This window comes from Myotis nattereri (genome assembly GCF_964212035.1).
Source record: "Myotis nattereri genome assembly, chromosome: 5".
Classification (NCBI taxonomy): domain Eukaryota; kingdom Metazoa; phylum Chordata; class Mammalia; order Chiroptera; family Vespertilionidae; genus Myotis; species Myotis nattereri.
This window is the reverse complement of record NC_138080.1, coordinates 26246199-26300658: the sequence shown is the minus strand read 5'-3', so window position 1 is coordinate 26300658 and position 54460 is coordinate 26246199. Positions and strand designations below refer to the sequence as shown.

Genomic DNA, 54460 nt, shown 5'->3' with positions numbered 1-54460 from the left:
TCCTTGCTCCACCACCCATGCCAGGGGCTTCTGTTCCCATGGTCACAAGAAGGCAGCTGCCCTGCCAGGGGCTGCCAGGGGTCACGGCCACTCCAAAGGCCTGCAAGGCCATGGGTTAGGCCAACCAAGACTATTCCTTTAAAAGGCCTCCCTGGGAGCTACACCAGTGAGTTCCACTGCAGCTCACCGGCCAGAACTAAGTCCCAGAAGTTAACCCCCACCCCTCACACACACGCACGGGACACATGAAGTGATCTAACGTCATACAAACGCCTCTGTGGGGCCCTGTTAAGCACTAAGGAACCCCTTCTCATTCAGCCTCAGCTGAGAGACGGCCAGAAGCTCCCTGTACATGAGTCACCACCCCAGATGATTTATAGGAGCGATTTATTTGAAGAAATATTACAACATATAAAAACTACATAAAGTCTTAATTTCCACTCATACAGTGGTAAATTTGATATAATGCATAATAAAAAACTTTTAAAATTCAGAATGCACAAAGTACTGCACAATTCGATCACTAAGTCATTAGTTGGTAAGCAAACCTTACAGAACAGCTTCATGTCAGCCAAGGCCACAAACACCGTGTACAACACATTTGAACTGACAGATTTCAACATGTTAAAAACACAACATCAGTGCACATTGGGGATCCCTGGTGCCAGAAACACGGGCGCGGGAGGGGGAAACTAATCCTCGGCAGTTTTCTCCTCCTCGGCAGTTTTCTCCTCGATTTTAACTAAGGAGAAAGAAAAGGGAAGTCACCACAGGGAATCTATACATCAGACTACAACAGGCGAGCATCAGACACTAAGCCAGGAGCTACCGTAATGCGCAGGCGTCGGTGTTAGGGGCCGACTGTAAAAGAACTGTAGCAGCTCTGCATGAACATGCTGAGTGCGCTCAAAGGTGCTCCCTAGGGGTTTCCAGACTGCCTGCGTTAGAGGCTGGGGCGGCCCACCCGGCAGGACAGGGGAAAGTGCCGCGAGACCCACCCGCTCACTATGTTCCGGGTCTGTTCTGAGCACTTAACATGTGTGACTCATTCCATCTCATGGCAGCCCAGAGAGAAATGAGGCCACTCGGGAGCGTGAGCGACTCGCCCGAGCTCCAGAGCCTAGCAGTGACGGCAAACCTATGACACGCGTATCAGAGGTGACACGCGAACTCATTTTTTTGGTTGATTTTTCTTTGTTAAATGGCATTTAAATATATAAAATAAATATCAAAAATATAAATCTTTGTTTTACTATGGTTGCGAATATCAAAAAATTTCTATTAGGTGACACAGCACCACGGTTAAGTTAGGGTTTTTCAAAATGCTGACACGCTGAGCTCAAACGGTTCGCCATCACTGGCCTAGAGTTATACCCTGCCTGCCTCAGCCCACCCACCTCACCATACCTGAGGCACTCTCTTGAGCCTTGGCCAACATACAGCGCTTGATCTCCAAGCCAATGGCTTTGGCCAGGGGTGGCGGCACGGCGTTACCCACCTGCAGGAGGGAAGGAGGGCAATGCCGAGTTTGGCACAGCTAGGGTCAGCGCCAGCCTCCACTCAGCACTGTGATGAGGACACTGGGCCCCTGGCCTCATGCTCACAGGGTCCCCAAAGCCCTTCCACCACGATAACCCCTCGGCCCTGCCCATCCTCCCACCCCCAACACCAACCTGTCTAGAACCACCCACAGAGAAGGGGGCCATTAAAGGGCAGAGATCCAGATGTGGAAGCCACCTTGCTTCACTTTAACTGAGTAGCTGCTTTCAGAGAACAGGACTGGGGGTTAAGGAGTGAAATGGGTTTTCCACTATGACCCCCAGGCACTCTTAGCTCGTTAAGCCATGTGTGTGCATTACTTGGATGGAAATACGTTCAATTAAGAAGCCAACCTGACCTGGCCAGTGTTGCTTAGTGGTTGGAGCACTGGATCGTGCACCGAAGGGTCACGGGTTCAATTCCCAGTCAGGGGAACGGAACGTACCTGGGTTGCAGGTTTAATTCCCTGGCCCGTCAGGGTACGTGCCAGAGGCAACCAATCAATGTAATGTGTCTCTCTCACATTGGTGTGGGTGCCTCCCCTCTACCTTCCATTCTCTAAAAATCAATGGATGGGGAAAAAATATATCCTGGGGTAAGGATTAAAAAAAAAAAGCCAACCTATCAACACCCTAAGAATCAGTGAGGAACTGTTGGTCCATCTTAACCCTTAGCAACTGACTTCACCACCAGACATTTAGTCTGCGGCATCTCTGAAGTTCACTGTAGTGAAACTTGCCTTTTGGGGTAAATCTGCCTCAGAGCAGCAACCAACATGCTTAGCCCGTGAGCACTGGGCCCAGAGACAGGGCCCTCTGTCCTGGTCGTGCCCGTGAGCACTGGGCCCAGAGACAGGGCCCTCTGTCCTGGTCGTGCCCGTGAGCACTGGGCCCAGAGACAGGGACCGTCTGTCCTGGTCATGCCCGTGAGCACTGGGCCCAGAGACAGGGACCCTCTGTCCTGGTCGTGCCCCCACTGGGCCTACTGAGGCCAAACAGCACCCTGTGTGAGCTGTGCCCTCTGCTGAACCGCTCTCTACCCTGTGCAGGGGGCGGGGGGGGGGAGGGCTCGGGGGGGCAAGAGGGCCTCCTTCCTGTCTGCCCTGCTCAAGGCCACGCCACTGACCTGCCGGTGCTTGTCCAGGATATTGCCAAACAGCCTGTAGGTGTCCGGGAAGCCCTGGGAGCGAGCACACTCCCGCACGCTCACCACACGGTGCTGCTCAGGGTGAAGCACACGGCCCTGGGGGCGAGAGGCACGGTGGGGCCGGGGCACAAGACCAGCCATTGTGGGCAGGCTGGGGAACTAGCCACGGAGAAGTCCAGCTTTCGGCCTCAGCTGGTGAGCCCGTCTCCTCAGCACCAAGGCGGGAAGTGAGGAGTGCTGACTCCTGACGGGCCACTCCCACCTCAGCCCGTGCCTGTCCCCTTCCCAGGCCTGGCCCGGGGCCTCCATCCTACCTGCTTGCCCATGGGCTCGGGGTTGGTGACAGTTGTGCTGAAGAAGCCATCCCACTCGAGCCGCCCATAGAGGCCGGCCCAGTGGTTGTGCCTGTTCCCGGTGTGGGGCAGGCACCAGGGGATGAGGGTGTTGAACTGTCTGGCCGTGGAGTCGCAGGCTTTGCCTGTTGGAAGAGACAGCTGCAGTGAGGCTGAGGTTCCAGAACAAGAGGCCGGGAAGTACCTACAGCATTCCGTCCCCCCGGGGACAGAGCAGCAACAGGCCCCGTTCCCGGGCACAGCTTTCACAATGCGGACCCCAGGCTTGCCCCACCCAGGGCCACTGGGTTGGTGAGCACAGCACCAGGATCTCCTCTGGGAGACCCCCGCTGACCGTGCTCCTTCACCCGGCTGGCTGCTGTGGGCACCAGGACCTGGGGGGCTGGGCTTCAGGGTACACGGAGGGAAGCCACATCCGGGCACACGGGGGTCTCACCGCTCGCACAGGAGCAGACCCCTCGGAGGGCCCCCTTGCTGCTGCAGCCGTTCTTCCGGTCGTGGTAGGTGTACCGCAGCTTCCTGGTCATGGTGCCGTCTGAGAGCCGCACCTCGATGTTAGGCAGGTCACGCCAGTCTGAGCCCGGAGCCAGAGGGACATGCCGCATGCGGGCGGCCACCAATGCGCTCATGTCCTAGAAGTGTGGCAAGGCCCAGCTGTCACCCAGCTCAGGGAGCATCTGCAGTGGCCTGGGCACCACTGCTCTAGGCACTGGGACCACCACCACAATCAGGAGCCCCCAAGGGGCTTACATCCCATTTGGGCAGACAGTTACCTGAATGAACAGCTTAGGGATTACACATGTGCCAGGAGACAGAGCAAGGACGCAGAGTAATGTGGGGGGAACAGGTGAGGGATAGCTTAGGGCAAGTGGGGGGAGGGTGCCTGAGCTGAGCCCTGCTGTATTAGGAGCCAGCAGCTGGGGGCACAAAAGGCCACGTTTGGCGTATCTGGGACAACATGCAGAGAACAGGAATGGTGAGAGAGGTCAGTCAGAGGAGGACAGTGACATTCCGGGCCTATTCCAGGAAGAGCAAGAGCTCTGACTGATGCTTTATATGATTACACTAGAGGCCCAGTGCACGAAATTCGTGCACAGGTAGGGTCCCTAGGCCTGGCCGGCAATTAGGACCCATCAGCTCCCCATCCCTCCTCCTTCTCTCACTCCCTCAGTGCCCCCCCCTCCCCCCACACCGCTGGTCACCTGTCATGTTTCGCACTGCCCTCTGGTGGTCAGCACACATCATAGTGAGCAATCTCCCAAGGGGGCACTTTGCATATATATATATATGCTGCAGGGGCATAGGGGATGGGGGCAAGAAGAAAAGCACGAGGAAGTGAGGCTGGGGGCAAGATGGTGGTGATTTGGGCTTGGCCTGTGTGGCTCCGTGGTTGAGCACTGACCTATGAATATGGTTTGATTCCAGGTCAGGGCACATGCCTAGGTTGTGGGCTCAGTCCCCAGTGTGGGGCGTGCAGGAGGCAGGTAATCAATAACTCTCATCATTGATGTTTCTCTCTCTCCCTTCCTCTCTAAAAATGACAGTGATTTGGGTTAGGAGCCAGGAGCAGAGAAGCTGGAGGGGCTGGGATCAGACCCTGCTTCCCACCCCAAGCCTTGGCTGGGCTCCCCACAGGTCTGTCCCTGTGAGGCAGCTGGAAGGAGGGCCCTCTGTGGGGCAACGTTACCTTACAGATGTGGTCCCTGAGGATAGGCTGGTACTGCGAGCCCCGGAGCTGCCTCTGGAACCAGGACTGGGGTTCCCCGTTGTACGAGATCTCCAGCGCTGAAGCCCCATTCCGGATCTCAGGAAGGTCAGACATTGTGTCCCGCACGGTGATGGTTCGGAACGGACATGAGCTCAGCCTGCAATAGAGCATGGCACTTCTGGGGACACATACTGCCGCTGTCCATCGAATCACAGCTGCCATCTCCTGGCGGCTGGCACTGCCCTCTCTAGCGAGGACAACCCAGCTCAGAGGTCAAAGGGCTGCCTGAGGTCACACAAACAGCATTCTTCTTGGACGGTCTGGGAAGGAGACAGGCTACACTGGGTTCTGCTAATGACTACAGCCAGGCATCTAGCCGCTGCTCTGCACGTGGTGCTCACTCGGCCGGAACTTGCGACTGGAAGTGGCAGAGTGCCGACGCCAAGCTTTCCCGGGGATGCCCACAGACACTGGCGCGGCAGGGTGAGGGGGCTCCTACCTAGTTACGTTGCTGACGAACTTCTTGTCGTCCACCACGACGCTCAGCTGGCAGGCCCGGGGTGCGAACACGTGCAGCGGCTCTGGGAAGAGGGGGAGCTTCTCGCCGGGGGCCGCAGCCAGGATAATGGCTCGCCTCCGTGTCTGGGCCACGCCGTACTGACCAGCCTGTGCACAGGAGAGCCACACACACAGGGTCAACTGGCACCTCCACTGGCTGAACCTAGGTCTGGGGTCAGTGACACCCCACTTCCGGAGTGGCTGGCTGCTGCACAGCTCACCCGGAAAACCCCCAATTAATCCAGCAAGTTTACTCCCGATAAGTGAGACCAGCCCTGCTCAGTAGTTGTTGGTTAGAGCATCATCCTGATACACCAAGGTTGTGGGTTCGATCCCCGTCAGGGCACATAAGAGAATCAACCAATGAATGCATAAATAAGTGGAACAACAGACCAATGATTCTCTCCCTAAAATCAATTTTGGAGAAAAAGTGAGACTAGATGAGAGAACCCGAGTCCATGTGGTGACCATTGGAGAAGATGGAAGTGAACCCGCTGGGGACCCGCCAGCTCCTTACAGAGCACCGGAAGGAGCCCCATGGTGTCAGCACTTGTGGAGAAGAGACTGCAGAGCCCAGACAGCCATGGATACAGGGTCAGAGAACACGGCTGCCAAGCAGGCTTGACCGTGAGCCTGGAGCCCCCCGAGGCTGAACTAGGGAGAGCTGTGCGGCCCTGGCACTCCCTCACTCATGGCTTCCCAGCCAACCTTCTCTCCCTTCTCAATAGCCATCTCAGTGTTAGTTAAGCCAACAATGCCTGAATGGATACAGTGGCTGCTTTCAGATAAGGACTACTCCTTATGAGTCATCCCAAATCTTTACCCCTGCCACTGGAAGCCACCGGGAGTGAGACCTTTTACTCTCTCTAGGTGTTGGAATGCACATGTGCTCACCCAAAGGAAACGTTCGTTTTTACCCTGTAACAGCTTGGTCTATGTGTGGTTCTGCCAACCTGGCCTCACACACCCTTCTGTGGAGATCTAGCTGCTGCCCGAGTATCAGACTCATCCACCACGTGCCCTATTCAGGAAAAAGGGCTGGAAACAAAGCAGCCAAGAGCTCCCTTGCATGCAGTCCCTGCTCAGTTACACAGGAGGATGCAGCTCTACCAAGACCCAAAGGGGTGGGCCTGATGGGACACTGGCTCTGAGCTTTCAGACCTGAATGCTGCAGGCTTCACAGGGGTGGGTGCGGCCTCACAGCCATCGCCCTATCCTTGCCAGCCAGCAGGCTGCCCTCCCAGGCCTGACCCTTTGAGGCTATTTTCAGATGGAGACAGTTTGCTGCAGTCCAGGGACTGCTGACCCTCCTCCCGCCCACATTCACCCTCCCATCTCTGCCCCATTCCCCGGGAGCCCACCTGCAACACGCCAAAGGTGCACTGATAGCCCATGCGGACCAGGCAGCGGAGAGTGAGCTTTAGGACCATGGAGCGCTTGAAGGACACGAAATTCCTGACGTTCTCCAGGAGGAAGTACCGCGGCCGGTAGTAGTCACAGTAGCTGTAGAAGGCAGGCGATACCCCCAGAGTCACCATATGGATCGAGATAAAAAAGGACCCGCTCTACCAAAAGCCATTCCCAAAAGGCCAATGTTTGGCCGTCAAGAAACAGGACCCCCGCCGAAACCGGTTTGGCTCAGTGGATAGAGCGTCGGCCTGCGGACTGAAAGGTCCCAGGTTCGATTCCGGTCAAGGGCATGTACCTGGGTTGCGGGCACATCCCCAGTGGGAGATGTGCAGGAGGCAGCTGATCGATGTTTCTCTCTCATCAATGTTTCTAACTTTCTATCTCTCTCCCTTCCTCTCTGTGAAAAATCAATAAAAAATATATTTTAAAAAAAAAAGAAAAAAAAAAAAAAAAGAAACGGGACCCCCAACTCTTAAGGTCTCTGACCAGCGGAATGCTTCACCTCGGCACATGGCCTTCAGCAGCTGCAAAGGCTACAGCAGTTACTGGTCAGCGGGCACATCAGCATCCAGCCCCAGGGTTGGCTGTCTAGTTACCTGTGTGCAGCACTGAACAGAGCCTGCTCCGTTTACCTGAGGAAAGAGACCACCAGGGAGTTCTTGAACTTGGAGTAGGTGCGAGAGTTGAAGCGGTTCATGCCACTGAAGCCTTGGCAGGGTGGCCCGCCGCACAGCATCTCCACGTCTCCCTTCTGAGGCAGCTTCTGGCCAAGGGAGTTGGTCACCTCTCCAGCCATGACCAGCTTCAGCAGGACATTGCAGTCCTCCGTGAACACTGTGGACCCGGGGTTGTTCAGCCGGAACGCCTGGGCCGCGGGGTCCCACATTTCAATGGCCCACAGTGTTTGTGAGATGCCTGGCAGATAAAGGGACAAAGATGGGCTCTGACCTCCCTGGAATGAGACTCTTGAGTCAGAAAGGTGACCAGAGCCAGAAAGCTCTTCCAGGCAGAATGTGCCCAGTCTGGTTGTGCTAGTTACACAGAGAAAGACCTCGCGGCCTTTACCTGCTTGGTGGAATCCTTCCGATAACCCCCCACAGCCAGAAAACACATCCAGGGTCCGCAGTTTTGGCAGCTGAATGTCCACCTTGGGTTCCTTTGGCTCACTTGTCTGAGATTTTGGCCTGCCTTTCCCTGGAGGAGACAGACCACAAATACCTTATTGTTTCAGAGACGGCCTCACTGAGTTAATACAGAATGAGGTAACACCAGAGGCTGTTTTATACTGACCATAAATACCCGGTTTATAAGAGATGGCCTTGAAAAGAACCCTATGGAGTGACAACATACCTTTTCCCTTCCCTTTCCCTTTGTTTCCGGGACTACGGGCATGGTTGGGAGGATCTTCAAAGCTTTTGTTCTTGGCATTATAGGCCTGGGAAGGGAAGAATCACAATAGTCTGGCAGAGAAACACATTGGTCACCTCTCTAACAAGTTTAGTTTGATAAAGAGCTACTTAATTTCTCCCTGAATGTGGCCGTAAACTATTAGCCACTAATAAGAGTACTTTGATATTACTACATGAAGATAAATTGTATTAATACAAATATTCTGTGGTTGACTTTGAGATTATAAAAGCAGGAGCTTTTATAAGTGCCTGGACTACTCATTCTAAAAATAAGCAAGTGTTCAGCAGGAAGGCCAGGGAGGGTGGGGGTGGGGGGCCAGGGAGGGGGTAAGAGATCAACGGAAGGACTTGTATGCATGCATATAAGCATAACCAATGGACACAAGACACTGGGGGGTAGGGGAGGCCAGGGGATTGTCAAGGCGGGGGGGAAAAAAAGGAGACATATGTAATACTCTTTGTAATACTTTAAGCAATAAAAAAAAAAAAGAATCTTTATAAAAATAAGCAAGTGTTATACCAAGAGACTCGTCTAATGAGGCTACCTACACTGGAACCTGGGAAAACAGACACGTGTCACTTTAAGTGTGCCCACACAGGAAGGCCATGCTCAGACAATTTAAAAGTGATCAGCTTGGTTAACAAACTCCTGGCTCTTCTCTCAGTAACAAGGGCCAGCTGCACGGCGTGTGGTCCTGGCCTGGACACAGCTGGAGGGACTAAGGGGCAGGGCTGTGTCTCCCAGGGAAAGGGCCCCTTTCCCTAACTCACATCAAGGCACTGGCCAGGCTGGAAGAGGCCTTCAAATACATGTTAGTTGCTTAGGACACTCAGATACGATACTTATCATTGTACTTTTTGTATTTCCTTAAATTGATTTTTAGAGAGAAGGAGAGAAAGAGAAAGATCAATGAGAGAGAAACATTGATCGGCTGCTCCTGCACAACCCCCAACAGGGATTGAGTCTGAAACCAGGGCGTGGGGCATGTGCCCTGATTGGGAATCGAACCAGAGATCTTTTGGTGCGTGGAACAACACCCAACCAACTGAACCACACTGGCCAGGGTTCATTGTACATTTTAAAAAGCCAAATGCAGAAGCATTTGAGATCTTTGCTTCCCAGCAATTGCTGTCAATTTGGCTCAAATAAAGGCTTATTTAAAAAGAAAAAAAAAAAAAGAAAAAAAAAAAGCCAAAAGTTAAGTTTCAGACTTGAATGTATAATTAAACTGCTTTCTCAGGGGCAGTGAATTTGACCCAAACCCGTCCCTCCCGTAAGCCCAGAGCATTACCTCAAGGAAGTAGAAGCGGTCGGGCCCGCCAGTTGAGAAGTCCTGCAAGCACCCCGGCAGGTCCTCCCCGTATTCCACAGTGCAGCGGCCCTGCACATCGCTGAAGTCCACCACGGCCTCCTCGTCGCTCCAGTAAAGCAGGTTGATGTCCGTATGGTGACTTGCTGGAGTGGATTTGTGGGTGTTCTCCGGCCTGCCAGCAGAAGAGTCTTTGTTAAGCAATTCTTAAAATCAAAAACATTTTCTTATCGATTTCACAGAGAGGAAGGGGAAGGGAGAGAAACATTGTTGAGAGAGAAACATTGATCAGCTACCTCCTGCACACTCACTACTGGGGATCAAGCCCACAACCTGGGCATGTGCGCTGACTGGGAATCAACTGGCGACCTCCTGTGAGCCACACTAGCCGGGCAGCAATTCTCTTTTGCTGTGAACTGACAATGAGTTGAATGGTACCACATTCCTGGGGATGCTCCAAGAATCCATCGGTAATGACCATGGCCCCCAGTCAGGTCAGCTTGATAATTATCCTTAGTTGGCACTAGATACTATAAACAGTGGAATTCTTTGCAACAACCATGCCTTCCGTGGGCATTTCACAGGACTGGACAGCTTGGTGCTGTGGAGAAGCTAACCATTATGAAGAACTCAACATTAAACCTTAAGGGAGTTCAGTAGGTTGAGTCATTTGCTTGTTCTTCGTTTCTCCACTGCAACCCAAACAGAATGGCCCTGTGTCAAGACTATAGCTGCACCCTGGCCGGCTCAGTTGGTTGGGTATCATCCTGTGCAACAGGTTTCCCGGTTTGGTTCTCATTCAGGGCACATGCCTGGATTATGGGCTCAGTCCCTAGTAGGGGGTGTGAGGTTCTGCTCTCACATTGATGTTTCTCTCTCTCTAAAAATAAATTAAACAAACAAACAAAAAAAAACAGGCTGCGGCTGCCTGCCTCAGCCATGCTCTATTAAGAAGCATGTCTAGAGCTTCTTTTCCTCACCTATACATCCAGACTTCTCCTTTCTTTCCCGTTACAAGTGATTATTACAAGGACTTCAGAAAGTCTTTGATATACATTAGTCAAGAAGTGAAGCAACAATGCCAAAACCGGTTTGGCTCAGTGGATAGAGCGTCGGCCTGTGGACTGAAAGGTCCCAGGTTCGATTCCGGTCAAGGGCATGTACCTGGGTTGCGGGCACATCCCCAGTGGGGGATGTGCAGGAGGCGGCTGATCGATGTTTCTCTCTCATCGATGTTTCTGACTCTCTATCTCTCTCTCTTCCTCTCTGTAAAAAATCAATAAAATATATTAAAAAAAAAAAAAGAAGTAAAGCAACGTTATAACTATCTGTATGGCTTAGTTTCAGGTTAACTCCTAATTACTACAAATTACTCGGGTCCCAGAAAAAGACTCGGTGCAGCCAAGACCTTGGAAAAGCATAGAGCTGGGAGGGACAGGAGAGAGGGTGGAACGGTCATAAACAGAACCCTAGGTTCTCTGGGGCTGCCTCAGGCCAAGCCCAGGACATTCTCCCTCTGCCTTTGTCACATTCTGAATTGAGGCTTAAGGATTTCTTTGAAGATAGAACTCAGCAGCTTTAAAATAAGGTCTAAAAGCAAGGGTATGAAATATAATTTGAGTCGCTGTCAGCACTCATCAGATCATCAGAAACACTTGAGAAACAGCTACCTTTACATAACTTTTTTTATATCACCAAGGATATTTTTCCATTGAGTTTGAGAGAGTGGAAGGGAGGGGGAGAGACAGAGAGAGAAACATTGATGCAAGAGACACACTGATTGGTTGCCTTTCACAAGCACCCCAATTGGGACCAGGGATCGAGCCTGAAACCGAGGTATTTGCTGGTGCCCTTGACTGGAATTGAACCAGGAACCCTTTAGTCTGAGGGCCAGCTCTCTATAACCGAGAAAAACCGGCTAGAGCTCTACCTAACTTCGAACATCACTGTGTGCTATGTTATAACCCATTTCAGGCAGAACTTTCTGGAAGTCTGCTGCCGCCTGGGAGAACAGAGGACACCACCGACCTGTAGAACTTGTTCAGTCTGATCTTGATGTCTGTCTCATTGGGCTTGCCATTGTTCTTCTTGACACAGAAGATCTCTCTGATGCGGCCAATTCGGTATGGCTCAGGGGCGTCCAGGTTGCTGCCTTTGATGTAGTCTGAGTATTTCCGGTAGTGTTCTGGATACAGGTCTTCATTCACAGGATCCTTCCGTGGGCGTTTCACAGGACTGGACAGCTTAATGCTGCAGAGTAGCAAACATTACACTTAACTGAACATTAAACCTTAAAAAGTGGATAGTTCAGCATGACTGATCAGTGACAATGGCTCAGACAACAGCTGGTACAAGGGGTGCAGGGTGGGGATATTCCAAAGCAGCTCAGTAGTGGCCCAGGGAGCCTGACCTGGAACTGGCAAAGGGGGCACTCACTTGAATGTGAAGGCCTCCGGGAGAAGGTACACGCCATCGCCCACTCGGTACTGGATGCCGTCCTTGGAGGCTGAGCTGTAGAAAACCCGGTCCTCCAGGTCCTCGAGCAGCTCCAGGGCCCTGGGAATTTCCTTCTGCTTCATCTCAACCAGATGAGCACAGCTGGCGCAGAATCTGAAGGAGCCAAGGACAAAAGGAAAAGGCGCTGAGACGGCAGGTAATGACTGCAGCAGAGCTGCTGGCTTAACCCAGAGATGCTGGTGACCAAGAGAAAACACCTGCAGGTGTCTGAAGGAACTCGTTCTCCTGGACCTGATGATCATACTGTGAAAGCACTTATTTGGGACCAGAGTCCAGGGATATATACAACACAAGAAAACATCAAGCCTGTCCCACTTTTGAGTATTTGCTCTAAAAACCCTAAGACATTAACAAACAGAATTTGGAATATGATAAAAATAAACCAGAAGCGAGAATACAGAGTGGTTCAGTTAGGAACTCAAAATATCAGAGCAGGCTCACACTATCTATACTAACAGCAGCATAATATGCTAATTAGACTGGATGTCCTTCTGGACGAAGCCATGGCGGGCGGGCGGGGGCTGCGGCAGCCACCACAGCAGTGGGGCCGAGCCCTTTGCACGAATTTCGTGCATCGGGCCTCTAGTTAGCTAATAAAGGCTGAAGAGGTAGTTGGTGAAGTTCAATATTTCTGCTTAAAGGAGAGTTGGAGACTGCCTTTAACATGGAGATCAGGCCCAGGCCAGTTTTTCTCAGTGGTTAGAGCGTTGGACCTTAGACTGAAGGGCCATGATTGGATTCCTGGTCAAGGGCACGTACCTCAGTTGCAGGTTCCCCAGCCTCAGTAGGGGCGTGTGCCGGAGGTAACCAATTGATATGTCTCTCCAAGTCGATGTTTCTCTCTCTCCCCCTCCTCCCTCCCTTACACTCTCTAGAAATCAATGGAAAAATATCCTTGGGTGAGGACCTAAAAGGCAGACTCCCTAAGAGCAGCCACCCACCAGTTAAAATAAAATGAAGTCAAAGGTCTCACTTAGAAGATAGCTAAGAAACAAAAGAAAACACATGAGATCTGTGGTATAGACACTGAACATGCAAAAAGGCGGATAATGAAAAGATCAATCCTACTCCTGGACAAGAGAGCTTCTTATGACGGTAACTCCATGCCCAGGCCAGCCATACACCTAAAGCCACTGCAACAAAGCCGGGCTGGGCCCTGACTGGTGGCTCAGTTGGTTGGAGCATCATCCCGTACACCAAAACGGTTGCAGGTTCCCGGTCAGGGCACATACCTAAGTTGTGGGTTCCACCCCCCAGTAGAGTACCTATAGGAGGTAACCAATCAATGTTTCTCTCCCTCCCTTCTTCTCTAAAAAAAAAAAAAAAAAAAATTGACTTTAAAAAAGTTTTCAAAGCCAGGCTGGTCTTGGGTTAACGAGGAAAACAATCAGATAGTGTCCAGGAAGCAAACCCAGCAGATGGAAGCACGTGAAAAGCTACAGGGATTCACACAGAAGCAGGGTGTCCTCCCCGAGAAGGTGACCAGCACTCACTTGTACTTGTTGTCCTCAGTTGGTTCAGTTTTTGGAGGGGACTCAAATCTTGCGTAGTCTTGATCATACCACAGCTGGTAGAAATAGGTCTTCCCGTTGTCCTCTTCCATCAGGGTCTCGGGATCCATGCCGCCCTTTGGGACAAGGGTGCTGTGTCAGGCATGACCCCACAGTGAGGGAGGGCACATGAGGGACAGTAGGCACTCACCTCCATGGCCCAGTTTTCCGACGGAGCTTTATAGACGACCGTCACCTTGCTGTGAATGTATGACAGCTGCATGTCCTCACACTCGTCTACCAGGAACAGCTCCAGGGGGTCCGATGTGGCCCCCAGGACCGTGTCTGTGCCGGCACAGAACCAGTGGGCGTGAAACATTGGCCCTTGGCTGCTGTCCTCCCACAACGCCGTGACCCTGGTGTCAGAGGAGCAGAAGGGAAGGAAGTTCTAACGTCACCGGCAGATCTGCTTCGAGTTTACTTGGGAACTTTTTTTTTTTAAGTTTTGTGAACTTTTTTTTTTTTAAGTTTGTCTCGAGCAAAGACCTGCTGCTGCTATTCTTGCAAACAGGCATCTCCTACCTGCTCAAGAGAAAGTGTGTGCTGAGGCCAAGCAAAGGGAAATATACAAACCTTGCTAAGTACAGTGGTTTTGAAGAGTCATCTGGAATAACAGAGACACAGTCCCCCACTTTCAGGGTTTCTGAGTCAATGCACACCTTCTTATAGTAAGTCTTCTTGCCATCAGTCTGAAAACAAAGAGCTTATTTCAGGTGGAGATGGGTTTGAAGGTCCAAGCTAGGCTTGGTGTTCTTGTTAATATAAAGGCATAGCCCATAATGATTTCGTTAAGAAGGCATGGCTACTGCCCTGGCTCCCAGAGAGCACCCCACTCCCTAGCCACTCCCTAGGCTGGAAGCACGCCTACTGCTTGTCTACTATCAGCTCCGCCCTGGCCAGTCAGCAGCAAATCAGAGCCCAGCATTGCAGGTTAACAGCACCAGTCCCAACTATTCACGGTGGTCTTAAAGGCACATCCCATCCCTGGTTCCTTTCCGCCTCATTCCTCTTCTCCCACAAGAACTGATCCCACCTCAGGGCTCTGCCCTGGTTCTTCCCCACATCTTCATGGGACGGTTCCTCTCCCACCTTCTGGGTCTCAGCTCAGCTGTCACCTTCTTAGGAAAGCCTCACGGCCCCAGGCCCCTCCACCTCTCTACCAGCCTAGGGGACATGTGTCTGTCCTCCTGCCCTGGAGCATCAACACCACAGGGCAGGGGCTGAGCCACATCCAGGCCTGAAGCAGCACCCGGCAGAGGGAGGCCTCACGCTTGCTGAATGAACTGTATCTTTTGCTTATGAACATCGAGAAAGCAGTGCTAGGACAGTGATGGCGAACCTATGACACGTGTGTCAGAGGTGACACGCGAACTCATTTTTTTGGTTGATTTTTCTTTGTTAAATGGCATTTAAATATATAAAATAAATATCAAAAAAATAAGTCTTTGTTTTACTATGGTTGCAAATATCAAAAAATTTCTATATGTGACACGGCACCAGAGTTAAGTTAGGGTTTTTCAAAATGCTGACATGCTGATCTCAAAAGGTTCGCCATCACTGGCTTAGGACGTTTGCTTTCTAACTTTGGTAAAAGAACTGAGCCTTAGATGGGGAGATGACCACAGGATGACCAGTAAGGGATCTGCTAGTGCCCAAAACACACCCACTGCCAGGCAAGAGATGGTGACAACTCTTCAAAACGAGCTTTGAAGGGGAAGCAGCCTGACACCCTTAAACTGTGTCCATTACCCATTTTGGAACTTGAAGGAAACCAAGTCTTTGGGCAGACAAACAAAAACACATTTCTTGTGTGTGGCCACGGGCCTGGACCATGGCCTTGTAGCCGGCCTTGCTCTCTCACGAGGCAAGTGAGCAGGATTCAGGCTGCTTAAGAGGCCTGGTGGCGAGACACCAGGAAACAACGTGCTTCCCAAGAGGGCGGCCGTAAGAAGAGGGAGAACCTGCTGTGGGATTACCTTAACAGCCTCTCCAATCCAAGAGATCCGGTCCTTGTTCTGTTTCTTTTTCTTCCCCTGGTGCATTTTTTTGGGCGACGGCATCTCTGGGATATCGTCATCCTCTTCTTCGTCGTCATCTGCCTCCTTCATGGCCATGTTGGGACACCTACAAACTCATGTGTATAAGCAAGACCCTTTTTATAAGTAAAACTGCCTGGGGCTGTTGGGGTCCCATAACAGGACAGGCCAGGGGACCATTCAAGATGAAGCACTGCTGCCTGTCCTGCACATGTCAACACAGTTACCCACACACAGCGCACAGCCCTCAGCCGGCACTGTCCTCTGCTACCAGACAGCACCCGCCAAGCCTACCTCCTCTTTAGGCAGGCTTGTTTGCTCCGGCCGCTACCACCGAACTTAACCATATCCTTACAGGCTTTACACGTTCCACAGTCGGGCTGCTGACAAACCTGAAAGATATTTAAAAAGTCAAATGACCATTAGTAACAACTGGTAACCAGGTTTTGAATGAATTACAATTTTAGAACTTTTATATTTAGCCTCATTTAGAGGTAAGGGAACTGAAGAGTTAAGAACAAGGTACCAGTCATACCCCCCAGAATAGCAAAGGTTAAGCTGGGTATGTTGGCGTTGAAACATGTGGGGAAACTGGCTCTGCTCACAGGTTTTAAGTTGGTAGCACCACTTGGAGAGCAGTTTTCTATATCAAAGTTAAATATAGAACCCACACCCCAGCAATTCTACTTCAAAACAGGGGCAGCCCTAGCTGGTGTGCTAAGTGGTTAGAGCGTCGGCCCGCAGACTGGAGGGTCTTGGGGTTTGATTTGGGTCAAGGGCAAATACCTCGATTGCAGGCTCAACCCCGCCCCCCATTTGGGATATGTGCAGGAGGCAACCAATCGATGTGCATCTCTCACATCAATGTTTCCTTCTCTGTCTTTCCCCCTCCCTTCCATTTTCAAAAAAATAAATCAATAAATTAAAAATCAATGGGGAAAAAAAACATATATACTCGGGTAAGGATTAACAAAAAATTTTAAAAGAAATAGGGGTAGACACTGAAGTCTCGTTCAAGGATGCTGCTATATCATGATTTCTAATATCAAAAGTTGCACATTATCGAGGGGTAAGTTGGGACTATTATATAATGCAGCATGATGAAATAGTCAAAACGAATTAACTAGATCTACCTACATGAACACATAACATGATTACAAAAAATACCAGTTATGTATATTTAAAAAAATTTTTTTAAAAATATATTTTATTGATTTTTTACAGAGAGGAAGGGAGAGAGATAGAGAGTTAGAAACATCGATGAGAGAGAAACATCGATCAGCTGCCTCCTGCACATCTCCTACTGGGGATGTGCCCGCAACCCAGGTACATGCCCTTGACCGGAATCGAACCTGGGACCTTTCAGTCCGCAGGCTGACGCTCTATCCACTGAGCCAAACCGGTTTCGGCTAAAAAAATTTTTAAGGCTTAGATACATGTGCTAGATGAAAAAAAAGTAAAACCAAAACACGAATGGTAAGGATGTGCAAATTCCTGTTAAGGGCTGCCACTAAAAAAACAAACAAACAAACAAAAAAACAAAAAAAAACGCTCTGAATCCAGTGGACAGTGTGAACACAGGGCGGTTCTAAAGGTAGCTGCGCCGAAGCCGGTTTGGCTTGGTGGATAGAGCGTCGGCCTGCGGACTGAGGGGTCCCGGGTTCGATTACGGTCAAGGGCATGTGCCTGGGTTGCGGGCACATCCCCAGTAGGAGATGTGCAGGAGGCAGCTAATCGATGTTTCTCTCTCATTGATGTTTCTGGCTCTCTATCTCTCTCCCTTCCTCTCTGTAAAAAGTCAATAAAACATATTTAAAAATAAATAAATAAATAAATAAATAAATAAAAACTAAAGGTAGCTGCTATATTTTTGCATCCAGGTGTTCGCCCAAAATAAGTCAAATAACAGATACCAAAATATATCCGATCTCTGGGTCACAGAAGATTAGGGGGATTCAAATATTTAAAATTCACAGAAAGAGATTTGTTTTTTAAATATATATATATTTAATTGATTTTAGAGAGGAAGGGGGAGAGAGAGAGAGAAACATCAGTGATGAGAGAGAACCACTGATCGGCTGCTTCCTGCACGCCCCACACTGAGGATTGAGCCCACAACTCGGGCATGTGCCTTGACCCGGAATTGAACAGTGACCCAAGTTAGTGATTGGGGCATTAACAGCAAAGCATCCGAGCCACCGATTTCAACAGCCGTCTTATCAACCTGTTTGTTCTCCGAGGCATGCAGTTCTCCCCAGATCACCAACTTCCTCCCCGCTTATGTCCTAGGGGTCACATTTGAACAGTGAGCATCTCAAGCCAGAAAGAGAAAGTGAGTTGCTCAGATTACATGGTGAGCCCAGCCCAGGTGAGGTTACCTCGCAGACGCCACACCGCCGGCGTTTGAAGGCATTCTCCTTGTCTTCTCTGTCATCCTTTTCGATTTGCTCTGCGAAGAAAGTGTCGAAGATCTGGTAGACCAGCTTGGTGGTGGTAGCTTTTGTGGGGCCTTTGTCCTTCTCCTTGGTGGAATGACTGATGGCTCGACGTTTTTCGTTTCTGGGAGAAAGGTTCCCATCATGTTAGCAGGCTGGGGAAGAGTGCGTGGGACACTCTGCCTTCTCTGCAATCAGGTCTTCAATTTTATTCCTGCTGCATCCTTACCTTCTTCCTAGGGTGACCCCAACCAACTTGATCAAGTCTCTCATGCAGGGGGTCAGGAAGATGGGCAGTTCATCACTGTCCCCAGCCGCATCGTAACTCTCTACTTGTTCCACCACAAACTGAGCATGTCGAAGGAGAGAATCCTCAGTGAATCGATTCAGGTTGAGCGTGGAAGGAGGAACCGTGGTCTTTAAGAAATAACATCAGAAGTTTCTTAGGCTTAAGCAAAACTATTCTAATTGAACTAAAAAAGTTTCTGCTAATTCTAGACACGAGTTTCTCAGCAATATCTATATGGCATGTAAAAGGTGCGAGTCCCAGATCACAAATGACCTAACCCCGTACCTCAATCTTATTGATCAGGTCCTCATAGGTCGCATCACGGTTGTTCTGCAGGAACTCAACGACTATCTTACTTATGTAGATCTTCTCCTGCATTAAGTTGAACATTGGTGAGTACTCTGGGCTGGGCTCCATTAGGATGTACTCAGCATAGGCTGCAGTGAACAGAAGATGTTGTTAGAAAGCAGTTTGAACCTGATGGCAGCTATGGTGGCTGAAGAGCACAGATGAGTCTATGAAGCTTATGAGGAGTCTAAGTCAGTGGTCGGCAAACTGTAGCTCGCGAGCCACATGCGGCTCTTTGGCACCCTGAGTGTGGCTCTTCCACAAAATACCATGTGCGGATGCACATGTACAGTGCGATTGAAACTTCGTGGCCCATGCGCAGAAGTCAGTATTTTGTGGAAGAGCCACACTCAAGGGGCCCAAGAGCCGCATGTAGCTCGCGAGCCGCAGTTTGCCCACCACTGGTCTAAGTCATTCCATATCCAAATGTCACAAACATCAAGTGCAATCAGAATTATTAGCGATTCAGAAGTGGCCTATTTGAGCCGACTAGAGAACTGGCTGAGGAGTTTTCATTTCGCTCATCTCTGGCTTTTGAAATTTTGCCTGGGTTTGAGTTGCAAGAATATGACCTACTCGTATAACTAGAGCAAGCCGTGGGCAAACTACGGCCTGCGGGCCAGATCCGGCCCGTTTGAAATGAATAAAACTAAAAAAAAAAAAAAAGACCATACCCTTTTATGTAATGATGTTTACTTTGAATTTATATTAGTTCACAAAAACACTCCATCCATGCTTTTGTTCCGGCCCTCCGGTCCAGTTTAAGAACACATTGTGGCCCTCGAGTCAAAAAGTTTGCCCACCCCTGAACTAGAGGGTTGATTCCAAGGCTGGTTGTAATTAATAGGAGAGGCCATCCCAGAACCCCACATGATTACCACATGTTTAGTGGTGTTCACGTGAGCTTGTTGAGACGTCCCAAAGCCCAACCAAGCCCCCGGGAGGACAGAAGCAAAGTCTCCTTTCATAACCCAGAACAGTCCACAGTTAGCACATACTTACCGGTGCTAAAGCCAATGAGAGCCTTTTCGCCTCCGTCAAAGCCAGTGATCCACCATTCAGTGATGGGGCCAAGGTTTTTGCCATTAACACCACCTAAGAGATGGAAAAGAGGACAGTTTCTTGAAAGGAAATGGACTCAGAGCTATGACTCATATCAAAATCTCAGCGGGCCCAAGTGGCACTTGAAGTGCCCAGCTGAGCTGATATCCCTTATCAGCCAAGCCAGGCAGTCCTCATCAGAGGCAGAGAGCATTTCCTTATAGCTGTTCAGAGACCACAAGCCCTAACTTTAAGAGGCAGGAATTCCAGCTGAACAGTGCTTTGCAGGCGAGTTGTTTGTTTTTAAAATATCTGTCCCAAACATAAGCAGGGAAGTTCCACTTACCTTCAGGAGACGGGTCATCATCATATATCGGTTTTGCTGAACCAGAGAAGTAGAGCTTAATATCCTTCTCAATGAGACCAGTGTCAATGGGGCACAGGTGACCATGTTTACAGTACACACTAGACGGGCAACAAAGAGCGTGTTAGCCAGCTGACCAGTGAAGGCAAGCTGCAGCAGAGTCAAGTTCAGACACAAGTGACAGTGACTACCTGCAATTCCTAGACTCTTATCTTTCTGGTTGCCAGATCACTAGATGAGTAGTGTTCTCTGACCCAAACAGCTTCTACCTGATCCTCCCACCGGTGCATCAAGAGTACAGGTAGCCTGGCTGGTGTGGCTCAGTGGTTGAGCATCAACCTATGAACCAGGAGGTCATGATTGGATTCCTGGTCAGGGCACATACCTGGGTTGCTGGCTCGATCCCCAGTTGGGGGGCGGGGGTGGGGCGTGGTGGTGGGTGTATGTGCAGGAGGCAGCCAATCAATGATTCTTTCTCATCATTGATGTCTCTATCTCTCTCCAAATATATCTTAATATCAATAAAATTATTAAAATATTAAAAAAGTACAAGTATCTGCAAAGGCAACACCAAGAGATCAGTGAGACAGTGAATAATGAGAAATCTCAGAGAGCAACTCACTGCACCTGTGCTTGGCATGATGCTAACAGAAACATCAGCTCTCAAACACATTCTACTCATAGTTGTGCGACCACTTCTACCTAGCTCCAAAACATTTTCATTGAACAAAATAAAACCTCATACCCATTAAGCATTCACTCCCTATTCCCTCTCCACCCCCAGCAACCACAGATCTGCTTTCTGTTTCTATGGATTTACCTCTGAAAATATTTCTTATATGGTTAGTTTTGTGTTTAATCACGTAAAGCATATTGTATAATGTCATAAAAAGTGAGGCACATCAGGGATATGTGAAGGAAGGGCTTCCGCCTCTGTCTAGGGGTAAAGCTCAGGTTTAAGGGCATCCACGGTCCCACCATCCAGAGACACTCCTTGACAGTTGGAAGAATGCTCCTCCTTCAGCAGGATAAATCAGGGGTTCTGCTTATGGGCCTGCTCATGCTGGCCTCAAGGTGTATGCTCCTACACTGGAGATGCCATGCTATCCCTGAGTCACCGGTGGGCCACATGGGACCTGTACAGGTCTCCTGAGACCATCGCCCACCACACTCCCCTAGTGTCAGGGCTTGGAGGCCAGAAATCCTCATCTTGAAATCTCACAAAACCTTTTCAAAAATAGAAATGAACACCGTGAGTTGAGCTCCTCCCGTGCCAGGCATGGAGACAACATGGTAACAGCCCTGCTCTCGAGACTTGAAGTCCAGTGGGAAATATGGACACATATCAAGGGAGGGCACATATTGCAAACCCACAGAAAACAAGGATCCACAGCCCAGCCCACTGGACTGTATCAGTAGACGTGGCATCAAAGAAGTTGCAAGTCCTAGGCAGGGGCAGGACCCACTGGTTTACAGGATTGACCTCTCCTGACTTGTTTCCATCCACCACATTCAGCCCAAGTACTAGAGGTAAGCAGAGTCCCTTAATAACTCAGGCAGTCTGGCTCCGACGGCCTGATGCTAAAAGGCACACTTCTGCCGTAACCGGTTTGGCTCAATGGATAGAGCGTCGGCCTGCGGACTCAAGGGTCCCAGGTTCGATTCCGGTCAAGGGCATGTACCCTGGGGGTTGCGGGCACATCCCCAGTAGGGAGTGTGCAGGAGGCAGCTGATCGATGTTTCTCTCTCATGGATGTTTCTAACTCTCTATCCCTCTCCCTTCCTCTCTGTAAAAAGTCAATAAAATATATTTAAAAAAAGAAATAAAAGGCACATTTCTCCTGGGAAATTTGTCTTTACTGCTACCCTCCAACCATACAGGAATCAATTTACAGCACGCCATGTCTCGAGGAGGAAGCCACGTGACTCCAGCAGCCCTGGCTTCAGCTAGTCCTCTTCCAGCCTCTGGCCTGAGGAATGCTACAGGAAGGCACAAGGGCGTGGATGCCAGCTACATCAACACAGCATATTTGGTTGTGCCATCAGGCAGAGGTTTGGGCCAGGCCCTGGGGGTCGCTGGTAGATGAACAGCATCCCAAAATGGACCAAAATCCTGATTGTATTGGGAGAAGGGCATACAACCAATCCACCACAGGGAGTGTGAGAAGTGCCACAGAAGTAACACTGGGGTCTTGTCCCAGGGCATAGGAACCCCTCAACCTGCTATGGGGCATGGGTGTCAGAAAGGGCTTCCCAGCATTGATGCCCACCTGGGGCTTACGGTAGGTATTACTGAGGTGACCCACTTGCCCCTAGACTTCTTCAGGAAGAGAAACAGCATGTGCCTAGGCCTGAAAGAGACATGGGCTGGAACTACAGCCAAGTCACCACGAAGAAACAAAGTGAAGCCTGTTTTGCACAAAGCAACTGCACTTTCAGCAAGAGGGAGCTGACTAAATTGAAAGGTGCTGAAAGCATGGGAACTCTGTTCACTCAAGGGTGTGTTTGAGCCTTGCCAAAGACAGAGTCCACACACCATGGATCATCAGAGAAAATCCTGGAGTCAATGCCACGGCCTGCAAAGCCCTGTATGATCTAGCCCTCTCCCCAGTCCCCTGCCTACATCCCCTACCTCTCACTCCACACCCTGGCCCCCCCAGCCCCACCAGCCTCATCACTTGAGTCTTCCATTGCCAACACATGCCCACCTCTGAGCCTTTGTACCTGCTGTTCCCTCTTCCTTAGGTGTCTTTCCCTAGTTATTCCCTTGGCCTGTTCTCTTATGCCACTGAGTCTTTGCTCAAGTCATTTCCCCACCATTTTTTTTTTTTTTTTAGAGAGAAGGGAGAAAGAAACATCGACCAGTTGCTTCCTGAACGCATTCCGACTGAGGATCAAACTGGCAGCCTGGGTATGTGCCCTGACTGGGAAACGAACCTGCAACCTTTTGGTACACAAGATGCTCCATCAATTGAGCCACACTGGCCAGGGTTCCCTACCATTCTAAACACAACTTCTTTCTCTTATTCACTTTGTGCTTTCCATGCTTTTTACTTGTGTTGTTGTTGTAACTACTTGACAGGCATAACTTTTGTTCTGCCTCTATGAAAGCAGGGACCTGAAGTGCTATATTCATACACCTAGTACAGTACCTAGCACAAAGCCGGCCCTCATTTGAATGAATGACCTCCAGAATATACACAAACTGAAGACTTAACATGTATAGTTTTAATACCCTCCCCCCCAAAAAAACCCCAACCCCCAGCAAATATCTACTATACTTCCACCAGGGCTTTGTGGCTTTTATCCGTCTAGTATTAGCAGCATAAGAAATGTTGCAGGTAAGATGCTAGAGATATTAAGAACTTGGACATCTTTAGAGAAGTGCCCTGTCACAATGAAGACGCGTATCAGTACCTGAAGCATGTCAGTCTGTTTTGAGGAAAATATTCGTAACTCTCAAAGCCAGATTCATTGGCATCGAAGATGGACAGTCTTTCATTTGTCAACATGGGTACCTCGTCCACCTGAGAGACACAGGACCATTAAGCAGAGGGGTAAGAGACAGGAAAAGAAAAAGCTGAAGATAGAGCTGGAACTTACTGCATTCGGGAGATGATGTTCGTACTTGAGTTCAGGGTCGTCCAGATACTGTCCACACTGAAGGCACTTTTGAAGCTGGTTCTGTGGGGGCAGGACACAAACGGTGCTCAGAGAGCCAGCTCTAGGCAGCCCCGTTAGTGCCGCACTACCCGTTTTACCGCCCAGATGCATGTTTACCTTGGGAGACAGTGCTGTTTTGGTTTGAGCTACTTTTTTCTCATCACTGGGGGAAAACAAAACAAAACACAAGATACGTTCTGAAATGACTGAAAAAAGAAACTATCAGAATCCACTGTCAAAGCCATACCTAAACCTCCTGCCACAGATGATTACCAGGCTGCCTAAGGGGCAAGGTCACAAGTGTCTCTACCACACGAAGGGGACCTGCCTCACTGGGAAGAACTGGGAACGTCTTGGTCCTGTGCTCACAGACCCAACCTATCAGACTGACAGCTAAGGCAAGTCACTAAAAACCTCTTTTCCTTTCTAGAACAATTATTGTAATATTATTACCTGCTATGTATAAAGACAAAAATAAGTTCTTACGGCTCTTTGGATGTCGATCTGCGTCTCTTCTCCTCCTAAATGGAAAATTGGAGTGAAGACTAAGAAAGTATTTTTACATCTGCATCATGCTTCAGAGTTAAGAATTTTACATATGTGGTTATCACAAAACCTAGTCAAGTCTGGCTGGTGTGGCTCAGTGGATTGAGCAACTAAGCATCATCCCAGGCACCAAGAGGTTACCGGTTCGATTCCTGGTCAGGGCACATGCCCTGGTTGCAGGCTCGATCCCCAGCGGGGGCGTGCAAGAAGCAGCCCATCAATGTTTCTATCTCTCTCACTCTCCCCCATTCAGTCACTCTCACTCTCCCTTCCTCTCTATCCAAAAATTAATAAAAACATTAAAAACAAACACCTAGTCAGAGGTAGGGAAGAAGGCAAAGAACCAGAGAGAACAGAGCCACCTCCAGTGTGTAGTCTTATCAAAATCCTTATAACCAAAAACTTCCTTAAAAGACTTGAGACCAATTAAACACACACACACACACACACACACACACACACACACACACAACCCTTAGCTTCCTATACAAGTGGTAACTCAAAATAACTGATGAGGGGTGCTATGGACTGAACTGTACCCCCAATTCATATATTGAAGCCCTAACCCCAAATGTGAGTATCCGGAGATGGGGCTTTTAAAAAAGTAACTGAGTTTAAATGAAGTCACATGGGTGGTGGGTACTAATCCAATAGGAACGGTGTCCTTGTAAGGGGAAGGGACACCAGAGCTCACTCGCCCTCTGTGCTCACACAGGGAGAGGCCAGAAATAAAGGCTGCACCAGACACTAACCCTGCCAGCATTTTGACCTTAGACTTCCAGTCTCCAGAACGGAAGAAAATGTCTTGTTTACACCAAACAGACTGTGGTATTTAGTTATGGCGGTCTGAGCAGACTAATACAGGGGAAACGTATTCCTGGAATTATTTTGCATAAATGAAGAAATGATGGGATTAGACTATCACCACTTTGCAACTCCTGGTGAAATAATGGAATTAAGCAATGACTTAAAAACATTAGGTGACCAAAAAACAAAACAAAACAAAAATTAGGTGAAAAACAGAGGACTCTATAATGAACGGGTGGATCAGGCACACAGCACCTGAGCCCAGTAATCTATCTTAACACTCTAAAAACATAACTGTGGCCCTAACCGGTTTGGCTCAGTGGATAGAGTGTCAGCCTGTGGACTCAAGGGTCCCGGGTTTGATTCCAGTCAAGGGCATGTACCTTGGTTGTGGGCACAACCCCAGTAGGGGATGTGCAAGAGGCAGCTGATCGATGTTTCTCTCTCATCGATGTTTCTAACTCTCTATCCCTCTCCCCTCCTCTCTGTAAAAAAAATCAATAAAATATATTTAAAAAAAAAGAAAGATAACTGTGCCGTCTGGTGTGATGCAAGTCCTCCTGACAACAACAAAAGCCCTACATCTGGTCAAGCATCGGTCAAGCCTCTGGACCTAACTATCAGTCTGCAGGGCTAGAGGAGATGTCAAATGCAAGAGGAGTGCAAGGGGCAAAATCCAGAACCCAGAACTACAGATAAATAGGTTCCTTCCACATAATACAAGTAAAAGGAGACGGATAAAACTCTGGTGAGACAAATACCAACCAGATATACCATACAGACTTTATTTGTGTCCTGATTTAAATAAACTGTAAAAACAAAATGGAGCCTAGCTGGTGTGGCTCAGTGGCTGAGCATTGACCCACGAACCAGGAGTTCAGGGTTTCATTCCGTCAGGGCACATGTCCGAGTTGTGGGCTCGATCCCAGTAGGGTGCGTGGAAGAGGCAGCTGAACAATGATTCTCATCATTAATGTTCCTCTCTTTCTCTCTCTCTCTCCTCACTTCCTCACTCTGAATACACACACACACACACACACACACACACACACACACAATTTTAAAAATACACAAAAAACACATGGAGACTAGCAGGGAAGTTTGAACAAAAACTACACCTCAATATCATTGTGCTATGATGATGAGATTGTGCCAAAGTTTAAAAAGAGTTCTTTCCACCCTATTGGGTTTGGCTCAGTGGATAGAGCGTCAGCTAGTGGACTGAAGAGTCCCAGGTTCAATTCTGGTTAAGGGCACATACCAGGGTTGCAGACTCAGTCCCCAGTCCTGGTTGGGGCACATGCAGGAGGCAGCCGATCAATGTCTCTCCCCGCCACCCCCCGCCCCCATCCCTTCCACTCTTAAAAGAAAAAAAATCAATGGAAAAATATCCGAGGAGGATTAGGAAAACATCAACAACAAAAAAGTCCTTTCTTTTTATAAGTTCCATAAATATTTTAATAATATATCTTCGATTTGTTGGCTAAAACATATTTGGTCACAAGACAGTATTTGTTGAAGGTTGAGAATGTGAGTATCCTACCCTCACATTCTGCCTACTTTTTGGTATGTTTGAATATTTCCATAATAAAAAAAGCAATTAAAATTTTTTTTTATTGATTTTAGAGGAAGAGAGAGAAACATCCATGTGTGAGAGAAACACTGAGTAGCTGGCTCCTACACACCCCTGACCAGGGATCTAGCAGCCTGCAACCCAGGCATGTGCCCTGACCAGGAATAGAACTGATGACCTTTTGGTGCACGGGACTACGCTCAACCAACTGAGCCACACCAGCCAGAGCACAAAAAAGCAACTTTAGCCGAAACTGGTTTGGCTCAGTGGATAGAGCGTCGGCCTGCGGACTGAGGGGTCCCAGGTTCGATTCCAGTCAAGGGCATGTACCTTGGTTGCGGTCTCATCCCTAGTAGGAGATGTGCAGGAGGCAGCTGATCGATGTTTCTCTCTCATCGATGTTTCTGACTCTCTATCTCTCTCCCTTCCTCTCTGTAAAAAATCAATAAAATATATTTTTTTAAAAAAAAGCAACTTTAAAAAAGCCACTTTAACTTTCCAGCCAATGGGATGTATAAAACGTGGTAACAGTGAAAAAACAAGCCTTACCTTTTCATCCTCATCTTTTCCATCAGAATCTTGTGAATCTTTTTCAGATTTCCGTTTGGCAGCTCTGCTGGTTAAACATATATGCCGAGTATTAGCTCAGAAAAACTAACCATATCGACAGCTTGCATCAAACAACAAACTAACGCTATCTAATGAGAAAGCAAAATATTCAGAACACATCTGAGAAACAGATTCTTCCCATCCAAAAGAGAGCCCCACGTCACGGTGGCTCTAAAGGCACATTGCTGACTTGTAATCCTGAAACGAGGCTTTCAGAAGCCCCTTGTGACCCCTCAGATGTGGAAGGGCCTGGTGAGCGCTGCCGGAAGCTAAGGGATACACATGACTGTGCAGAGACAGGAGTGCCACACACATGCAGAAGGTAGGAAGCAAGAGGGCCCAGTTGGGTTTCTTATCCAACCCTGCCCCAACTAATCCAATCTCCCAATACCATCAGCAGCTCCCTGTAAACCTCCACATAGTCGCAGGTCTCTAGAACAGTTACTTTAGCAATTAACAGTACACACGGCACAGCACAAAGGTGCAAGCATTTGTACTTACAGATCTCTGGATTGACTTCTGCACCTCGTTTCATCCTGAGAGGGAGAAGCAGGGGTGGAGAGATAAAGAGGGGAAAATTAGCCTCTGAGAAAGGCCTAGGCCAAACCTGAAGTATCAGTTAGTGACTGCAGTATGTGGAACTAGACAACAGAAGTTCTGGGCAGATACATGGGGTAGAGATGAGGCTTTAAATTTTTAACTCAGCTCCCTACACTCTACAACCAAGAGTTGATTAGGAGTTGGCAAACTACTTCTGAAAAAGGCCTAAAACAACATTTCAGATTTGTAGGCCACATGGTCTGTGCCACAACCACTCAACTCTGCTTCTGCAGCACAAAAGCAACCAGAGACAATATGTAAATGAAAAGGCATGACAGTGTTCCAGTAAAACTTTATTCATAAAAACAGACAGAGTGGCCCGGCCGGCCAGTGTGGCAGTGGCTGCGCATTGACCTATGAACCAAGAGGTCACAGTGCGATTCCTGGTTGGGGCACATGGCCAGGTTGTGGGTTCGATCCTTGGTGGGGGGATGTGAGGAGGCAGCTGATCAATGATTCTCTCATTACTGATGTTTCTATCTCTCTTCCTCTCTGATATCAATAAATATTTTTTAAAAAAAAGACGACAGAGGGCCCTAGCTGGTTTGGCTCAGTGGATAGAGCATCAGCCCGAGGACTGAAGGGTCCTGGGTTCAATTCCAGTCAAAGAATCGAACCTTGGTTGCTGACTCGATCCCCAGCCCCGTTAGGATGCATGCAGGAGGTAACCAATTGATGTGTCTCTCTCACATAGATCTTTCTCTCTCTCTCTAGCTCTCCCCCTCCCTTCCACTCTCTAAAAAAAAAAAAAAAAAAAAAAAAATCAATGAAAAAATATCCTCAGGGGAGGATTAACAACAACAAAGAGTCCTTTCCTTTTATAAGCAGTTCTGTAAATATTTTTAAATATATTTTTATTAATTTCAGAGAGGGAGGGAGATGGAAACATCAATGATGAGAATCACTGACTGGCCGCCTCCTGCACGCCCCTTATTGGGAATTGAGCCTGCAACCGGGGCATGTGCCTTTGACCAGAATCAAACCTGGGACCCTTTAGTCCGCAGGCCAACACACAATATTCACTGAGCCAAACCAGCCAGGGCAGTTCTGTCAACATTTTAATAATATCTGGGATTTGTTCATCATCGTAGTGAAGAGAAGGTAATAAGAATGAGTGAGGGTTGGCTAAAACACATTCGGTCACGAGACGATAATTGTTGGAGGATGATGAGAATATGAGAGTTTCCTACCCTATTCTGCTTACTTTTTGATATGTTTGATATTTTCATAACAAAAAAGCAATTTTAAAAAAATTTTGGCCCTAACCAGTTTGGCTCAGTGGATAGAGCGTCGGCCTGCAGACTCAAGGGTCCCAGGTTCGATTCCGGTCAAGGGCATGTACCTGGGTTGCGGGCACATCCCCAGTGGGGAGTGTGCAGGAGGCAACTGATTGTTTCTCTCTCATCGATGTTTCTAACTCTCTATCACTCTCCCTTCCTCTCTGTAAAAAATCGATAAAATATATTTCAAAAAAATTTTGTTTTCATTGATTTTAGAGAGGAAGACAGAAAGAGAAAGAGAGAAACATCCACGTGTGAGAGAAACACTGAGTAGTTGCCTCCTACATGCCCTTTACCGGGATCTAGCCTGCAACCCAGGCATGTGCCCTGACCAGGAATAGAACTGATGACCTTTTGGTGCACGGGACTACGCTCAACCAACTGAGCCGCACCAGCCAGGGCACAAAAAAGCAACTTTTAAAAAGCCACTTTATCATTCCGGCCAATGGGATGTATAAAACGTGGTAACGGTGGGAAAAAAAGGCCTTACCTTTTCATCCTCATCTTTTTCATCAGAATCTTGTGAATCTTTTTCAGATTTCCGTTTGGCAGCTCTGCTGGTTAAACATATATGCCGAGTATTAGCTCAGAAAAACTAACCATATCGACAGCTTGCATCAAACAACAAACACCTCCTAATGAGAAAGCAAAATATTCAGAACACATCTGAGAAACAGATTCTTCCCATCCAAAAGAGAGCCCCACGTCACGATGGCTCTAAAGGCACATTGCTGACTTGTAATCCTGAAACGAGGCTTTCAGAAGCCCCTTCTGACCCCTCAGATGTGGAAGGGCCTGGTGAGCGCTGCTGGAAGCTAAGGGATACACATGACTGTGCAGAGACAGGAGTGCCACACACATGCAGAAGGTAGGAAGCAAGAGGGCCCAGTTGGGTTTCTTATCCAACGCTGCCCCAACTAATCCAATTTCCCAATACCATCAGCAGCTCCCTGTAAACCTCCACATAGTCGCAGGTCTCTAGAACAGTTACTTTAGCAATTAACAGTACACACAGCACAGCACAAAGGTGCAAGCATTTGAACTACTTACAGATCTCTGGATTGACTTCTGCGCCTCGTTTCATCCTGAGAGGGAGAAGCAGGGGTGGAGAGATAAAGAGGGGAAAATTAGCCTCTGAGAAAGGCCTAGGCCAAACCTGAAGTATCAGTTAGTGACTGCAGTATGTGGAACTAGACAACAGAAGTTCTGGGCAGATACATGGGGTAGAGATGAGGCTTCAAATTTTTAACTCAGCTCCCTACACTCGACAATCAAGAGTTGATTAGGAGTTGGAAACTATTTCCAAAAAAAAGGCCTAAAACATTTCAGATTTGTAGGCCACATGGTCTGTGCCACAACCACTCAACTCTGCTTCTGCAGCACAAAAGCAACCAGAGACAATATGTAAATGAAAAGGCATGACAGTGTTCCAGTGAAGCTTTATTCATAAAAATAGAGGGGGCCCGGCTGGCGTGGCTCAGTGGCTGAGCATTGACCTATTAACCAGGAGGTCACAGTGCAATTCCCGGTTGGGGCACATGGCCAGGTTCTAGGCTGGATCATTGGCGGGGGGGGAGGGGGGGGGGCGGCGGCAGGAGCTGATCAATGATTCTCATCATTGATGTTTCTCTCTCTACCTTTCCCTTCCTCTCTGAAATCAATATTAAAAAAAAAAAAATAGTGCCCTAACCGGTTTGGCTCAGCAGATAGAGCATTGGCCTGCGGACTCGAGGGTCCCAGGTTCAATTCCAGTCAAGGGCATGTACCTTGGTTGCGGGCACATCCCCAGTAGGGAGTGTGCAGGAGGCAGCTGATCGATGGTTCTCTTTCATCAATGTTTCTAACTCTCTATCCCTCTCCCTTCTCTCTGTACAAAATCAATAAAATATATATATTTTTTAAAAAATAGTGATTCTGTAAAATCACTGCTTCTGAGAGTTATTAAAAGTCACATTTTCGCCAAAAAACAAACAAACACAACAACAAAAAATACACAAAAGCCCCCCAAAAACAGAGGGCCCTATCTGGTTCGGCTCGGTGGACAGAGCGTCTGCCTGTGGACTGAAGGATCCTAGGGGTAGGAAGGAAAACAAGAAAAAAAGACTCCAGCTTTTCCAGATGGGGCTGCCTTGCCTGGGTCCAGGGATACATTCTAACATCTTCACAGTCACTTTAAGTCTATTAGACAGTCCAAGTATAAAGTCACAATTACCAGCAAATGTACCCAAAAAAGGCAGTGAAGAAACTTTAGCGCTAGCTCTACCTGCTCTTTTTCTTCTTCATCGCCAGAACTGTCCACATGGGCTCTTCCAGGGTCTTCCTCGGATCTCCGCTTAGCAGGGCTATCAAACACAGCAAAGCCAGCCGTCAGCTTGGCCAGACCTTAGACCTCCAGCAGGTGTGGAATGACTTACATGCCTCCCCCACCTCTAGGGCAGATTCAAGCCATGGAGGCCCTCTTCCCTCCAAGGAGAGGCCTTCACCGTCAGGATGTTGAAAGAGGCTTCAAATGTAATAATATTTCTTTGAATGATACAGAATATCTCCATTTTGCAAATCCTAAGAAATTGTGAATCTAGACATTGTTCATTGGCTGTTGGTATCACAGAAGAGACATTACATGCCTCTGATGAAGTCTACAGAGCCATCTATGAAGAAGTCTCAAAAAAATAAAATAAAGCTGGAATTTGATCAAGCCAGTCTACAGCTAAATACCAGATTATAGGAAACTGAAATAAGAGAACACATTAACCACCAAGGATACAGTCAAACAGATCTAGAAACTCTATTGGACAAATGACACACTTTTTTCAAATAAATGGCAAGAAAATAAGAAGGAATCTAACTTGAAAGGCTTAAGGAACAAATCAACCAAACACTTTGTTTGCTACACACAGGGAAATATGAACACTGGCTATGTATATGACAGTAAGGAATTGTTATACTTTATAAGGCATGAAAATAGTATGTTATGTTTTGTCTTTTTAACTAAATGTTAGCAATTATAGTAAAATATGAATTAAAAGTTTGTCAGAGAAAGACTTTTTTGCCTAGAAATCTACTGAAATATTTACGGATGACATGTCTGGGATTTGTTTCCAAGTAATCAAGTTGGGAGACTTGGGGGGATATGAAGTTGTAATCCACTTGGAGTAACCCAGTTGGAATGTATGGGGTGTAAATGAAATGATAGCAGGAGCTATTAACTGGTAGCACTAGGTGACGGGTTATTTGGGGGTTCATTTTACTATACTCACTAATTTTTTTTGTTTCCTATAGTTAAGAATAAAAATAGATGAAGTATTCAGAAATGCCATTCATACAGGGATATAAATACAGCATAGGGAATACAGTCAATAACCTATATATATAAAAGCCTAATATGCTAAGTGTCCCTCCAACTGTTTGACCAGTCACTATGATGCACACTGACCACCAGGGGGCAGAGGCTCCGACCAGTAGTTTAGCTTGCTGCTGGGGTCCGGCTGATCAGGACTGGGCGAGACGGCCCAGACATGCCCTGGAGCCCTCCCAAGGTCCCTCCTCAGCCCCAGTTGTGCACTGGTGGGGTCCCTTGGCCTGGCCTGTGCCCTCTCACAATCTGGGACCCCTCAGGGGATGTCAGAGAGCCGGTATTGGCCTGATCCCCACAGGCCAGGCTGAGGGACCCCAATGGTGCATGCACCGGGCCTCTAATTCTGTAGTAACTATGTACGGTGCCAGGTGGGTATTCAAAATGTCAGGGGAATACTTTATAAAGTTTCTGATTGTCTAACCACTATGCTGTACACCTGAAACTACAACAAAATATTGAATATTAAAAAAAATGCTGTTCATAAATGTCTAATGAACAAAACTGCACAGGCAAGCCTACGCAACATGGAAAGTCTAATTCCATACATGTTTTACCGAAAGCAGTTAGCCCCTAGAAAAGGCAGCTGTCAATTCATTATATACTGACCCCCTTGTGAAATGAGAGGTGATGGTGGTCTGCCTGGTAGACTGCCTTGTAATCCTGGGGCTAGGTGAGACTTCAGCTGTTTAAAGAAAGGAAAAAAAAGCCACTATGAATAAAAAAATTTACAGCAAAGGTACAGTTCTTCAGCATCACCAAGTTAAGAGGATTAAGTGTCCTCCCCTTATTCTAATCAACAACTGTCTTGATAAAATTGGCAATTAGGCCCTAGCCAGTTTGGCTCAGTGAATAGAGCGTCGGCCTGAGGAGCAAAGGGTCCCAGGATCGATTATGGTCAAGGGTATGAACCTTGGTTGCAGGTGCCCTGGCCCTGGTCGGGGTACATGCAGGACGCAACCAATCAATGTGTCTCTCTCACATCGATGCTTCTGTCTTTCCCTCTCTTTTCCACTCTCCCTAAAAAAAATTGATGGAAAAATATCCTCTGGTGAGGATTAACAACAAAAATTGGCAATTAGCACCTACCTGCTAGTTTTATACAGACTCTTATTGAGGGGTCAACCCCTGAACCAGACAAGGAACCTGAACCATCAAAAAGTGAAAGGGCTAAGCCTGGGCCTGTTTCTCAGTGGTTAGAGTGTCAGTGTGTTCACCTAAGGTTCGGTTCCCAGTCAAGGGCACCTACGTGGGTTGCAGATTCAATCCCTGGCCCCAGCCGAGGCTTGCGCAGGAGGCAGCCAGTCTGTGTGTCTCTCACAGAGATGTTTCTGTCCCTCCTTCCCACCCTCCCTTCCACTCTCTCTCAGAGGTATTGGGAAAAATATCCTCTGATGAGGATTAAAAAAAAAAAACAGTGGCCCAGCTGGTGTGCCTCAGTGGTTGAACATCGACTCAGGAACCAAGAGGTCCCCAACTTGATTACCAGTCAGAGCACATGCCCAGTTGTGGGCTGGATCTCAGTAGGGGGTGTGCAGGAGGCAGCCAATATCAATGTTTCTCTGTCTCTATGTCCTTCCTCTCTCTCTAAAAACCAGTAATACAGAAAATATATTTTAAAATGTTGAAAAAAAAATTAAATAGTGAAGTGGCTGAGAGTTGGACCTGAGCTCAAGTCCATGCTCTTTTGTTTGTAAAGATTCCAGAAGAGTTACTTTGACTACAAACTGGGAAGGAGTCTAAAAATAAATGTTTAGCTTCAATAGGCATATTAACAGAAGTAATTTAAGTATTAGTAGTTCCTGTTACCTTATACCTCATAAACTTAGCCATGTTTTGAGACCTAATGCCCAAGACTTGGTCAAAGACAAAATTTAGATTAGCATATACCTAAGCTAGTTAGGAAGTATAATTTACTAGTTAGGGGTATACACAAAACAAGCCAGGAAGTACTGCCCAGGAGGACTATGACTCCGGGTCCGACTGTCCCCTTCTTTATGTGGCAACAGTCTCCATCAAGGTCACACGAGTTAAGGGCTCTTACACTTGGTCTCTCCATCAGACTTGCTTCTCCTGGGCGTGCAAGGTTTGGACATGGATTTGGGCGACTTGTTTTCCTCTGCCATTCTCACTCTGCGGTCCTCACCACTTGAATGACTCCCGTTTTCTAGACATCCATTCACTTCCCGACTGAAAGGATGAGCTCCGTTCTCCAAGGACAAATCTTTATTTAAAAGGGATTTGACTTTAGCCAGGTAGCCCTCCTATAGCAGGAAAGGATAATTTAAGTAGCAGTGAATGTAAACAAGTGGCAGTAAGAATAAGGAAACAAACGCATTTCCTTTGTAACTATCAGGTAACAGGGGGAGCTGGGGATTACTCCACCTCCCTGATCACAGACAAGCTGCATGAGAGGAGACGTTTCCTAGATGTCGGGATGCTGAAAACTTACCTCTGATAATTCTTCTTTATGTAATTTCGTTTCCAAATCACATAACTGATTCTTTATTTCTGTTTGCAGAAATTCATGCAAGAGATTCAATTTCTCCTTCACACACTCCTAAGGGAAGGATACAAGTTTAGAAGTCCCCAAACTCGCAAGCTACTAACTCATGGACATTATAATACACAATGATGCTGCCTGGTCACATAATGACTGAATGGCAGGCAATGCTGACTGCCAAAAACCCAAGTATTCACCAAGACACTTTCGTGATGTTTCCATTAAGATCATGTCACATCATTTCCAGAACGGTGAAAAATAGAAAAGATCAGAGGTGAGACAGAGACATATATGGCGTATTAGAACAAACTGTGCTTCTGAAAACAGTGTGAACAAGACAAGTTATAGTTCAGAACTGATGGTTTGGAACTTAGATTGGTAAACTTGTCAACAAGTTACCCAAAGTCAACTGGTATTGGCAGTATTAACACAGCACAATAAACAAGAAGAATATTTCCCAGCTATCTCAAAACTTTATGGAAAAAAACGATTCCACATGAACTTTTTCAGGGGAGAGCACACAGCTGCCCACTTCCACGAATGATGCAGTTGAGTTTCCCACATTTGGGGAAACTGCCAAAGGCCAGCACATCCAGAGGGCAATGGGTAAGCCTCACCCTAGGAAAACCACCTTCCTGATCATGGCATCTCCCTGCCAGATAAGTATCCCCTTAAACCTTTCACACGCTACACAATGATCTGTCAGGCACATTTAGTAGTAAAAATGTTTGAAGATAGTTGATTACCTTTTCTGTTAAGCTATCTCTTTCCAAATCTTTGAGCCTGGGGAAAGAAAATAAGGGAAAAGGAAAATAAACAACTTTATTTACCTATAAGAATTAGTACCACAGTTTTAAAGAACTTTGGAAATAAATATTTTTCTTTTTTTAAAATTTTTTTTATTGATTAAGCCTTAATAGCGGTTCTCAACCTGTGGGTCGCGACCATCGGAAAACAAATATAGCATATCAGATATTTACATTACGACTGAGAACAGTAGCAAAATTATAGTTATGAAGTAGCAACGAAAATAATTTTATGGTTGGGGGGTCACCACAGCATGAGGAACTGCATTAAAGGGTCGCGGCATCAGGAAGGTTGAGAACCACTAGGTTAAGGTATTACAAATGTGTCTTTATCCCCCTATTGTCCCTTCATCCTCCAGTCTTGCCCTCACCCCCACCCCGTTGTCTGCATCCATCGCTTATGCTTATATGCATGTTCACAAGTCCTTTGGTTGATCTCTTTGGAAATAAATTTAACTTACATGAGTGTTAGGAAAAAAAAAACCATAGTGCCCTTCCCCCTCCCCCGCCCCCTGCCATGTCCAGAATGCCTCTTTTTTTATTGAAATGAGGTCCTTGGGGAGGAAGGGGGGAAGTTTCTTTTAAAGATGGTGAGAGATGATACAGAAGTTCTATAACAATACAGGGGTGGTAAAAAGTGTGCAGTTGTAATACAAATAAATACAATAATACAAGAATAAGCTATTTCCGGTACTCACAGCTGTGAACCTACTTTTGCCCACCAGTATATATAATTTAAAAGGTCCTGGGAAAGGAAGAGGGTCAGAGTTGGGGTCTTTCTGTAAATTAAGTGACCTACAGGTGGTCTTTCTCTAGGTGGATCTGAGAAGAACCAATAAGAAGGTACACCTCCTTGCCGTGGTCAGCGTCAGAATGAGAGAACCAGGGCCACGGGATGCTGTGGGGAATAGACAGCTAACGTTCCTAAGAGCTGAGGTGGAGGGATGGGCGCATTCTAGTGAGGACTGCATGAAATAGGAAAAATGAAGGCAGCAGGGGTGCCCACCCAAAGGGGGAGACGCATGAAGTTAGAAGGTTTAGCTGGCACCTGGCCCAAAAGCTCATCCTTTGGAATGTTAGTACCTAACATTCAGAAGTGCAGTCATGAGTCTGGCTGGAAAGTCATGGTCTGATTTGATTATTGAAGAGGTGTCTTGCTTCTTTCAGGGGAAGGGAGAAAAAGAATAAAGGAACAAGAACAGACACCGAGGAAAGGGAGGTTAGTGGAGACACTGCTCCTAGTCCAAGTGCTGACTGTGGGCAGTGGGGCGACAACAGGTCTAACCACTGGGGCGAGCAACGGTCAGTGGAGTGGCAGCACCCGGGGCAGGGACCAGGCCTCCACTGTCTCTGGATCTTCCGGCCCAGCACCCACACAGACTAGGCACTCAGTTATCACCAGCCCAAAGGGCAGGAACAGAGCTTCTCCTGAGGGCAAGTGTTATCAGCAAAGCCAGGAATTTGAGAATAGGCTTTGCTGGGCCAGTATCTTACAGTAGCTGTTCCAAGTGGATGTGGACCCTGCTTCTAGCTTTGATTGTCACTCACATCTTTGAGTACCTACTATATGCCAGGCCCGATTCCAGGCAACGAGCTGGGTGACTGGACACAGGCATTGCCAGGTAGGGACCTCCTGACTTGGGTGGTCAGGAAAGGCCTTTCTGTAGCAAAAACTCTCAGCAGACTGCAGCTACAGCGGTAGTACAGGTGACCCGTAAACAACATGAGTTTGAACGGCACAGGTCCACTTATATGTGGATTTTTTTCAAAATACTATAACCATATTTTCTCTTCCTTATGATTTTAATAATTTTCTTTCCTCTAGCTTCCTTTACTATAGGAATACAGTATCTATATATATAAAAGCCTAAGTGATCGTTAGGACCTGATGACTGGCCAGTAGCTATGACGTGCACTGACCACCAGGGGGCAGACGCTCAACACAAGAGCTGCCCCTTGGTGGTCAGTGCGTTCCCACAGCCAAGCTCCTGCAGCCAGCCAACCTCCAGCGGTCCCTCCCCCTGGTAGGCGGGCCCCCATCAGCCCCAATTGCCGGCCAGGCCGAGGGACCCCACCAGTGCATGAATTCATGCATGGGGCCTCTAGTTAAAAGGTAACATACAACATATGTGTTATTCAACTGTTTATGTTATCCATAAGGCTTCTGGTTAACAGTAGGCTATCAGCCCTAGCTGGTTTGGCTCAGTGGACAGAGCGTGGGCCTGTGGACTGAAGGGTCCCAGGTCCGATTCTGGTCAAGGGCACATGCCTGGGTTGCGGCCTTGATCCCCAGTAGGAGGCATGCAGGAGGTAGCCAACCAATGATTCTCTCTCATCATTGATGTTTCTCTCTCTCTCTCTGAAATCAATAAAAATATAAAAAACAGACAGACAGTAGGCTATTAGTTAAGATTGGAGGAGTCAAAAGTTAAACTCGAGCCCTGAATAGTGTTGGTCAGTGTCAGCCCATGCACCAAAGGGTTGCAGGTTTAATTCCTGATCAAGGGCACCTACCTGGGTTGCAGGTTCGACCCCCAACCTGGGTAACAGAGGGCAACTAACCAAAGTATCTCTGTCACACTGATGTGTATGTCTTTCCTTCTCTCCCTCCCTCTCTTCCACTCTAAAATTCTGTGGAAAAATATCCTCGGGCCCAGCTGGTATTGCTCCGTGGTTGAGCATCAGCCTATGAAACAGGAGGTCACAGTTTGATTCCAGGTCAGGGCACATGCCCAGGTTAGGGGCTCAATCCCCAGGTAAGGCATGCAGGAGGCAGCCAATCAATGGTTCTCTCTCATCACTGATGTTTCTATTTCTTTCTCCCTTTCCCTTCCTCTCTGAAATCAATAAACATATTAAAATACATATGTATTTTTAAAAATATAGTATCAAAAAAAGTTAAAAAAATACAGTATCAGAGAGAGGTAGTGGGTGGAGATGGAAGAGGGCATGGGGGGATTAATGGTGATGGGAAATAAAAGAAATTGAATACAGTATCAGAAATTCAGAACTCTTTGGTGGGGAAAAAGAGTAACCAGGCTACGAGTTTTAGAAATGATGTTTCCGTGAACAGCAGCTACCCCGATGGCTATTCAGCAGCTAGTAATTAAAACTGGCTCTCCAGAGAGGCATCAGAACTGGAGGTATTTATCTCCAGCAGGCACCCCAATTGCTGAAAGTAGAAGTCCCACAACCAGAAGAGATAAGGGGCCAAGAATGAAAGGGGATGGGGAAGTGGGGAAATCAGGCAAGAAAGAGGCCCCCTGGTAGTAGACAGCAACACAAAAACCAAGGATACAAAGAATTAAGAAGCAATACACTGAGTTGAAAGAAGATAGAATGCCACCTCAACCCTAAAGAAAAGGATGCCTGAGCAAGAGTAGGAGCGGACAGTTGGCATAAAAGCTAAGGTGGCAGTTGAAAGAGCAAGTCCAGACCATTCTACAAGAAGCCAGGAAAAAAGGAAGTTTGGAATAAGCAGGCATATATCTCATCTCTATACAATGCTACTACCTGCCTCAGTATAAGAGGAACATGTTCGTACTTTAAATTATGTTCCTCTAATGGAAATAAATGACGCAGCTAAGCACTGTAGGTTTCCGGAAAGGTGCTGCTCTACCATGTTTACACCTATCAGCTCCGTTCGTCTTCATAATGCCTTGGTAGGTCAGGCCCCTCCACCCCATTTTACAGACAAAGCACCAGGAGGTTAGCCACACAGCTGCAAGTGGCGGGGTGGGATTTGAACCCGTGGTCTGCACCTCTAGGATCCTATTGCAGGGAGGACCAGAAGAGGTTAAGTCAGTTTTTCCCCATCCAATACCTACTCAGCAGGAGCCATGAAACTGGTTCAGAACTTCAAGACCTGGCTTAATCTAATCTCAGAATGACTAGCAGATAAGAAAGCTGTCATAATTACAAAGGCTAATTGGAGTTGTGCCCAGGTTGCTAGAATCATGTGTAAACCCAGGCTTCATTCAAGGGGAAAGTTTGACATGCCAGCGTGTGAGAGTTTACTGTGCACCAAACGGCAGATACAATGAATAAGGCAAACACGCTCCGACAACAAATCAACTCCAGAGCTGCGAGGCAGCATGCGAGGTGCACAAACACCCTTCTCCAGGGTGGGGGAAGGCGGCCGTCTTTCTGAATACCATCTTAAGAACAAAGGGACGAAGCCCAGCCTCACACTGGTCACTCTGCATGGCCTCACGCCCCGAGAACCCAGAAGGCGGCCTGTGTGGCTTGCGGGAAGAACACACGATGACTCAGGCAACAGGACAGGAATTCTGGACTTCAGGCCAAGTGTGCGGCAGTGGGGGTGAGGGAGCGGCGAGGAAAGGGGCAGGAAAACCACTGGATCCAACTTGTTTGTAAGAGGATGAGTTCCCACTTACAGAAAACAGACCTGAGTGGCAACAGGAAGACAAGTGGAAGACTATCACTTTTCTATGCAAATGATGGCAGCTTGGGCTGAGTAAGAAAAATCAAGTGGAAAAATGTGGCTTGTCCTGAAAAGCATGCTTTTTAGGAGACTTAAGGTAACAATTTTTAAAAAAATATATATTTTTATTGACTTCAGAGAGGAAGGGAGAGGGAGATAGAAACATCAATAATGAGAATCACTGATCAGCTGCCTCCTGCACGCCCCCCACTGGGGATCGAGCCCACAACCCTGGCAAATGCCCTTGACCAGAATCGAACCCGGGACCCTTCAGTCCACAGGCTGACACTCTATCCGCTGAGCCAAACCGGCCAGGGCAGGTAAGTAATACCTCAGTAAAGAAGTTAAAGACCAATCATTGAAGATACTTTGTACTTTCTTTACATATGTAATGGAACTAACTATATGCGCATTTTAAAAGAAGCTGCCATATAAACACACGTTAGCAAAAATGACAGAAATGCAAAACTAAGGACGGGTTCTAACCTCTGCTCCTAGAGTATGCTAACGGACTTAGGTTCCCGTCATATAACAGGTCACTCACCTCTAATGTTCGTCAATCAAGGGGCGTTCTACCCGCGTTTACAAATCTAAGCGTAAGGGAGTGTTTGATGCCGCGGCTGTGTATTCTGCACACCAAGAAATTCAAAACGTACGAAAGGCTGCTGAGCGGATCTCACACGCTGACGATTTCATCGTCTACCACAGGGTCTAAAGCGGAAACCTGAAAAAGCTGCCTACCTACAGTAGGCCATTCCAGTTCCACGTTAATATGGAACCCAGAATAAACGGCAGGTTGGAACACTCACCGAACGTTCCGAATTCGTCCAGCCAGGCGGCGGCCCGGCCCGGTGCAACCCCGACCGACCGGCCAGGTCAGCCGGCACAATGCTAACGCGGGGCCTTTCCGCGGCGGGCACGTTCCCACGCGCTCCAATTCGAATATCCACTTTATAATGAATATTGAATATGTATTGTTCATGACACTGGCCCAAAGTCAAACAGACCAGGAGAGGGAGAGCGCTCACCATCGGAATAAAGAAGGCCAGGCCCCACCACCCCCGATTGGGTCTAACATCATGAAGCCAGAGGCGTTCCGAATCCCATTTCCAGTCTAAGTCGCGCCATATCTTGGGGGGTGGGGGGTTGGGGGGAATAGAGATACAGATTCTTCAAAAACACTCCCCGCTCTGTGCTTAAGAAGTATTTGGATGGGGGAGGAAGGAGGGCATATGTAATAACTTTCAACAACCAAGATTTTTTTAAAAATAAAAGTGTTTTGACAATTTTTGTTTGTTGTTTTGTTTTTTTATCGTCACCCGAGGATAAAACTGATTTTGAGAGAGAGGGAGAGAAACATCAATGGGTTGCCGCCTGCATGCGCTCCGACTGGGGATCGAACCCGCAACCGAGGTAGGTGTCCTATCGGGGAATCGAGCCCAGGACGGAGCTCCAACCAACAGAGCCACACGAGGAGCAGAACGACCAGAAAAGCCTGCTCAGTCTTCATGCTGCCACAGCCCCGGTGGGGGGAGCCTCCCCCAAAAGACGGGACTCGCATCGCAAACCTGAGCCGGCTGCACCCGAGCCCTAACCGGCGACGTCTGTCTTTGGTGGTCGCCATCGGGGTGTTGGTGCAGGATGCCAAGAGGGTTCCCTGAAACACCCCGGAGCCAGGCCGGCCAGGCCCCTCGCCCCCCCCCCCAACCCCCCACAGTGTGCACCGGAAGTGGAGGCCAAAGTGCCGGGCCGAGTGGTGGATCGGCCGTGGGCTGCCCACTTCCTGTACGACCAAGCTGGAGACAGGGGCCGGGCGGCTGTTCTGGGAAAGGGGTTCCCTGAAGCAAACTCGGAGTTTGCTCTATTCCGAGGTCAGAGGAGACCCCAAGTTTCCAGTCACGAGGGAACCATGAAGAGCCTTGGCCCATTTTGGCGCCAAACTGCCCGAGACGCGCGCGACCGGAAGTCCCACCCTACCCGCGCCAACTGCCGCCAAGCAACCCCACGCATGCGCGCCCGTCTGTCAGCAGCAGCCAAGGGCTACCCAGAGGGGAAGCAACCCCTGCACCCCCAGCAACATGCCGCCCCACGGAGCTCGCGGTCCCCTGCAGCACCTACCGCCTGCGGACATCGTCCGGCAGTGAGATGGCCCGGGAGGCCAGCGCGGGCACCCGGGCCGGGGCGGTTCGGGCAGGCATCTTGGAAGCTGCAACAGAGGTGTCGGCAGCACAGGCAGCTCTGGCTTTTCGCGCGGAAACCGACAGGGAGGGGCTGGAGGAGGTGGCGCGTACCACCCCGGCCCGGGCATGGGGGAAGGCGGGACGTACCATGCTGAGAGAGCCTGTAACAGTTGCGGACAGACGGAGTGGAGCCGGCTGTGCCCAGGGGGTGCGCATGCGCGAGACGGATGTGCACCCCCGCGTGGAGCAGTGGACTTGTCCAAGATCCAGCGTTTGCTCCAAGCTTTTTGCCAGAGAAACAGTCATTCATTCATTCTTTCCAGTATGCTGGGAATAAAAAAGGGAGGATCCCCACGGGATTCAAGCATGTAGGCCTTGAATTCAAGTTTGCAGCTCCAACCCCACCTCTACCTGTTTGCTCGCTATACGGACCTTGGGCAGGTTATTTGGATCCAGTCTTAGTGTCCTCATCTATAAAAAGGAGCTGGGCCCTAGCTGGTTTGGCTCAGTGGATAGAGTGGGCCTTCGGACCGAAGGGTTGCGATCAGGGCACATGCTCAGGTTGTGGGCGTGCAGGAAGCAGCCGATCGATGATTCTCATCATTGATATGTCTAGCACTCTCCCCTCCTTTCTCTCTGAAATCCGTAAAAATAAATAAATAAATACATAAATAAAAAGGAGCTAGCCCTGGCCGGTGGGTTAGAGCATCAGCCCACACACGCACGGAAGGGTTGTGGCAAGGTCATACCTGGGTTGTAGGTTCTATCCTCGCTCCCATTAGGGTGCATGCCAGAGGCAATTGATTAGCCTCTCCCATTGAGGTTTCTGTCTCTCTCTCCTCCTTCCTCCCTCCCTTCCACTCTCTCTAAAAATCAATGGAAATATTAAAAAGGAGGGGGGGGGGTGGCTAATAGCATCTACTCCAAAAAATTATCAGGATGTATAACTAGCACCAAGGATCTCAGAGACCCGGGCCACTTCTACAGTCTGTATGTTTAAAAAAGCACCAGAACCTTGTTTGAGTGGCTCAGTTGGTTGAGCGTCCTCCAGTGCACCAGAAGGCTGTCAGTTCATTCCAGGTCGGCCCATACCTGGATTACAGGTTTGAGTGCACAGGAGGCAACCGATTTCTTTCCCTTCCTCTCTCTAAGAATGTCCTGAAGTGAGGGCATAAATAAATAAAAGAGTTTTGTTTTGTTTTGTTTTAAAGGACCAGAACCTGGGGAAAGTATAGTTTTCAACAAATGCTGCTGGGAAAACTGCATATTCATATGCAAAAGAATGAAGTTAGACCCTTACTTAATACCATATGTAAAAATTAACTCAAAATGGATTAAAGACCTAAATGTAAGGCCTGAAACTATAGAACTCCTAGGAGAAAACCTGGGGGGAGGGGAGGCAGCTTCACAACACTGGGCTTGACAATGATTTCTTGATTATGGTACCAAAAGCACAAACAATAAAAACTACAATTGACAAATGGGACTACATCAAATTCAATTTATACACAGCAACAGAATCAATCAACAAATGGCAACCGATGGAATAGGAGCAAATATGTGCAATCCATATATGCCATAAGGAGTTAACATCCAGAATATATAAAGAACTCCTGCAACTCAAATAACCTGATTTAAAAAATGGGAAAGGATTTGAATACACATTTCAAATTCTTTCGAAATAAAAGTTACACAGCCCTGGCGGGTTTGGTTCAGTTGATAGAGCGTCGGCCTACGGACTGAAGGGTCCTGGGTTCGATTCCAGTCAAGGGCACATGCCAGGTTTCGGGCTCGATCCCCAGTAGGGGGCGTGCAGTAGGCAGCCAATCAATGATTCTCATCATTGATGTTTCTATCTCTCTCCCTTCCTCTCTGAAATCAATAAAAAGAAAAAGATACACAAATGACCGATAAGCATATGAAACGATGGTCAACATCACTAACCATCAGGGAAATGCCAATCAAAACCACAATGAAATATCATCTCACACCCATGAGGAAGGCCATTATCCAAAATGAAGTATGGCAAAGATGTAGAGTTCGGAACCCATGTGCACTGTTAATAGGGATGTAAAATGATGCAGCAGCTACAGAAAAGTGGAAGTTCCTCAAAAAATAAAAATAGAACTACCATATGATCCAGCAATCCCACTTCTGGGTATATATTCAGAAGAATTGAAAACAGGATCTTAAAGAGATATTTGCATACCCAGCTTGATCACTGCATCATTATTCACAGCAGCCAGAATGTGGGAGCAACCCAAATGTCCATTGCTAGATGAGTGAATTAAAAATGTGGCACCCTAGCCAGTTTGGTTCAGTGGATAGAGCATCAGCCCGAGGACTGAAGGGTCCCGGATTCGAATCCAGACAAGGGCACATGCCTGGGTCGCAGGCTCAATCCCCAGTAGGGGGCGTGCAGAAGGCAGCTGATCAATGATTACCTCTCATTATTGATGTTTCTATCTCTCCTCCCTTCCTCTCTAAAGTCAAAAATACGTTTTAAAAGAGAAAAAAAAAGAAAATGTGGCATAGCCCGGTTGGCATGGTTCAGTGGTTGAGCGTCAACCTATGAACCAGGAGATCATGCCTGGGCACATGTCCGGGCACATGCCCGAGTTTCAGGCTTAGTCCCCATTGGGAGGTGCGCAGGAGGCAGTGATCGGTGATTCTCATCATTGATGTTGCTATCTCCCTCCCCCTTCCTCAATGAAATCAATAAAAAATATTTTTAAAATGTGGCATATACATACAATGGAATATTATTCAGCCTTCATATTATTAATATTAATTGTTGTTAATATCATTCAGTGCTGCTGTAGAAGGGAGGGAACTCTTGCCCTTTGTGACAGCATGGATGGACCTGGAGATTATTGTGCTGGGTAGAACAGGCCAGCCAGAGAAGGACGGGTACCGTGTAGGTTCACTTATGTGGAATCTAATGAACAGGATAAACTGATGAACAGAATGGAACCAGAGGCATGGGAACATGGAACAGACTGGCAAATGTAGGAGGGAAGCGGGGGAGGGGGGCTGGATGAAAGAAGGTGAAGGAATCAGCCAAAGAACATATATGCATAAGCCATGGATACAGACAATAGAGTGATGAAGGCCAGGGGAAGGGTGGCAGGGTGGGTGGAGGTGAGCAAAGGGGAGGGGGGAAGGGGGACATCTGTAATAGTGTCAACAATAGAACAACAAAAGAACTAATTCTTGGACAAGTTGTCAAAAGTCAATACTTCTATCTCCATAGTAACAGTCAATTCAATCAATATAGATTTTTAAAGGGGTTTTAAACAAATGATTTGTGTAATTGTTTTTCTCTTAATAACCTATAAATGATGCTCATTTCAAGATTATTAATTTTTTTTTTTTTTACAAAAGGAAATTCTGGCCTTTGAAACAACCTGATGAACTTTGAGGTCATTATGGTAAGTGAAATAAACCAGTCTCAAAAGGCAAAGACTGTATGATTCCACTTATTGGAGATTATGTAAGGTAGTCAAACTCAGGTAGAGAAAGACCTATGGTGATTACCAGAGGCTAGTGGAGGATAGAAAAGGGAACTTGTCCAATAGAGCGGAGTTTCAGTTTTACAAGATGAAAGTGCCAGAGATCTGTTGCACAACAGTGTTATGTAGTTAACAATACTGTTCTGTATTAAAGAACAGTATGTAAATACTGTTGATGGCAAATACTATTTTTTAACCCCACAAAAAACAGGCCTATCTTATTGTTAATTTTTGTTTGTTTTTAGGGCTGAGGTTTTTTTTTTTAAAAAGAGTACTTTATCTGCCATCACAACAACAGAAGCACCAGAACAGAATTAAAAATAATGATATAGTTTTACATTTTTATATTACAATACGTGTAAGCAAATGTGTTCATAAACACAAACATACACCTAGTTTCCACAACAGCTGGTAGGGAGGAGGGGGAGCCTGGCCAGAAGTGGACCCTAGGCCCTCTGGTTGCTATGAGTTACCCACACTTGGCAAGATCCAGGAGAATGGAAACATTAGAACTAAAGTTAATAACCATTAATTTAATATTTAATCAACGTGTATGTACTGTACCCGGCTCTTTAGAGAAGTTATCTAATTCTTAAGCAAGCATTAAGGGAGATGTCAGGACCCCATTTCCCGTGGCCGAGGATAGTTATTACAAAGGAGCCTGGCTGAGACGCTGCTTATCCAAGATCATAAACTCAGGGACCATGAACTCAGGTGTCTTTGGCTAGAGCCTGCATGCGAAACAGCCTGCTGTCAGGCCCCGGGATGCCAAAGGGACGCACTGGGGGAACTGGACTGAGGAAGGGGCAGAAAGGGGGTAGCAGATAGAAGACAATCTGACCAGAGTGAGGCTCAAGTCCCGTAGACCTGTCAGAAGCCTGCATTGGGCCCCTAGCCCACCTTAGGAGAAAGGGTGCTCACAGGACCAGAAGGGAGGTGAGGGAAGCGGAGACACATAAGCAGACCAGCTGCTGGCCGGGGCCTCAGCTCACAGGAGAGCGCTGCATTTATTGGAGGCTCCCCTCAGGTGAGTTACCTTTATAATCCTTTTGCAGCAGATAATTGACCCATTTTACAGAAGGGGCAAAGGCTCAGGGACATCAAGACTTGCTCAAGAGCCCGAACAAGCTGGTGCCAAAGCTGGGCTTCCAGCCCAACTGGACCTGCTCTCAAGTGGCTCAGGGGCAAAAAGCCAGACGTCATCTCTAATTGGTCTTCTCCCCTCACATGCAAGACATGGGGAATCTCTTTTAGTCTTCCTCTGGAATTTAGCCCAGGTCTTTCTGCTTATTTCCTCTGCCACCACCTCAGCCAGGACTGCCATCATCACTCACCCGGACGATTCTAGCAGCCTTCTCTCTGATCCCCCGGAACACTGTATCCAAAGAGCTTTGAAAAATTTTTTTGGAACATGCCGTTTTCCTCTTCCCCACCAAAGCTCTCATAGCCCTAGAACTAAAACTTAGCCCTTGAACTAAAATCTAAGTATTTTACTCCATTTACAGAGTCCTGCCTGAAGGCGTCTCCTTCTTCCTCACTGAGCTCCAGCTTTGACCCACTTTTAGCCTCTCAAGCTCTTCTGTGCCCCAGGGCCTTTGCCTTTGCCGTCACTTCTGTCCAGGCCACTATTTTTTTTTTTTAATCCTAAAAATATATATATTTTTTTATTGATTTGAGAGAGACACACAGACATCAGTATGAGAGAGAAATATCAATCCACTGCCTCCCCTATGCATCCTGACCAGGGATCAAATCTGCAACCTGGGTATGTGCCCTGACTGGGAATTGAACTCGCCACCTTTTGGTGTGTTTGGGGATGATGCTCCAACCAACGGAGCCACACTGGCCAGGGCGCCCAGGCTACTCCTCTGGGAGAGTCACACAACTCAATGTTTGCTGCTACCCAAAGGCTTTTCCCTGCCCACCTGGAAGCAACCCTCACCACCACTAGTCACTCTATCCTATTACCCAGTTCCTTCGTAGCATCTATTGTCAGAGATTCTCTTTTCGTCTATTGTAGTCTGTCGGCTCCATTCGAACAGAGCAGGGATCAGCAGGTTTTTCTATAAAGGATCAGATAGTAAATGTTTCCGGTTTTGTGGGTCCTCTATCTCTGTTGCAGCCACTCACTCCTGCCATGATAGCATGAAAACAGCCATAGACAATACATCAGTGAAGAGGTATGGCTGTTCCAATAAAAGTCCGGCATCCTTTCTGGGCTGTATTGACCAAAACAGATGGTGGGCCAATCCCTGCAAAGGTTATGAGCTCCAGATGGTCTGCCTCCTTCACAGCAGATGCTCCAAGGACTCATCCATAGGAATCTAAATAGCAGCTGAATTAATATACAGGACATGGGAGGTACCTGATGCAAATGTTGGCAGGTATAAAGCCGTTTTCTCCCCAAGAACAATGTAATTTCCCTCTTACAAACAGGGAAGCTGAGGCCCAAATCAGCTCAGGTTTGTCTCTAATCCATGAATCACCTGCTTCATTCCAGAGTTTTTAGCTAAAAATACATCAGCTAAATCAATGGAGAAAGGATACTCATGGCTTCAGGAACCTCCACAGTGACTGGTTGGGCCCCCAGACACCCCCTCCCCCACCTAGAAATGGGCTCCTCCCTTTAGCAGGACTGGAACTTCCAGAAGAAACCAGGTTCAGCTCTTGTGGGCATTCACTCCACCTCCACCTCTTGGTCGTGTTCACAAACCCCTCACGAGAAAAGGCTTGTCAGGCCCAAGCTCCTGCTCCCAGCCCCCAGTTACAAGGAAGAAGAGGCCAGCATCAGTGCTAGGGCTGGTGAGGGGGTTGTCACACACTCGAGCCAAGGTCAGCCAGAAGGTCAGCGCTGAGTCATGCCCACATGCTGGGGAATTAGTCACAGCCACCAAGGTCTCTCGCCTGGAGCAAAGCCCGGCAGCCTCAAGGATTGCTGCCAAGCTAGGTGGGTTGTTTTTTCAAACAGTCCTTGAGTCAGTTAGCTGAGCTTCCCTGGCCCAGGCCACCTTCCCCGCTCTCCTGAGCACTGGCCCAGCATCCTTCCCAGGCTGCCATTCAGCCCTCCCCCACCTCTTCTCCACATGGCCGTGGGAGGGATCTTTTCAGAATCCCAATCTGATCCTGCCATCTGCTCCCTAGCCCATCCCACTCTCCTAGATGGCTTCTCAGTGCACTTAGGGTAACCCCAACCCCTGCAAACCTAGCCCTGCCACTCACTCCTTGGCTCACCCCAGCTGAGCTACATCCTGGATACTTCCAGCCCCTTCTTGCCTAAGACCTGTGGTAGCCAGCCTCTAATGGGGCCCCCAACATCTCTTGCCTCTCAGGATTCATGCCCTTGTGGAGTCGTCTCCCACAGAATCAAGGCCCGTCTGCGTGGCCAAGAGAATACGGTACAAGTAAAGGCATGTGACTTCTGAGAGTAGGCCATACAAGCCATCACACCACAAGCTTGTTCTCATGGAGGAAGCCAGACACCACGTTGTAAGGATGCTCCAACAGCACTACAGGGAGGTCCATAGGAAGAGGAACCAATTTCTCCGCCAGGTGAGTGAGCCACGTGAGAAGTGCTCCTCCAGCCTCCGTCAAGCCTTCAGATGATGGTAGCCCCGGCCAATATCTGCCTGTACCCTCATGACCCACACAAACCCTGAAGGATAATACATGGGTATTGTTCTAAGCCACTAGACTTTGGGGCTTTTTGTTACGCAGCCATAGAAAACTTTTGCACCGTGATTCTCTTAGCCTGGAAAGTCCTGCTGTTCTATGTGTCCACTTCTCCTAAACTTTGATCATTCTTCCTATTTGGTCTTAACCATCACCTCCTTCACGGAGCCTTTCCTTTCCTCCTCCAGCCCTATCAGGTATCTGCTAGGCTCTTAGAACTACAGCCCTCTCTTTCAGAGCCTTTACCTCAGCTGGCAGCCACACAGTGGGATGATGGTTTATGTCACTCATACCACCCCCACCTACGTCCAGCAAAGTGCCCAGGATATAGTTGGCATGCAATAAAGACTTAGGGAGATTCAAGGGTTAGGGTATGATGCCTGTTCCCCAACATTAAATGCTCAGTCTGCAAATATCCCTCAAAAAGCAAATGCACCCCACTTGATTCACTTATTCTACTTACAAGAATTTCTCCCGAGAGCCACTCATCCACATGTGCAAACTGAGAAGCAGACATAGCTATTCACTAAGCCTTGACTATAGTAAAGAGGGAAAAACCTAGTTTTCCATCAGCGATGATTAGTTAAAGAAATGGTGTTCCATTCATACCATGACAGACCCCAAACAACAAAAAACAAAAGGATATTTGCTCACATAATATCATAGAGTTTCCTATCCGCAAGTGAAAATAAAATACAGATGTAGAACAGAATTCATAGAGTGCTGTTTATGTAAAAAGGGGGGAAGGGTGGGAGTAATTATGTATATTTACTCGTCTCTGCATAAAACCTTGGAAAAGAAACAGATAACTTCCTAGAGATAAGAATGTTAACTAGAGGAATGGAAGCTGTGGGCAGGAAGAGGTATTCTTCTGAATATCTTTTTTGCCCTTTTGAATACTGGAGCATGTGGCTATGTTATTTATATCAAACAAAAACAACTGGCAGAGCAGTGGGGAAAGGATGGTCTTTTCAATAAATGGTGCTGGGTCTGTTGGATGGCCATTGGAAGAAAGTGTATTTTGATCCCTACTTCAAACCATAATTCAGTTCCAAACATCGTGCAGATCTAAATGGGAAAGCAAAGTCAAGAAAGCTTTTAAGCCCTGGCCAGGTAGTTCAATTGGTTAGAGCATCGTCCCAATACACTTGGGTTTTGGTCCCTGGTCAGGGCACATACAAGAAGCAACCAAGGATCCATAAATAAGTGGAACAACAAATCAATGTTTCTCTCTCTTCCTCCCTCTCTTTCTAATTAAAAATAAAATTCAGCCCGGCCAGTGTGGCTCACTGGTTGAGTGTTGACCTATGAACCAGGAGGTCATGGTTGGATTTCCAGTCAGGGCACATGCCTAGGTTGCAGGCTCAATCCCCAGAGGGGGCATACAGGAGGCAGCCGATCAATGATTCTCATCATTGATGTTTCTCTCTCTCTCCCTCTACCTTCCTCTCTGAAATCAATAAAATATATATTTTTAAAGTCAGTAAATTTAAAAAAATTTAAAGAAAGCTTTTAAAATAAGACATCTATATTCTCCATATTTGTGACTTTGGGATGGGCACGTGTTTAACAGGCCACAAAGCATGTTAATCAAGGAAAACATTGAGGCTATATCAAAATGAATTTGTTCATTAAAGGTTCCCCCTAAAGACAAGCCACACATAAATGCCGACCAAGCACTCATGTTTACAATACACACAGGACTCCTCCAAATTAGTAAAAAGACAGACAATTCCTTTTTTACTAAGTAGACAAAAATGCTGAACAGGCATTTCACAAAAGAGGATATCCAAACGGCAAGGACTCATACGGGAAGCTGTTCAACTTCATTAGTCATCAGGGAAATGCAAAGCCTCCATGCAATATCAGCTCCTACCCACACCAGGATGGCTCTAATGAAAAAAGAAAATTGGCGATTGTTAGCAACAGCAGAACGCCCCTGTGTTGCTGGGGGAGTTGAACACGGTACAGTCACTTTGGAAAACAAGTTAGCTTTATTTACTAAAGCTAAATATATGCCTGCCCTATGACCCAGCAACTCCACTCCTGGAATGCGTGCTCACATCCACCAAATGATGTACAAAAATGTTCCTAGCCGCTTTCTTCACAATAGCCAATAACTGAAGGCCATGTAGACGTCTAACACCAATAGAAACAATGACAGCTACCTACTTACACAGTGGAATACGATACACTGGGCTCACAAACTTTTTCTGTAAGGGGTCAGAGAGTAAATATTTTAGAATTTGTGGGCCATACCGTCTATCACAACAGCTCAACTCTGCCCTCGTAGAGGGAAAGCCACCACAGATGGTTTTGTAAATGAGTGGGCATGGCTGTGTTCAATTTTATGTATTGACACTGAAATTTGAATGTTATTTTCACATGTCAAAATATTGTTTTCTTTTGATTTTTTCTAATTAAAAATGGAAAAACCATTCTTACCTTCAAGTCCACACAAAAACAGGCTACGGGGTGAATTTGGCCTAGTTTGCGGAACCCTAGTATTTAGTATCGAGAATGAGTACTTGACAACTCCATGCAAAACTATAGACAAATCTCAAAAACAAACAAACATTCGTCTGTGTGCAAGAAAGCAGGCATAAAAGAGAACATATCACCCGATTCTGTTTATATAAGTCGCCAGAGTACTTATCCCCACTTCTCTCACGTACATACTTCAAACTTGGGCTTCCTTTCTTCCTTCCAAGACCTTTAGCCCTCCTCCCCTCCCTCAGCCCAGCCCGCATCAGCCTGCCTGGGTCCCCACAGGCCATTACAGCCACCGGGCCCGAGAGAAAAACAGGGCTGAGACCTAGGTGAGTCACCCACCTTCTGGCACAGGAAGTAAAAGCACAACAGCGTCTGCTCCTGAACTGCAAGGAAAAGCGTCCACGCCGCACTGAGCAGGGATGAGAAATGGGCCCGCCCCAGCCATTATATCAGAGACACTGCACGTGAAGCTCCTCCCACCTGGGGAAATAACCACTAACTAACCACCACCGCCTCTCCAAAGGCGATCACCAGGTTATTAACACTACCTGGCAAAGAGATGTGGCCAGAGTCTCCAATCGGCGCATGGGGGATGTTTCTAGAACAGTGATTCTCAACCTTGGCTGCACATTCGAATCACCTGGGAATCTTTTTTTAAAAATCCTGATTTCTGGGCCTCGTCCTCCGGAAATTCTGTTTCTTTGTTACTAATGTTGTGGCCCCAGGTGATTCTAATGTGCAGCCAAGGTTGAGAACCACTGCTCTAGAAGTTTCCTCACTCTATCAGCTGTGGCCAGGCAGTCCTGACCCAGCTGACCAGGGGCAAGGAGCCAGAGGGGCACATGCTGTTCTTCAAGCTGAGCTCGGCTGACGTTCGGAGCCGGGTAGTCTTTGTCATGGGGGACTGTCCTGTGCATTTCAGGGCGACCAGCAACGTGTCTGACCTCTACCCACGGTAGCACTGCCACCCCCAGGTGGGAAAACCAAGTGTCTCTATAATTGCCAAATGCCCCCTGGAGGTATGGCATCATCCTGGATGAGAATGACTGATTTAGCCACGAGGAAATGAGAAAGCAACGGCCTTGTCCTATATTTCCTCGAGGCAGTATCTTCACGGTCCTTTATCGGCCCTCAGACCAGCATTTGTAAGGCATGCATGATTCACATCAGAAGTGGCGCAGAGTAAAAATGCAGAGTCCTGCTCCTGGCTGGGTAGCTCAGTGGGTTAGAGCGGCGACCAATAGGCCAGGGCTGTGGGTTTGATTTTGGGGGAAGTACATTTGCCTTGTAGACAAATGAGAACACTGGCCAGGATGTGAGGATGGGGAGACAGGTTAGAAACCCTTTGAAGACTGCTCATGCAGCGATGGGTCCAGGCAACAGCTGTTCATGGATGATCGGACCGTGAGGGAATGGTTGGAGGTGGGATCGGACTGATGGCCTCTGAACCCCCTGATCAGTCTTCGTCACCAGTAAAAGAGAGAGACATCGAAAGATCATATCCCCCTGCTGGAAGTTTCCAGCACCACCTGTAAAGAATTGAAGCCAAAAATTTCAATCTCAAATCTGACTGGGGAAGAGGAACGTGACATAAGGGGATGCCATCAGCTAATACCAAATTAGGAAACTCGCCAGGGCAAACAACCTGTTTCTTCAACAGATGAATTACTCAACCTCAGTTAAACAAGGTTAAGTAGGTGGTTAAGCCTATTGTTTAACAAGGGAAGGCTGTTAAACAATACTTAAGAAATCCAATAACTAATGTATGTGAGGACCTTATTTGAATTCTAATTCAAATAAATAAAATGTTAAAAAAAAGAAAACAGTGGTTAGATGATCATGATTGTAGGAGGTTTATCATATAAGGGTAAGATTGAAATGAGAATTTGAAGGAATGTAAATTTCAATAAACACATGGAAGAAGAGAAAAATGTCTGAAAACGTATGTTAAATATACTGGATTGTGAATAAATTTGGGAAAGCAAAATAGATTGTATTGAAAAATAATAAAAGATACATCTATAAAAAAAGGAAAACATGCCCTGACTGGTTTGGTTCGGTGGATAGAGTGTTAGCCTGCAGACTCAAGGGTCCCAGGTTCGATTCCGGTCAAGGGCATATACCTTGGTTGCAGGCACATACCCGGTGGGGAGTGTGCAGGAGGCAGCTGATTGATGTTTCTCTCTCATTGATGTTTCTAACTCTCTATCCCTCTCCCTTCCTCTCTGTAAAAAAATCAATAAAATATATATATATTTTTAAAAAAAGGAAAACAGACAGATGGGGAAATTTTAACACTGATTGATACTTTTTAAAAAAAAATTATATATGTTTATTGACTTTAGAGAGGAAGGGAGAGGGAGAGCTAGAAACATCAATGCTGAGAGAGAATTATTTATCAGCTGCCTCC

General features: G+C 47.5%; 1 protein-coding gene across 1 annotated transcript; it reads right to left on the bottom strand.

The window, feature by feature from the left end:
• Nucleotides 1-370: 370 nt before the first annotated feature.
• Nucleotides 371-42453, bottom strand: DNMT1 (DNA methyltransferase 1). The gene is made up of 38 exons (XM_081092328.1): nt 42315-42453; nt 35693-35729; nt 34896-35003; nt 34488-34707; nt 33053-33128; nt 31355-31433; nt 30142-30176; nt 29582-29648; nt 27713-27747; nt 27152-27218; nt 24163-24197; nt 23794-23839; nt 23617-23697; nt 23431-23540; nt 19996-20114; nt 19611-19703; nt 18546-18697; nt 18201-18388; nt 17915-18095; nt 15831-15928; nt 15477-15624; nt 14074-14189; nt 13652-13856; nt 13444-13577; nt 11870-12043; nt 11462-11683; nt 9416-9608; nt 8065-8149; nt 7780-7908; nt 7347-7629; nt 6666-6807; nt 5246-5412; nt 4726-4903; nt 3475-3670; nt 3000-3163; nt 2665-2781; nt 1408-1498; nt 371-742 (listed from the first exon to the last, which is right to left on the bottom strand). Exons 1-38 carry the CDS (start codon nt 42392-42394, stop codon nt 693-695), a joined length of 4701 nt encoding a protein of 1566 aa, XP_080948454.1. The 5' UTR covers nt 42395-42453; the 3' UTR covers nt 371-692.
• Between the last annotated feature and the right edge of the window lie 12007 nt (nt 42454-54460).

Coding starts and splice junctions, on each gene's coding strand:
- DNMT1 (XM_081092328.1), bottom strand. CDS start 42,394: ATGCCTGCCCGAACCGCCCCGGCCCGGGTGCCCGCGCTGGCCTCCCGG. Junction 35,730..42,314: donor CCGGACGATGTCCGCAGGCG/GTAGGTGCTGCA, acceptor TTCTTTCCCCAG/GCTCAAAGATTTGGAAAGAG. Junction 30,177..31,354: donor ATGAAGAAGAAAAAGAGCAG/GTAGAGCTAGCG, acceptor TCTCCCTCTCAG/GATGAAACGAGGCGCAGAAG.